This window comes from Phaseolus vulgaris, chromosome 2 (genome assembly GCF_051622355.1).
Source record: "Phaseolus vulgaris cultivar YP4 chromosome 2, ASM5162235v1, whole genome shotgun sequence".
Classification (NCBI taxonomy): Eukaryota; Viridiplantae; Streptophyta; class Magnoliopsida; order Fabales; family Fabaceae; genus Phaseolus; species Phaseolus vulgaris.
The window spans coordinates 12,996,151-13,068,006 of record NC_143499.1 but is presented as its reverse complement, the minus strand read 5'-3'; the positions used below and the strand labels follow the sequence as shown (position 1 = coordinate 13,068,006).

Genomic DNA, 71,856 nt, shown 5'->3' with positions numbered 1-71,856 from the left:
GTCATTTATTTGTTTTGATTTGATCCTGGAAATTGATTGTGTCTATAATTTTCTATATTTGAATTTGGAAGCATCATAAGTTTCTAATTTGATCTGTTGTTTAGTGAATTAAGCTGTTTGATATTTAAATTCAAATATATTCATTTACTTTGCTTGAGGACAAGCAAGATTCTAAGTTGGGGAGAGTGATAAGTGTCTAATTTCAGTAATATTTCATATTAAAATATAGGCACTTATGAGGATTTATTGCTAATTTACATATAAAATAATCCCTAATTTATGAATTTATACCTTTTTACATTTTGTATGATCTTTATTTGAATAAGAGTATTTTATTCCCAAATTTGGTGTTAATTGCAGATTTCTGAGGAAGATTGGAGATTTGGATTAAAGATGAATGATTTGAGCCAAAAAGATAAAGATAGAAGGTCCCAGAATGAAAGAAAAAAAGAAAGAAAGATTGGGCCTTTTTTATGTTTTATCATTTAGCCCATTAGCGCGACACAATAAACAACCTAACCCTAGAAAACTAGGATAAATAGAGGGCTAGAGGCTCAACCTTAGTGTGCCAGATTGAGAGGAAAACACCACCATAGAGTGAATTGTAACCCAATTGGGAGAATGGAAGGTGATAGAAGTATGCGTGGCTAATTCTACCCTTTGGGATTGGGAGTAATCTGCTCAAACTCTTATGTATTGAGGTGATATTTTATATATTAATATTCAGTTCTTGATTGATTATTGGTATTGTTGTTTTACTTTTAATTCTCCGTGACAAATTGAGAATCTTAAATCTGACCGGGAGGTATTTTTAGGGTTCGGACCTAAACAACAATACTTAACATATTTGAGTGCTAGGAATAGACTTGAAATGTTAATTGCTATTAAACGTCTGAGCTTCGTTCTAAGTTGTTCTTATAAGTATGCGAGGGATCGATAGTTAGGGAACATTCTTAAGGATTTTATATGCGAGGAATCGATATAAATGATTTTTATACGGGCATCAATTTCAATTAAAGAACTTAATATTAACATGCTAATCAAAATACATGAGAGTGAGAGAGATGAAACTTAATCCCAATTTTTCCAATTGAAGCAACTAATTCTTTGTTTGTTTTCTTATTGATCAGTGCCAACATAATCACTTCACACTCTTTTTTATTGTTCTGTTGTTATATTTAGCGAATATTGTACTCGATGATTCACTGTTCTTTGTGAGATCGATATCCGTCCTTAGGGACAATTATTACTTCTGACAAACGCGGTGCACTTGCCGTAAAAAGTCATCAACGACCTTTATCGCCTAGGTTATACCCGGCCACTCCTTAAATGTTTGACACCTGATCAAGCCTCCTATGTCGTCCGGGAATTACATGAAGGTATTTGTGGTACTCACTCAGGCGCACGAACAATGGCCGCCAAAGTAGTCCGAGCCGGATACTATTGGCCGACCGTCCAAGGCGACTGTACCGATTTCGTCCAGAAATGCCTCAAATGTCAAGAGTTTGGTACTTTGTCCCATCAAAAACCTGAAGAACTTCATTTTATGCTATCACCCTGGCCGTTTGTCCAATGGGGTATGGACATCATTGGCCCTTTCGCCCCCGGTAAAGGCCAATGTAAATTCTTACTGGTCGGCATTGATTACTTTACCAAGTGGGTCGATGTCGAACCTCTGACTGCGATCACCGCTCGCAATGTGCAAAATTTCGTGTGGAAAAATATTGTTTGCCGCTTCGGCCTTCCACAGATCATCATCACCAATAACGGTCGACAGTTCACCGACCGGACGTTAGCTGAATTTTACGAGAAACTCCACATCAAATAAATCACTAGTTCAGTCGAACATCCGCAAACAAACGAACAAGCAGAGGCGGCAAACAAAGTCATCTTGAACGAACTGAAGAAACGTGTCGGCTCAGCAAAGGGCAACTGGACTGAAGAACTCTTAGAGGTCTTATGGGCATATCGCTGTACTCCTCAGACGACTACACAAAAACGCCGTACAGCCTAACGTATGGCACTAAAGCTATGATCCCCGTCGAGATTGGAGAACCCTCTCTCCGCCGACAAATCCTTGATCTTGATCTAAACAAGGAAAGCCTCTCGGTCGGCCTCGATCTCATCAACGAACTTCGGGACAAGTGTAGGATTAGAGAAGAAACATGCAAAATTCGGGCGGCCAGACGATACAACTCCAAGGTCAAACCGAGACTGTTCCACAAAGGCGACTTAGTATGGCGAATGCGGAGTAGCGCCCGGAAGGAAGGAGGCAAGTTCTCTAGCAATTGGGAAGGACCATTCCGCATAGCAGATACGGCAGCTGGTGGAGTCTATTACTTAGACCATTTATATGGAAAGGGCATACCGAGAACGTGGAATGCCACGCATCTCAAATTTTATTACAGTTGAACTTAATAAAAGTGTACTCTTTCCTCGCTCGGTCGCTTTTTCCCTAAGGAGGGTTTACAACCGAGAAGGTTTTAACGAGGCACTACAAAATTAAAATCTCCTATTCCTTTTATTACTCTCAATTTATTCCTCGTTCGGCATTCGAATTAACTTATTACTTTAAAGTAATCAGAATTATTTATGCCTCGTTCGGCATCCGAATTAACTTATTACTTTAAAGTAATCAGAATTATTTATGCCTCGTTCGACATCCGAATTAACTTATTACTTTAAAAGTAATCAGAATTATCTATGCCTCGTTCGGCATTCGAATTAACTTATTACTTTAAAGTAATCAGAATTATTTATGCCTCGTTCGACATCCGAATTAACTTATTACTTTAAAAGTAATCAGAATTATTTATGCCTCGTTCGGCATCCGAATTAACTTATTACGTTAACATATTCAGAATTATTTATGCCTCATTCGGCATTACCTATATCTCGTTCGGCACCCGAATTCAAAATCATTACTTATATATAAACCACACCATGTTTAGCAACTAATTCGGCCTACGCATCATACATACTAGCTGAAATTATAAATATACAAAATGCAAAGTGTATATTGCCCACATGCCGGGTCTAGCAAATTCTCTATGGAACATTGTTCATTAATCTTCAAATGAGGCATCCGGTTGTGGGCCAGGAGTCTCCGCCTCAGCCTCCTCATTTGAGTTGTTGTCAGGATTAGCCGGTACCAGATTTCCATTCACCACTATTTTTTCAATATCGTACCGGTCGTCCTCCATTGGTGCCCCATGCAAACAGGCCGCTTGTTGGATACCAAGCCGGAAATACTCTTAGCTAATGCGAAGCATAAAGTCATGGCACTTGGCCACTTCCGTTTTCAGCGCCTCCTCCCGGTCGACTCCCTCTTTTAGTTGCGCCTCAAGATTTTTCGTCAATCCCTCTTGCGCTTTCACGGCCGCCCGGTTCTCCTCCACTTGGGCTTTCAATTTCTCGGCCATCTCGGTCGCCGCCTTCGCGGCTTTGGTGGCCTCAGTCATGTCCTTTTTCAACTGAGGAACAGTGACGGTCGTCACTCTCTCGAGTTCTTCAACCACCGTTCGGCTCGCTATGAGCGCTCGGCTTTGTAACTCCAAGGTCTCCACCATCAGCCTAGTTGTGGGAATGGTTGAAAAAACCTCGTTATCCTCCGTCGTCAGCTCCACTTGCAAATGAGCCGCCACCTCCATGCCGACCGTTAGCAAGGTCGGCTCCGAGGTCGTCCGGGAAGGACCCGCTCTCCCTTCTTGATTCCCTTTGGCAGGCCGCCCCCTTTTCTTGGCAGCCCCCGCAGCCGAAGCACCCAACAGTGGTGGCCGGCTGAACCGTCAACACCCCACTCGCCTCGACCGAACCAACCTACTGATTCCTTTGTCGGCGTAAGTCATTCATGTACGCACTAAGGGATGCATCCGTCCGAGTCATTATCTCTGCAAAGCATACAGGAATTATGCACTATTAATGAAACAACCCGATCAAACCAAATTACAAAGTAACATACCAACAAAATCCGCCCAAGGGTCGGACGACGTATATAAGGAAATTATCTCCCTCGTGGGCAACTTGTGAGGGAGCTGATCGAACACTGCCATCTCAGCCTTGCCCATTACTGACACGGCCGTTCGGGAATTCGTATTGAGAGCTGTTGGATTCTGCGTCCAATGAAAAGGAAATTTGGTGCCACCCTCGACCAGATAGAAATGTTCTCGACCGTCCGGCTTTACAAACAGTTTGAAATACCTTTCCTTGAAATTTTTGTATGACGTGGTGAAGGCCCCAAAACGAACACACCCCGGACGACTCACCAACGAAACCCAACTTACTGGGTTGGCCGGATACGTGTTATAATAAAATAAGAAAACCTCCGCTTTGGGCGTCAGGTCAAAGAGCTGACACACCATCCGGTAGGCCTGTAAACACGCCTATGAGTTCAGGTGAAGCTGAGTCGGCGCTAGGTTGAGAAACCTTAGCACATCAGTCGTAAACTCATCGAACGGCAGGGTCACTCTTAAATCGACAAACAAAGTATTATACATAAAGAAAAAATCTACCGGAGCATTTTCCCTCCCATGACACACACGGTCGGTATACCCACATATCTCGGCAACTATCATGTCCGACGGCAGACCTGAACGCACAAGGGAAGCCTTTGCTATCACCTTATCCAGGTCATCAGGTTTCCTAAGCATCGTAGCAGCATTCCTAACGGCTATCTCAACCCAATCATAGGTCGGTCCCAACGACCCACTAGTACTCTCACTACTACCGGACGACGACTCCCCATTTTCGCTCGACTCTCTACTCCCTATTCTATTTGAAGAAAGTTGGGACGGCATAACTAACCTTTCACAAATCACAGCTCGGTCGGCAATGACGGATCGTACAGCACAACTCGCAATTTGGACTCGGCGCTCGGAGCGATTCGGATGCCGAACTCTAGAAAACGTAGTCCCTCTGCAAATGCAAGCGCTATTTATAGCATTTCCCCCTCACCCTCATCCGTTAGATCTCCATTCATCCTACGACCTCCATCAGCCGGTAGTTGAACCGCCACTCAATCCGCACCACTAGATCCATCTCCGCCGCCTTCGACAAAAAGGAAAATGTCCCATCATGCCGTTATCATTAATTTCTGACACCTTGGAAAACCCAAACAATCATTACGACTCTTCGGCTTTTATTCGCCTCGAGCCTGGGGGGCAAGTGTACCGGTAGGCACCGGACGAACACACGTAGCCGACCGACCGACCGAACGCATAATAAATGTAAGTGCACCCGTAACAAGCTAAAGCAATTAAGATACACCTTCGAAAAATAAGGAATACGCGTTGAAAGAAGATATGTTCCCCGGGTATTCCGGAGCACGATTGACAAGACCTATCCATAACCACCCCGAGCCCAAGGGATAGAAAGCCCATTAGGCAAACCTATAAATACTGTGCTCAAGCCAGAGAAAGGTACGTTTTTCATTCACTTACTAAACCACACTTAGAATCTCATACTTACTTGAGCGTCGGAGTGCCTTCGCAGGTACCCTCCCCCGCCCGACCGAAGGAGACACCAAGAAGGAGCGGCCGATCGAAGAAGAAGAAGACCGACACGTCAGCAACTATACTACGTCAACCGACCGTGCCTGGGCCCCATCTCTCCACTCAGGTACAAAAACGAATAACCTCACGCTAGCTCTTGAAATTTTTAGCAATTTATATACCCAATATAACGTAGAAACAAGAAAAATAAAATACTAGAATTTCATTGAAAATGTACCCATGTTCATTTTCTGTCCAGCGCTCATAACACTTGCGATGTGACTTCGATACGGGAGGTGTTGAGTGATATAAATAGTTAGGCATTTGAACCCAACAAAACGGAACATGTTCGGATATAATAGTGTTTGGTGATATGGCAGAAACTTGAGTGGCGGGAACCGTGAAAGTAGTAGGAACGTGATTGTAACAAAATACATTAGGGGAAATAGGTTGAGTGGTTAGTGTAGGAAACTTATAAGTAGATTCCCCATTATCCTTAAATGATGTAGATTCATGAGGTGAAACATTTGATATAGAGACCGTACTTGCTCCAACACAAACCTTTATAGAAGAAGATGTTCAAAATTGAAGTCATTAAAATCATCAATCTAGTCATAAAAATATTAAATTAAGTATCATAACTTAAAAAACTAAAAAAAAATTTACTTTCAAAATTAATAACATTTGGTATGATGAAAATGTTTTAGCTCTTCAAGAATTTTAAAAAATATATATAATATGTTAACAACTTTTATAATATCTAATAATGATGTTAAATATATATATATATATAAATATTTGTTGTATAATTTTAATATATCCTATTAAAATTCATAATTTTCGTGATGAATCATTATCTAATATCAATTATATAAGATGATTATGTGAATAGTCATTATCATTAATTAAAATATTATATGAATAATTAAATTAAAAAGAGTTCAAAATATTGAAATAAAATTAGAAGATGATAATAAGAATAAGAAAAAAACTATCATATTGAAAAAATTGTTAAAACTCAATTTTAAACCTTAAATTCTAAAAAATATAAAGAAGAATTTGTAGATATAAAATACCTCATTATTAGTATAAATCAATTTGTCATAAGTGAAGCCAAACATCTTATTGATATCATCAGCAGTTGTAAAAATGATGTTATCGTCTTTTTTCCCTTCATCGGTCAATCCTAATATCCTATCAATTTCATCATCAAAAGAAATGATATCAGTATTATCACTATTGATTTCACAATCAATTATAAAAATAACATCATTGTTTTGGTTAGTCATTATTCTTCTCCCTTTTTCGATCAATAATCACTTATACTCAATATTTCTCTCTCTCTTTCCTTTGGAATGTCTTTTCTCATCACACACTTCTTCTATCTATAAAAAATTGTTTGAGTGAAAAGAAGATTTTAAATAATATTTTTTCTGTTAAAATTAAAGATATGATTATAAATTTAATATTTAAATATTTAGGATTTATATAGATATTATATTTCATGAAATTTATTTAAATTCAAATTGTAAATACTTTTTTTATTGTAGGTTTTAATTTTTTTAAATTTAATTTATAGCTTATTTATTTTTAAATTTGAAACGTATCACACATACACAGTAAGAATAAATTTTGAGTGATAATAATTTTTATCAGAAATCTTTTTTCCCTAAAAATGCATACTATAACTTTAACATTCGTTCTTTGATTAATATTATAATTAATATTAAAAGACAATATTAATGAAAAATAGGCAACGCGAATATTTGAATAAAAAACCTAGAATAATTCTCATTGAAGGAAAAACTTGTATTATTACTACTTTATAATACATTACAAATGTTCTAATAATATATAATTTCTAAAATAAAATTAATTGTCCAATGACATATTTTCTTCAATTATTGTAGAAATAATTGACTGATAATTTTAAATATTTGTCACATTTATGAGATTGAAGAAATGAAAAAAACTTAAACTTTAAAGAAAATTATAATTTTTTTAACCAATAATTACTTTTTTTTGGTTAGAATTTTTTTTTAATTTTAAAATTATTAATTTTTTAATTTGAAATAAATAATTTCTTATTTTTATTTATTTTAATAATATAAAGGATCAAATTGGAAAACAAATGTATGCAAAAAGAAATCTTCTTTTATATATTGTTATGCTTAAAAATCTTTAATGATAAAAATAACCTCTTATACTAAAAAGAAGTTAAAGAACCTCAAAAAATAATTTATAAATTATTTATCTATTCAAATTAATCACTCTTATTAACTACTTAACCAACTAACAAATATTCTATGAACCATCATCTTAATATAATTAGTTACTTTATTAAAGAGAATTAACTCACTTAGTGTCGTCTAAGGATATGTCGTGAATACTTTTTCTCTTCTTATTTTTCTTTAGGCCATTTTGATGATGTCTATATTTTTTAGCGTGACTTGCAATTTGAGTTGGAGTTTTTGATGGAATGTAATACTTTGAAATGTTTTTCCAATCTCCCAGTTTACAACTTTGAAGTCCAATAAGAAATAACCTGTAATGAAAAACCTCAAAATTAATTTATCAAAAACTTTAATTTAAATTCAATCTTACAAAAATGTATTTGTAAGTTAATATTTATATCTAATTATATACATCCAAAAAATAAGACTAAAAAGTTGATGTCATAATTAGTATTAAGTTAATAAAATAAATTATATTTCTATAAAACACATCCTTTTTTTTTAATTAAAATCGAATAACGTGAAACTAACTCTTTGAATTTTTAGCCATTTATATATCCATTATAACATAGAAGTGAGAAAAATAAAATATAAGAATCTCATTGAAAATGTACCTATGTTCATTTTCTGTCCAGTGCTCATATTGCTTGCGGTGTGACTTCAATATGAGAGGTGTTGAGTGATTTGAACAGTTAGGCATTTGAACCCAACTAGACAGGACATGTTCAGATATAATAGTGTTTGGTGATATGACAGAAACATGAGTGGCAGAAACCTTAGAAGAAGTAAGAGCGTGATTGTAACAAAACACATTAGGGGGAATAGGTTGTATGGTAGGTGTAGAAAACTCAGAAGCAGGTTCCCCATTTGATATAGAGACCCTACTTGCTCCAACACAAACCTTTAAAGAAGAAGTAATTCAAAATTGAAGTCATTAAAATCATTAAATTAATCATAAAAATATTAAATTAAGTATCATAACTTAAGAAACCACAAAATTTTACTTTCGAAATTAAAAATATATGACATGATAAAAATGTTTTAGCTCTTCAAGAATTTAAAAAAAATATATAATATGTTAACAACTTTCACAATATCTAATAATGAGAAATATTATTATTTTAATTCAAAAGTCTTTTACTCTTATTTTTATTATTTAAATATAATATTTTATTATTAATAGGTTACCAAATTGTTATTTAAAAAAATGTGTGATCCAAATGATTATATTGCAACTTAAAATTCAAAATATTTAATTTTTCTTGTCTCTTTTTCATTTGAGATTAGGGTTCATCAGAACCTCCCTTTCTCCATTGCGATTACGTGCGCTTTGTTGAACAAGATGCTTTGATGTCTCAATCCAAGTGGAAAGCTTGAAGACCTTCATGTTGTTGTGTGTGTGTCTAGTTGTTTGAAACTTGTTAGTTCACTCTTTAAGTTGATCCAAGCTCAATTGAATCTTTAACATTTTGAAAAGATGGATTTTCTAAAAGGAAGTAAAATTTCAACAGTTGAAATCTCAAATCAACAGGTTGTTTGACACTTAGTGGATTTCAAAATGATTTGGAAAAGCTTTGTCTTTCCCTTTGCTGTCAAACAAATTTCAACAGGTTAACATTTCGAAACAACAGGTTATTTGACACTTAGTGAATTTTAATGTTGTCAAATAAAAACCAATCAGTTATTTCGAAAAATCAACCGATTGTTTTGCTGAAAACCTTAACAGATTTATGTTAAATGGTTTTTGTGTTTTAAATGATTCCAACTACTTTTGAGCTTTTGTTGTAACTACTTTAACCATTTAATTGAAAGATAAAAAGGTGGTTTTACGCTCTTATGCATTAACTAAGTGAGAGAGATCAATCAAAGAGAGTTTTAAAGTTTTCAAAGAGCTTTTGGATCATCTCAAATGTGTGGAATAGGATTGGGTCTTGTATTCTGATATTTGATCTTGTGCTTTACCCAGGTGTTTTCTATTCCCTTCTTTCTTAATAATTGTATTTTGTACTGGTGTTGCCAAGAAATGTTGTGTGTTGTTGAGGGGATCAATATCAACATTCTTGGAGGGGTGTGGTGTTTGCCAAGGAGTAGTGTGTGTTCTTGAGTGGTTCAAGATCATCACTCTTGGTGTGTGTGAAATCCCGGAAAGTCAGAGGGTGTTCTGACTTGAGGTGTGTGGTTGCAAAGAGGGTGAGTGAGTCTTGTGGTTTTCAAGGTCACCCCTTTGTGGATGTGTTGTTTGTAATATGTGATTGATTACATAGTGAATTCTTAGTGGTTTCTGAGGACTGGATGTAGCTCAGATACGAGTGAACCAGTATAAACATTGTGTGTGAATCTCTCTATCCTTACACTCTTTAAATTGCTTTAAATATGTATTGATAAAACTGCTGATAAAAACAATCGACTGTTTCGTAAAAACAACCGGTTGATTTTCTGCATCAAGCTTAAAATCAGTTTTATATTTGGATGGACATTTTTTCCATTGATTAATTCTTCATAGCCTTTCACTCTACCTTCAATACTTGCAAAAATCTTTCAAAAAAAATTCACCCCCTCTTGTTTTAGCCCTATAATTCTAACAATTGGCATCTAGAGCAAGGTTTTTGAAAGTCATTCAAGTTTTATTCCTAAACCTTTTTTAAATGGCTGAAAAATTATCCTTTGGGGAGGGTGCTTCAATAAACAGGCCACCTATGTTTTGTGGATTGGATTATCAATTATGGAAGGTTAGAATGAAAATCTTTGTTGAATCAATTGATAGAAGAATCTGGGATGTTATTGTAAATGACCCTTTTATTCCGAATATTGAAAAAGATGATGTTTTTATTAAGAAACCTTGGTCCCAATGGATTGAGAGTGAAACTAAAAAGGTTCAATATGATTGCATTGCTAAAAATATCATCTCTTTTGTCTTAAATTCCAATGAGTTTTTTAGGGTCTCAAAAAGTGCTTTTGCAAAGGAGATGTGGGACATCCTTGAGGATTTCCATGAAGGCACAATTGATGTGAAGAACAGTAAGGACAAAAACCAGCCATCAAACAGGTACAATACCAAGAATGTTAATAAATTTAATTCTACAAAATGCACTTGTTTTGGATGTGGTAAACAGGGACACATCAATGTTGAATGTCCAAACAATGTGAGCAAAGAGAAAGGGAGTTGTAAGAAGTATAAAAAGAAAGGCAAATCAAGAAGAGCATACAATGATGATTCATCTTCAAGTTCTTCAAAAGGACGATGAAGAAGCCAATCTTTGTTTCATGGTAAAGGGAGAATTTGGATCAAGCAGTGTAAGTTCAAGCTCTTCCATTAATGTTGAAAATTATAGCCAACTTCTTTAGGCCTTCAATGAGACTCATGAAGAACCTAATAGGTTGGCCCTTTTGAACAACCGGTTGAAAGGTTTAAACAACTGGTTGGAAAATTGAGTCAAGACTTTAGAAGAAGAGTTGAACCATTAAAAAACAGATTTTGAAAGTTTGGAAATGATTTACAAAAACTCTTCTTGCAAGTGTGATTCTAGCTTTTGTGAAAATTGTGAATCATTTGAAAAGAAAGTCCACTACCTTTTAAAAACCATGGACAAGTTTTCCAAAAGCCAATCCAATCTTGAAACTGTTCTTGCTTCTCAAAAATGTGTTTTTGGCAAGGCTGGGTTGGGGTGTAATCCAAACAGCAAGAACAGATTTGTTTCGAAACCCTTTTCAAGTTTATTTGAAAAACAACCAGTTGTTTTTTCGAAACAACGGGTTAAAATTTTCCATTACTGCATGAAAAAGGGGCCACACTATTAGTTTTAAAATGGGTTCCTAAGGTTCCTAAGGCTCATACTAACATCATTGGACCCAAATTCATATGGGGACCAATTCTTGCTTCTTAATCTTTTCTTGTAGGTATCCTTGGCAGCCAAGAATCATTTTTGGGCTTGAAGAATGACTGCTAAAGGGAAGAATATCAAGAGCAAAGACAATCTTTTTACCTACATTTTTCAATTGTATATGTCTTGCAGGGTTCTTTGAATGTCAAGAGACATCCTTGGCACATGCATAGTGTTAATCAAAAGAGAAACTTCAAAAAGAGCATATGTGTTTTCATTTCTCATTTTATGTAAGTGTGCCTTGTGACCATATGAACATCTCAAAGTCTTCTTTTTGGGTGAATCTATTGGGGTTCTCTGTGCAAATGTATGAACAAATTGCATACTGCATTTTCACCAATTTAAAAGGTAATTTTTTTGTTATGAAAAATGTTCTTTTTGCTGTCACAGTAAAACAACCAATTATTTTTTCGAAAAAACCGATTGTTTTTCCTCTGACACCTCTGTATAATGTTGCCAAGTTTGCTTATGCATGATTAAACCTATTTCTCCTTTTCAAATCTTGCTTTTGGTCAAATATACATTAAGTGTGCCTCAGAATTTCATAATAAAAAATTGTATCCACTTGTTTTCTTGAAAGCTCTATATCATTTTCTATTCTTGAAATGTCAACATTGTTTGTACTGCCGGTCTACTGTATTATCATTCTGATTTCTGCTTTGTACAACCCTTCTCATTGTTTATTTGTGAGAAAAAATAGGGGGAGAAGTTTATGCTTGATTTGGTTGTATAGATAGCTTTAAAATTGATGCATTATGTTGTTGCTTCTCTGTACTTGAAAGTGTTAGAATATATGGTCTTAAACAAGAGGGGGGTGAATTGTTTAAAAGGGGTTTTTGAAAACCTTTTCAGGTTTAATGAAATTCTTTGTATAAATCCAGAACATGAATGAAGTTAGCCAAGAACTTAAGCAGATATACAGCAATACACAAAAAATAATCGGTTGTTTCTTCGAAACAATCGGTTGTTTATATCAGTTAAGCTTAAAACATAATTTAAATAAGTTCAAGGTAAGAGAGAATCACACAAACAACTTATACTGATTCACTCTTAAGCCAAAAGCTACATCCAGTCCCCAAAATACCACTGGGTAATCCACTAAGCAATCAAACTAGATTACAAAACACAAACCACCAAAGTATTGACCTTGAACCCTTCAAGAAACACACTACCTTTGGCAAACCACACAAAATGTATTAATCTTGAACACCTCAAGAACACACAATACTCCTTGGCAACACAACACCAGAAATACATTAGGTTTAGAAAGGATTACACCTGATCACAATACAATCTGAATTGAATACAATTGCAATCCTATTCCACTCTCTCTTGAAAATCCAAAGCTTGATGTGAATCTTGAAATCTTATAATCAAATTTGTCAAACAGAATTTCTCAAAGCTATTTCTTACTAGTTTGAAAACATAAACAAACCATTTATATTTTCCAAAGATTGGTCAAAGCATTTAATGAAGGAGCGTATTCAGTTAGAAAACATTTAAAACAGATTCACCATTCAAAACTGAATTCTGTTAGGATTTTCAAAGAAATAATTGGTTGAAATCATGAAACAACCAATTGTTTTGGCTTGACAAGTCAACCAAACCAAACACATTTCAACCTTTTTCAAAAACTCCTTAGAGTAAATCAACCGGTTGATTCGACAAAACAACAGGTTGTTTTTCACTTAGTTGGAAAAACACTTAATTTCAAAAAGGTTTTAATTCACATTAGTTTTAGATTCAACAAAGGAGTGGATCACACTTTATTCTACCCAGATCCCACCCAACCACAACAGCAACACCAACCTTTCATCAAACACCTTGGATTTGGATTCTTCAAAGCACTTGATCACTCTTGATCAACAGAAAGCACTTGAGCACTTCACTTTTTCTGGTTTTTTTGCTAATGTTGTATATGCAGAAAACTGGTTTATGTGTGTCTTGTTATCTTACTTCTATACTTGCTTTGTATATGCATAAATCCTGTGTTGTAGGACCTTTCAAGTACAGGTGCTATGATGAAGAATAATCAAAGTGATGTTTATGGTTCAAGAGCATACACCTTACTCAAATTCTTGACAAGTCAAAATTCATGACCTATGTGAAGTAAGTTGTATATGTTCATCCTATGTTTTTGGCTTCATAAGACAAAATGAACTTCTAAACATGTTGAGGTAATGCAAAGGTATGAATGTATTTCATTATGCATTTGCCATCACTTTGAAAGATGATTTTCTTTGAAAAATAACATTTTCTTGTTGTATCAGAAAAACAACCGATTGTTTTCACGAAACAACCGATGGTTTTACCTCTGACACATTTGAATAAAGCTGTTATGAAATCTTATTCATGATTACAACTGTTTCTTTCCTTTCAAAAACCCATTGTGGGTCAAAAATGCATTTACTATGTCTCTAAATTAGATAATAAAGAGATATATTCTTTGTTTTCATTGAAATTCAAAGCTTTTTAACCACATTGGTAGTCATGGGGTTGATGAATATTTGTGAATGTATCTTAGGAACATCTGGAAGGTTTGCTCTTAATAGAAGACCAAATCCACCTCTTGAGCAATCATTTGACCAACTTGAAGATGAACCTTTTGAAGTACTCCATTGTTGGGTACTGCTAGATGAAGAAAAGATAGGGGGAGAAACTGTGGTCTCCTTACTGAAATTTCTGGGGTCTATGGTACCTTAATTATGCTGTTGTCATAGCTCTGATACACCATAGATTTTTGCTGCAATTCTGATATGGCATCATATGTTTGTTGCGGTAATGGTGCTACGACACACACTGATATTCTCGTTTTTCTTAATTATGTTTTTAATCCTTCTTCTATTCTATTTGTGAAGACAAATATGGGGAGAATTATATGGTTTGTATACTACTATGTATCTACTACATATCTGCTTTAAAAATGGGGTTATATGATTTAGTTAGATGCTGCATAACTCTAATTTTGCACCTTGTTTTCACTGGTTTTCACACTAATTTTGCTGGTTTTCCTTTTGAGAATCACCTAGTGAAAATTAGTTATGTGGTGCTAATGATATATGGATATGATTACTTATGATACATGCACAAATAATGTTTTGTAGGTACTAACAAATTCAAACAGAACATCACAAGCACATCACAAGCAAACCAAAGATTTGTCTTCATCAAATAGGGGGAGATTGTTGAACAAGATGCTTTGATGACTCCAAATCCAAGTGGAAAACTTGAAGACCTTGTTGTTGTTGTGTGTGTCTAGTTGTTTGAAACTTGTTAATTCACTCCTTAAGTTGATCTAAGTTCAATTGAATATTTAACATTTTGAAAAGATGGATTTTCTAAAAGGAAGTAAAATTTCAATAGGTTGAAATTTCGAATCAACTGGTTGTTTGACACTTAGTGGATTTCAAAATGATTTGGAAAAGCTTTGACTTTGCCTTTGTTGTCAAACAAATTTCAACAGGTTAAAATTTCGAAATAACAAGTTGTTTAACACTTAGTGTATTTCAAAATTGATTTGGAAAAGCTGTCTTTGCCTTTGCTGTCAAACAAGTTTCAACAGATTAAAATTTCGAAACAACAGGTTGTTTGACACTTAATGAATTTTAATGTCAAATAAAAATCAATCGGTTATTTCGAAAAATCAACCGATTGTTTTGCTGAAAACCTTAACAAAATTCTGTTAAGTGGTTTTTCTGTTTTAAATGATTCCAACTGCTTTTGGGCTTTTGTTGTAATTGTTTTAACAATTTAATTGAAAGATAAAAAGGTGGTTTTACTCTCCTATGCATTAACTAAGTGAGAAAAATCAATCAAAGAGAGTTTTCAAGTTTTTGAAGAGCTTTCGGATCATCTCAAATGTGTGGAATAGGATTGTGTCTTTTATTCTGATCTTTGATCTTGTGATTTACCCAGGTGTTTTCTATTCCCTTCTTTCTTAATAATTGTATTTATGTACTGGTGTTACCAAGAAGTGTTGTTTTAACCCTATAATTCTAACACACATCAGACAAGAAATATTCATCTTCATTGACTGTAATATGGTATCAAAGCTCTTTGAATGAAGAGCTCTGTTGCGCTTCTCTCTGATCTTTATTTTCCCCTTTGCTGTTCTTAGTTATCTTTTCTGTTCTCTTTCAAAATCTTGATTGGGTTTCAAAATCTCTTAGGCAATGTCTAATGAAAACCCTAATCTTCATAGTCTTAATAGTAGTAACACTATTACATGCAATTTCTGTGGTAAATACGATCATACTTAGGCTATTTGTTTCGCAAATTGGGTTTTCCTTCTGCTAATTTTAAAACCTCAAAGTTTTCTTCTACTAGAAAAGTCTGCACTTTTTGTAATCGTCTTAGCCATACTGTCGACACCTGTTATAAAAAGCATGGGCTCCCTCCTAGCTACAAATTCACCAATTGGACATCCCAAGCCAATAATATGATTACCATTGACACTTTTCTGAGTTTTTTTTCCTAAAGAACAGGATGTAAAAGGATTCAACTTACATCACAACAGTGCCAATTCCTGACCAACATTTTGCGTCAACCAAACCTTGAGGATCCTGCACCTCACACTCAAACTAATCAAGTCGGCACCTTCTCTGCGGATGAAATCCCCAATACTGAGCAATCTTCAACAGGTAAGTTTCTCTCTTCACTATCTGCTATAAAAGAATCTTGGATTATTGATTCTGGTCCCACAGATCATGTTTGCCACAATTTGAGCATTTTTACTACTTGCACTAAAATTAAACTTGTCTTAATTAGTGTCTCTAATGGCCAAACTGTTTATGCCACATATTCTGGCTTAGTACGTTTTTCTGATAAGTTTTATTTGTCTGATGTGTTATATGTTCCTCATTTTCAATTAAACTTAATATCTGTTTCTAAACTCACACACCAACTTAAATGCACTTTAACTTTCACTTCAACCAATTGCATTATACAGGAAAATCTCACCCAAGAGAGGATTGATACAGTTAAATTCACTGCTGACTTGTACCTTGTAACTACCTTGTCTACTTCTAGCCGTTCTAAACCGCATTGTTTCACTCCTTTTATTATTTGTAATATCACAGACAAAACACTGTGACACTATAGACTGGGACACTCTTCACTTGAAAGATTACATGTCTTTAGCAAACAATACTCTTTTATTACTGTTGATACTCATCATGTATGTGACAGTCGTAGTCGAGCAAAACAGAGAAAACTTCCTTTCACTTTAAGTAATATTGTTATCTCTGCTATTTTTGATCTTGTACACTTTGATAATTTCTATGCAAGATTTTCGTTATTTATTGACTATTGTTGATGATTACTCGCGTTATACTTGGATTATTCTACTGCATAACAAATCTGAAGTGCGTCAGCACATCATTAAATTAACTGTTTTTGTTCAAAATCATTTCAAAACTAACATCAAAACGATTCGTAATGACAATGGTGTTGAGTTTGCTATGTCAAATTTTTATGCTTCAAAGGGAATTATACATAAAAAATCTTGTGTTGAAACACCACAGCAAAATGGCATTGTAGAAGGTAAACATAAACACATACTACATGTAACACAGGCTTTACTTTTTCAAGCAAATCTTCCTCCTATTTTTTGGGAATTTGCTGTAAATCATGTTGTTTTCTTAATAAATGTTATTCCTACTCCATTACTTAATAACATCACTCCTCATGAAAAATTGTTTGGAAAACTGTATAACATTTCCTTTTTAAAAGTGTTTGGTTGTCTCTGTTATGCTAGTACCATTACTGCACATAGGAAAAAAAGTTAGATGATAGACCTATCAAAGGTATTTTTCTTCCCGCAAAATATAAAAGGTTATATTAAAGTTTTATAGCATAAAGATATCAAGACATGTAATCTTTCATGAAAACCACTTTCCATATAAATTGGACAGTGGCTTGCCTAGGGTCCCAAACACTTTATCTCTCCCTATTTCTAATGCATATAACTCTGTTTTTGAATTTTTTTCTGATACTGCACCTCCTGCCGAGCCATGTGCCTCTACTCCTGCACCCAATATTGTCTATCCACCAGCCTCATTATCCTCTAATCTTTCCGTAAATAGTGCCTCTGCTCCTGCATCCAACACTGCACGTCCACATCATTATCACCGCCTCTACCTCCAGGAAGCACCTCACCCCAATTTCCAAGAAGATCAGCTCGTCCTCACCGACAACCTACCTATCTTGTTGATTTCCACAATGCAACCAACACTATAAGTAGTAGATGTCCTATTCATAATTACTTGTCTTACAATTCCCTATCTTCCAATTTTAGAAATATTATTTCCTCTATCAATTCTCATCCTGAATCTCGGACCTATAACGAAGCCTCCAAACATGCTTCTTGGCAATTTGCCATGCAAGATGAGCTTCAAGCTCTTGCTGCTAACAATACTTGGCAACTTACCCCTCTCCCTCCAGGAAAGAAAACTATTGGTTGTAAATGGGTATATAAAATCAAATACCATTCTTATGGCATTGTTGAGCGCCACAAAGCTAGAGTTGTTGCAAAAGGGTTCACCCAACTTGAAGGACTTGATTTCTTAGACACTTTTGCACCTTTTGCTAAACTTACTACCCTCCGCCTTCTCCTTGTTGTTGCCACTACCAAAAATTGGATTTTAAAACAACTTGATGTCAATAATGCCTTTCTTCACGGTGATCTCCATGAAGAGGTATACATGAACCCCCCACCTGACCTCTCTCTTCCTTTTCCCCAGCATGTCTGCAAGCTTCAACGGTCTTTGTATGGCCTTCATCAAGCTGGTCGCCAATGGTACGCCAAGCTTTCTACTTTTCTTTTATCAAATAATTACTCTATTTCTGTTGCTGGTCACTCTCTTTTTCTTAAATATAATAACGATAAACTCATTGTTATTCTTGTTTATGTTGATGATTTGGTCTTAACTGGTGATGACACGGAGGAAATCAATACAATTACTGCATCCCTTCACCATCACTTCAAGATAAAAAAACTTAGGTCATCTCACTTACTTTTTTGGATTGGAAATTGCTCGCAATAGTTCTGGTCTTCATTTAAGTCAACACAAGTATACTCTTGATCTTCTTCACGAAACTGGCATGCTTGACTATGCACCTGTGGCCACTCCTATGACTCACAACTCCCGTCTCTCTCCCAGCCAAGGCTCCCCTTTTGATGCTGATGCCACTTCCCAATACAGAAGACTCCTTGGACGTCTAATCTACTTAACCAACACGCGACCAAACATCGCCTTCACTGTTCATAATTTAAGCCAATTCATATCTGCACCCACAACTCATCATCAACAAGCTGTCTCACGTCTTTTGCGTTACCTCAAGGGCATCCCTGGTGAAAGACTATATTTTTCTCATACTAGCTCACTTCACCTCTGTGGTTTTAATGACTCTGACTGGGCAACATGTCCTACCACACACAAATTTGTCACTGGATATTCTATCTACTTAGGAGACTCCCTAATATCATGGAAATCAAAGAAGCAACCAACTTTCTCCCGCATCTCCTCCGAAGCCGAGTATAGAGCCCTTGCCACCACCATATGTGAGCTACAATGGTTGTCTTACCTCCTTCATGATTTACATCTTCCTCTCTCCCAGCCTGCAACCCTGTACTGTGACAACAAATCTACCCTTCAAATAGCGTCCAATGAAGTCTTTCATGAACGCACCAAGCACATCGAAATTGATTGCCACCTAGTTCGTGAAAAACTTAACTCTGGTCTCCTAAAACTGCTGCCCATTACTTCTGCCATGCAAGTTGCTGACATATTCACCAAGCCTCTTGCTTCTACACAATTCTCTACTCTCAAATCCAAGTTGGGCTTGACGAATATCTACTCCACAGCTTGAGGGGGGTGTTAACATATTTAGTTTTTCTATTTTAAGTTATTGGGCTTTGTTTGTTTGGTCCAACTTTCCTTTTCTGTTTCAGCTAGGTCTTAGTCCTTATATATACACCATGTATTTTATTCTCTAATATACAAGTAAATTAGAATTTCTTTTGTATTTTCTTTTCTTTGTTTTTCTCTCTTTTACGCTTGAGTCATTGTCTCTTTTTCATTTGCAATTAGGGTTCATCAGAACCTCCCTTTCTCCATTGCGATTATGTGTGCTCCATTTGATGCACCACATTAGACAAGGAACATTCATGTTCATTGACTGTAATAAGAACATATGTATATAGACAAATTAATGCTTCATAATACGATTACACATAAGTTTATAGTTCATTTTAATAGATACAAATATACATATGATAATGATGAAAGTAAAATAGTCGTTCAATGACATATTACTCATGATTAATATATGAATAGAAAAAAATGGTTCGTTTTGGGATTTGATTGAGAGAGGTAAGAATAAGGGGGGTGTGGGTGATAGAGGATATGAAGAGGATGTGGTTAACGATGGTGATAAAAGATAGGAACGATTTGACTAAGTATCTTTGCGGGTCCAAGGTAAAGAAAAGAGAAGCATATTTCATTATATTTTCTTCTTTTGTATATAATATTTTTCATGATTAATGTTGATTGAACAATTGAGGATGAATTTTTGGTTTATTGTTTAATGATGTCACATGTCTTGTAATCATAAAAATTAAAATTTAAAATTCGGATACACAGGCGCGAGAGCGCCTAGATAGTATTTATATAAAAAAATTATATTTTTAACTTTAATCATTAGTTTCTCATGTATATATAATTTTAAACTTAAAAATAAATATGGTATATCAATAAATCCCTATAATGGTAGGAAATAATTAAAATTATGTGTTATAAAATAAGATTTTAATTTCTATATTTATACTAATTGTATTTTTGTTATTATTACTAGTAGAACCATACGTGTGAGGCATATATGTGTCTACATTGTTTTAGAATAATAAAAATATTTTATTTTAGTTTCCATATTTTTAGACATTTTTATTGAATAATTACTTGTTTTTTTTTATTTTATTTTTTAGTTAATTTTACAATTTTTATTTTATTTTATACATTTATCCAAAAATAGTAAAGAAATAAAGTAATTATTCTCTTTTTATTAACTCAAACCTTGACATGCGGTTTTATTTCTAGTTAAAATATTAATAATTTGATACGTAAAAAAATAAAAATATCAAAGACAAAATAATTTAAAAAATATGCGTAAGAGACAGTTACAGGAATGATCTTTACTAATGGTTGTAGCCTAACTATTTTTTTTATTGGTAGAACATTTTCATTAGATGATTTTTTTTATTAGTGTCTCGTTTGAACTCAAAAGTTGGATAAAGAAATTACTTTTATTTATTTTTTATAAAATTAAAAAAATTTAAATTTTGAAAGAGAGAAGATATAAAAATCATAAAAAATATGAAAACGTTATTAATAATAAAATGGGTTAGTATTACAAAATATAATTAATAAAAATAGTTAATGTTTAAATAGTATTATTATTATATATTAAGTGAGAGTCTAAAACAAGGATCTAAGGAATCACTTGCTGAACATTCACTTAATTCACCTTTTTAGCGAGCAAAAATCAAAATCAGATGTGGATAGGATCAAGGTTGTCAAACTCGCGAGTCTACGTAGACTCGTGGGAGCTCCGTAGACTCGACTCGCAGACTCGACTCGTAAACTCGTAAGAGTCTACTTTCCTATTAAAAAAAATTAATAAAAAAAATTAATAGTTTTTTAGAGCATTTTTACTTCTATTAGAATATGTAGTTCTATTGGCCTCACTTGAATTTGATCCACACCCTCCCAGACCTTCCTTAAAAAATATACTGCACCTCCAAATTCAACTTCTGCCCAAAAAAAACTAATGTGCAGCAAGCCCACTTCATTCTGCAGCAGCCCAATAAAAAAAAAATAGAACCCTAATCCCTTCCCTACCCTAATTTCACACCACCCATCTCAAGCAACAACCTGCAACCACTGCGACGCCACCACCTGCAACCCGCGACCATCGCACGCTCCGCTCGATCTACCGCCGCACTCCACAGAAGAACATGAAGACGCAGTCCACACGCAAACACTAATGACACCGTTTTGGATTTTAAAAAAAACCCAGTTGGACTCGCCAACTCGGACTAGAGTCGCGAGTCCACCGCGATTTCACCGAGTCCGCGCCGAGTCCACTGAGTTTACCCCAAAAACGAGTTTACTACCGAGTTAACTCGGTAAGGCAAAGTGGGCACGTAAACTCGGACGAGTCAACGAGTTGACTCGCGAGTTTGATAACCATGGATAGGATTATGGGCGACAATTGTTAGATGTATATGCATTCTGATACAGATCTGAATATAGCAAGCTTGTGGAGGTGCTGCAATATTCTGGTGCAATCTGGTGTGGAGCAATCTGGCTTATGTTGTGCTCTCAAGGGAAGTCTTGATGCACAAAATGGTTTGGGTAATACAAGCTTGTGGTGTTGGGAGAATTGGTTCAAATAGATTTGGTCCTGAAAATCTAAACTGATTCCCTTGTGATGGATGGTTATGGAAGCTAGGAGGGTGGGTATGGGATGGTTATTCTGGAGGTGGTTCGTATCTGTTTGAGCAATGGTATAGCTGCTGGTTTTGGTTAACTTTATAGCTGTTTCAAAAACAGTTGTCGCGTTGACTGAGGACCTAAATTGTGCAATCATTGGTAGTTGGGGTTTGTTTTTATGCAGGTAGTTTTCCCAGTTTTTTGGCCAAGTAAACTTGGTATGGTTGTGTGGAGTGTGGCAACACGGTGATGGTGCAGGAACAGGGTTGAGTACACCAGGGATGGTAGCAGCTGAAGCATGGGGAAGTGACAATCTCTGTAGGTGCGGGTCTGGTGCTAGTCTCTGTAGGCTTGGATCAAAGCCAGGGGGTGGTATCATGCTACTGTGTTGAGAAAGAATAATTGGGATCCTGTTTTTGAGCTGGAGCAGATTTAACTAAGCACCTATAGCAAATTTATGAAGATCCTAAAGTGTATAACTATCATGACTTTAGATGTGGCAGCAGGTTGATGGAAAAAACGCACGCGAAAACAACACACATAATCACTAATCAACTGCAGAAAAATAAACGACACAAGATTTAACGTGGTTCGGTCGCCAACTGCAACCTACATCCACACGGACAACTATTAGGTTTACATTATATCCTGTTGCACACCAATTACAAATACAATGATCTCTTTAAAAAGAGATAAATAGAGATAATAAAGGGACACGATGATTAAGCCCACTCATTAAAACATGTCTACTCAGCCCAACCCAATTGGTCCTGGCTTCATACCCAACAATCTCCCACTTGAAGTCACAGAACAATGTCCACCTGCGCTTTAACTGTGTATAATGGTGTCTTGTCAGCCCAACCCAATTGGTCTTGACTTCATACCCAACAATCTTCCACTTGAAGTCACGGAACAATGTTCACCTGCGCTTCAACTGTGTACATGTACTTTTGTAATCTGTCGACGAAACTCAATGTTCCACCACTAGTTGCCACCAGCCTTCTTAATCATTTTGAAGACTTCGTTAAAACTCCCATGAGTTTCAACACGTCAGTCACTGACCCGTTCTCTGTTCCTACCGACTCCCACTTACAGGAACTGCCGGATCCTGAAACTACCTGAGAACAAACACTCTCCATATACCCGTTCTCTATTCCTACAGACTCCCACTTACAGGAACTGTTGGATCCTGGAACAACCTGAGAACAAACACTCTCCATATTCCCGTTCTTTGTTCCTACCGACTTCCACTTACAAGAACTGTCGGATCCTGGAACAATCTGAGAACAAACACTCTCCATATTCCCGTTCTCTGTTCCTACTAACTCCCACTTACAAGAACTGCCAGATCCTGGAACAACATGAGAACAAACACTCTCCATATTCAACAAGAAATTTTCTGGAGAAGTTTCAACCACTGGAATACTGGTTCTCCTAACCCACTGTCGTCTAGGAACCTCAGCTGAAGCACACTCGTGCTCCCATTGCCACAAGTACCTCTGACTGGTCTACCTGAACCTTTCCATGCTCGTTCATCCTGAATCTGACCTGTGGCTCTAGGTTTCTCTCTTGTAAAGACAACCCTCTTCTGCCCACGAGATTCTGTGAACCGGACTTTGTTTATCTTCTGAACTGGGATGGTCACTCCCTCAGATACGGTAATCTGACTATATACAACGAACCTCTCTTTCTTCCGCAAGCCATGACAAGATTTCCCTTGACGACCTTCTACTGTTGATTTCCGAACTTCACTTCATGTCCCTATTTCCAACTGCTTAACAGAAATCAAACTTTTCCTTAATCTTGGAACAACTCTGACATCCTTCAAAGTCCAAAAACCAACTGGTGTCTTCAACACTATGTCACCCATGCCCGTAACATCAAGAGTTTTGTTGTCCACTAGTCTTACCTTTCCAAAGTCTCTAATAACTAGATTCTGCAATGCTTCAGAATCCATGACCCAAGAATCCACACTGCTATCCACGCAACAGACTAAAAGGTCCTCGTCCGCGAAGTCTCCTACAATGTTGACTTATTTATCATTAGGGCATTGATTCCTGAAATGCCCCACCTCCTTCAATTCCAACATGTTACACTTGAGCAATATCGAGTCTTTGACTGACTCCTTCTTTTGTTCTTGCTCCACTATCTCTGATATTTCTCTCCTCTGATGACATATAGCGATTCACTAGATAATTCTCCAGAACTCCTTCTTTGGACATCCTCGCCAAGAATGAGATCACGAATCTTCTCAAAAGTGAATCAATCAGATCCCGCTAAACTGGTAACTGCTGTAACCATTCCAGACCAACTGTCAGGCAAAGACAATAGCAATAGTAAAGCTTGAACTTCATCATCGAACTTAATGCCCACTTACGTAAGTCTGGCTAAGATCGAATATTGATGTGCTCAGTAACTGAACTCGCAAATCCTCAATTTGCACTTTCCACCAACTGAAATTTGTACCATCAAATTTTCAATTCGGAACTTCCCGTCTTCTGCCATCCATCTCAAACGACTAGTCGAGATACTCGGTACTGTTGAAGATGGATGAAGCCTCTTCTCTACCTAGTGTTAGTTTGTGTTTGATGTAGAAAATAGCTAGTTTGTTGTCAAGTTTGTAATAGGTTTAGATGATCTTGTATGTAGGCTTGTGTATGTGTAAGGTTGCCTTTTGCTACATAATCTATTCTAGATGCCTAACCAAGCCTAGAATAAGCACATGAAGTGGTTAAAAGTTTTTCCAAAAGCTTTTTAGAGTTTTCTCCTAAAATCAGGATACTGCACAAAAATGAATTTGTTTCTCTGTAAAAGAACAGGTTTATTCTTTGGTCTGCTGAAGGGTTTTTCGAAAGTTAGTTAGGGCACCAAAGGTACAACTCGGACAGTTATTTCAGTTAGCTGAGTTGGCAGTTTTCACAAAATAAATCTGTTAAGTTCAAAACTGAATCTGTTGTCTTCATAACAGCTTTTCAACTGTTTTTTGAAAAGAAGTTAGAAACTGTTTTCTATATAAAGAAAAGTCTCTCTCACATGGAAGGATGCTGAGCAATTACGTTTTTGACAGAGATCAAACAATTTCTATGCGAGAAGAAGGATTGAAAGGTTTTTTGAAAGGTTTTCCAAAGGGATTATCAAGTGTGCTTGTTCTAGGAAACCTTTGATCTTGGTGAAGGTGCTGGTGCAGTTCTGCAGCAAATTGAACTACTGGTTTTGAGTTCTTGCATCTTCTTTTCAGGTGTAATCTTTCCTTTATTCTGGTTTGTAAAGGTGTAAGTGTTAGTCACTCCTTGATAGGGTTTCTTGGAGTGCAAGGTGTGCTGAAATAGGGTTTTTCAGCATTGGTTGTATTGTTCTTGTAGTGTTCAAGAACTGCTGCGTTTGTATGTGATTGGTACTGTTTTTAGTGTATTCCACCTTGGGGTAAGGTGAAACTGGATGTAGCTCTGTATGAGTGAACCAGTATAAAACTTGCGTGCCTTTTCTTCTCATCCATGCACTCATTTCTGGTTTTGCTTAATTCTGTCAAGAACTAAATTTGTTCTTTTGAAATTGAATCTGTTAATTCTGGGTTTAAATAAAAACTGTTCTTCCTGATTTGTTAAAGCTCTCTGATCATAAACAAGGCAGTTGTATATGATGTTGTAACTGATCTGTGAACAAATAGTCTATTCATTAAAACCTGAGAAAGATTCATTCTCATTAAAACCTTGTGTTGAATGAATGTGATTGATTGCTTAGCATAGTTGTTTTCTTCATACTCATAAAATCCAACTAATTTGATTCTATTATAACCCTCTATTGATTACAATTTTAATTTGAACAAATTCAAATTGTATTAGACTGCTCTGAAGAATCAATCTGTTTCATGTAAAAACAATTTGTTCTTTTGCCTCTGATATACTAAAAATTGTGTGTTCTTGCGAAAATTTTATAAGCTCAATTCACCCCTCCCCTCTTGAACTTAAACACTAATAGACCCAACAATTGGTATCAAGAGCTAGGGCTTGTATTTTGCTCAAGTGTATGCATGATGTCTGAGTTTAAAATGCCTTTTGCTGAAGGTGTGTCTATTAATAGACCTCCTATGTTTGGTGGTGTTAACTATGCTTTCTGGAAAATCAGGATGAAGATCTTTATGGAGTCTATTGACATGAGAGTCTGGGATGCAGTGGTCAGTGGACCTTTTATACCTATGCAGGTTGTCAAAGATGAAACTATAAAGAAACCTTGGTCTGAATGGAGTGAAACCGAGAAGAAGAAGGCCCAATATGACTCCTTAGCTAAGAATATCATCACCTCTGCACTGAATATGGATGAGTTCTTTAGAGTCTCTCAATGTAACTCAACTAAAGAGATGTGGGATGTACTAGAGGTGACTCATGAAGGGACTGATGATGTGAAACGGGCAAGGAAGCACTCACTAATTCAGGAGTACGAGTTGTTCAGAATGCAATCAGAAGAAAGTATTGCAGATGTGCAGAAACGATTTACACACATTGTAAATCACCTCACTGGCCTTGGTAAAGTCTTTTACAAGGAAGAGCTTAACATAAAGGTGCTAAAATGTCTTGATAGGAGCTGGTAGCCTAAGGTAACAGCAATCTCAGAATCCAGAGATTTATCCAAGATGTCCACTGCTGCACTTTTTGGAAAGCTGATAGAGCATGAAATAAAGCTGAAAATATTGAAAGAACAAGAAACTGTGGAGAAGAATGCCAAAGGAATTGCTCTGAAAACTACCATGGAACATGATACAAGTGAGGAGGAAGTTGATCCTGAACATGATGAGACCGTGAGTCTGCTCACCAGAAAATTCAGCAGGTTTCTTAGGAAGAAAAACCATGATAGAACTCAGCAAAGAAAGAGGTACTCCAAACAACCTAATGATTCAAATTCTTCCAATTACACGTGCTTTGGATGTGGTAAACCAGGTCATATAAAAGCTGATTGTCCAAACAATCAAAATAAAGAAAAATCAGCAAGCAAGAGGAGTGACAAAGGCAAAGGTAGAAGAGCATACATCTCATGGGAAGAAAATGATGTATCCTCATCTAGTAATTCCTCAACTGAAAGTGAAGAAGCAAATATGTGCTTCATGGTGAATGATGAAGGATCCAACTCTGACTCAGTAAGTGATTTTTCCACTGATTCTGAAAACTATGATCAGCTGTTAATAGCTTTTAAGGAAACACATGATGAAGCAAACAAGTTGGCCATAATGTGTAACAGATTGAATAGAGTAAATAGGGTACTTGAACCTAAGGTCAAAGCTCTTGAAGAAGAACTGTGCAAAGCTAAAACTGAATTGGTTAGCCTTGAATTAACATGTTTGCATGCATCAATTAAAACTTGTGAAAATTGTAAGAAGCTGGAAAAACAGGTTGAATATTTGTTAAAAACACTTTCAAATTTCACTAAAGGAAAAGAAAATCTTGAAACCTTATTAGGTTCACAGAATGCTGTTTTCAATAAAAATGGTCTAGGATATAATCCTGGAATGAAAAGTAATGTGAAAAAGCTATCCAGTTTCTTTGTTCCTTCCAAAACAGGTTTTTCCTCTTTTAGTTATTCAAAAACAATGCATACTGCAACATGTTTTTATTGTATGAAGTCTGGTCATGTATCTAGAACATGTAAAGCTAGGAGGTACCTTGTTCCTAAAGGATTGGCTAAAACATAGTCTTCTAAGCATTAGCCAATTGTGTGACAAGGGATACAAGGTCAATTTCGAAGCCAACACTTGTACAATTTCAAATGAAATTTCTGGTAAGGTGCTGTTCACTGGAAAAAGGGTAAACAACATCTATCTCTTAGACATTATAAAGAGTTGTTCTGAAAATGAGTGTTTGTTATCTAAAAATGATGAGTCATGGCTGTGGCATAGGAGGCTAGCTCATATTCACACAAATCACTTGAATAAGCTAAAATCTAAGGAACTTGTTTCTGGTTTACCAAACATAAAATTTCAAAATAACAGATTCTATGATGCTTGTGTAAAGGGAAAACATATTAGAACTACCTTTAAATCAAAAGATATGGTTTCTACAAATAAAGCTTTGGATGTTTTGCATATGGACTTGTTTGGACCATCTAGGACTGCTAGCTTAGCTGGAAATTACTATGCTTTGGTGATTGTTGATGACTTTTCAAGATATACATGGACCTTGTTTCTTGCTTCTAAAATTGATGCATATAAAGCCTTTAAGAAACTTGCTAAGGTTCTGCACAATGAAAATGAAAATAGGATAAAACAGATTCGTAGTGATCATGGGGGAGAATTTCAAAATGCAAAGTTTGATAGCTACTGTGAAAAACATGGAATCACACATAGTTATTCTGCTCCTAGGACACCCCAACAAAATGGTGTTGTTGAAAGAAAGAATAGATCACTAGAAGAGTTACCTAGGACTATGCTAAATGAATCTGGTTTACCTAAATACTTTTGGGTTGATGCTGTATACACTGCTTCTTATGTGCTTAACAGAACCTTGATTAGACCAATTCTTAAGAAAGCTCCCTATGAATTGTATAAAGGAAGGAAGCCTAGCATTAGTCATCTTAGGGTATTTGGCTGCTTTGTTTTAAATAATGGTAAAGATAATCTGGGGAAATTTGATCCTAAATCAGATGAAGGAATACATATTGGTTATGCTATAAATGGTCATGCTTATAGAGTGTATAACAAAAGATTGCTTGCAGTTGAAGAATCTATACATGTTGTATTTGATGAAACAGATTTTTCTGTGCCCAAATCTGTTCTAGATGAATCTGGTATGGATGATTTAAAAACCATTCTGCAAAAGAATCAATCCAGTGAGCTTGATGCAACTAATTCAAATTCTATCAACGAATCTACTGTGAATGCAGGATTGCCTAAAGAATGGAAGACTCCAAGGGATCTCACTCTTGACAATGTAATTGGTAAAATTGAGAAGGGAGTCTCAACAAGGAATTCACTCAATAACTTCTGCAGAACAGTGGCTTTTGTGTCACAGATTGAGCCTAAAAGCCTGGAAGAAGCACTGCAAGACAGCAATTGGATAACAACAATGCAGGAAGAGCTGAACCAGTTTGAATACAATGACTTTGGTTCCAAGAAAGCATGAGATGAACATCATAGGAACCAAGGGGGTGTACAGGAACAAGATGGATGAACATGGAGCTATCACTAGAAATAAAGCAAGACTGGTTGCTAAAGGTTATAACCAAGAAGAAGGTATTGATTTTGGTGAAACCTATGCACCAGTAGCACGTCTTGAAGCTGTCAGATTACTTCTAGCATTTTCCAGCATACAAGGTTTCAAGCTGTTTCAAATGGATGTTAAGAGTGCATTTCTAAATGGTTACATCAATGAAGAGGTGTTTGTATCTCAGCCTCCAGGGTTTGAAGATCACAAAAATCCAGAACATGTGTACATGCTTAAGAAGGCCTTATATGGATTGAAGCAAGCACCTAGGCAATGGTATGAGAGGCTAAGTGAATTTCTGCTTTCTCAAGGATATAGCCGTGGCAATTCTGATAAAACTCTCTTTATAAAGAAGAAAAGAGAAGACATTATACTTGTGCAAGTCTATGTAGATGATATTATCTTTGGATCCACAAATGAAGAGATGTGTGAAGACTTTGTGAAAACCATGAAAAGTGAGTTTGAGATGTCAATGTTAGGAGAAATGAATTTCTTTCTTGGACTACAAGTTAAACAACTCAAGAATGGAATTTTCATAAGCCAAGAAAAATACTGCAAGGAGCTGCTTAAAAGGTTTGATATGGATCAATGCAAAGCAATCAACACTCATATTTCAACAAGCTGCCAGCTGGATCAAGATTCTGCAGGAAAATCAGTGGATCAAACCAAGTATAGGGGTTTAATTGGTTCCTTATTATACTTAACTGCCAGCAGGTCTGATATTATGTTTGTTGTGTGCTTATGTGCTAGATATCAATCTGCTCCAAAGGAATCACACTACAATGCAACAAAGAGAATTCTGAAATACTTGCGAGGATCTAAGGATGTTGGATTATGGTATCCTAACAATGTATCTTAAAATTTAACTAGTTTTTCAGACTCTGACTTTGCAGGTTGCAAGGTTGACAGAAAAAGCACAAGTGGGACTTGTCACATGCTTGGATCAAGCCTAATCTCTTGGCATTGCAAGAAACAAGCTTGTGTTGCTCTCTCTACAGCAGAGGCAGAATACATAACTGCTGGAAGTTGTTGTGCTCAAACCTTATGGCTAAGGCAGCAGCTAAGTGATTTTGGAATTTTGTTAAACAAGATACCTATAAATTGTGATAATACTAGTGCCATAAATCTGTACAAGAATCTTGTCATGCACTCAAGGACTAGACATATTGAAATTAGACATCACTTTCTAAGAGAACATATAGCTAATGGAACTTGTGATATAAAATTCATTGGCACTGAATTTCAATTGGCTGATCTATTCACTAAACCTCTTGCTAAAGATAGGTTTTATTTTCTTCTAAATGAATTGGGTATCATTAGCTTAAATTGTCCTCTGCAGTGAAAATTTCAATCTGTTGTTTTATTTTTTAACATGTTTTGCTCCCTGTTTCAGAATCACAGTTGTGACTATGAAAGAGAAAGATTTACTTTTCTCTCTCTCACTTTATCTCTAACTGCTTTTACGGTTATAAACCAACAGGTCTATGCCAATTAATGTGTGGGTATCCTAACTGATTGGATATTGTGTAGGTGCAACAGATTTGATTTACCAAAATCAGGTTCCAATATATTCTTACGTGAATCCAAACCTGAACCTGCTGCACCATAGGAATAAAATCTGTAGCATATCTGATAGATTTGATTTTTCTTCAAAACCCATAATTCTTGAAATCTGATCAAATTGTCTTGCTTTAAAATTTGTGATTTTCAAAATTTGGTTTAAAGACTCTATATAAACCTAGCACAAATAAGATCTTCTCTCACACCTTCTCATCTGTGCTATAAGCTGTCCAGGTTCACATTTGCTTCACTACAGGTTTCGTTTCTGTTTTGAGTGATAATCTGAACTGCAATTTTTTTTCTAGCTGGAACTGTATATTAATAAACTGGTGCAGGTAACAACAGATTGAGCATGGCATCCTCATCACACAGAAAGAAGAAATCCAAAGAGCAATCCAGCAGCAACCAAGGTATTCTAGAGAAATGGTTTGCTGGAGATTCTGAAGCAATGACAAGGTTCATCCATGAGACAAGCAGAAAGCAAGTCAATGCGCCCAAAGTGCTGGAATTCTCTTGGTTGAGAGAAGAAAATCTGACTGAAGCAAAAACCTTGCTCAAGCATCAAAAGCTGAAGAACTTCCTAGAAATGACTGGAAATGTCTATCCAGACTTGGTGAAAGTATTCTACAGCAACTTGGTTCAAGATGGCAAAAATTTGGTCTCCCATGTGAAAGGTGTGAAGCTGAAAATTACAAGGGAAATATGGAGCAATGTGGGAGGAATCAAGTACTCTGGAATGAAGGTTAGCAAAGGGAACACTGCTGGAATTCAGGGATTCAACAAGATGCAGTTTTACAGAAGTTGTGTTAGAAACCCAACTAAACCAGTAGCTAGATTCCATACTGGAAATCTCACAATCATTCCAAGACTCCTAGCCTACATCATTGCTTGGCAGCTTACTCCAAGAGGAAGTAATCATGCAACTCTCCATGAAGAAGATTTGATTCTGCTGTACTGTATCATGAACCAACTCAAGGTAAATTGGATGAGTACAATGGTGGAGCATATGCTCAAATCCACAAGGTTACCAGACTATTGTTTTCCATATGCCATTTTTGTGTCAAAGCTAATTGATTATTTTGAAGTTGACACTACAAATGAGAGAAATGACACCATTAAGGCAGCTAGTGAAATAGACAACTCTACTCTCTTGAAGATGGGGTTTCAAAAGGAGGATGACAGCTGGGTATTTAGAAGGAATGCTGCAAACAGAATTGAAAATGAAGCAGTTGATCCAGCAAATGAAGAAGAAGAAAATGCTGATGGAGTGCAGCACATGGATGAATCACCAGTGCACTCTGCTGAACATGAAGATGTTGCTGCTACAAGTCAAAATGCAATGGTTGCATATGAGGAACCAGAGTACAGAGGTGAACCTCTGTCCATGTTTGAAAGACAAGTGTTAAGCAGACTGGACACACTCACATATGAGCAGAAGGCACACTATGAAATGACTTACGCCAGGTTTCAACACTTAGATGACCAACTTGAAGGAGTTCAAGTGCAGCTAGCTGAGCTCTACTACAATGACAAGTGATCCTATATCTAAGTCCTTAGCTTTTATATGTTGTTGAACAATTTGGATTTAATCTGTTTGCCTTTATTCTGCACTGTTTTTTAGTTTATTTTATTGTGGTTTGTAATAGAACTTAATACTGGATTTATAGTTTGAACTGTGATGAATGGCTTGTATGTTTTTTTTATCCCATGCTTTATTTTGTTTGATGAATCCAAAGGGGGAGAAGAACAGCTCACAGAGAAAGCTACATGGTACATGGAGATAGCACAAAACTCACAAATGCTCAATTCTGGTTTTAAGTCTAAAAATTCTGTGCAGGTTTTGGCAGTTAGTCTAATACAGATTTTGATCATCAAACTATGTTGTGCAAAGGGGATTTGTCTCCATCAAACAGGGGGAGATTGTTGAAGATGGATGAAGTCTCTTCTCTACCTAGTGTTAGTTTGTGTTTGATGTAGAAAATAGCTAGTTTGTTGTCAAGTTTGTAATAGGTTTAGATAATCTTGTATGTAGGCTTGTGTATGTGTAAGGTTGTCTTTTGCTACATGATCTATTCTAGATGCCTAACCAAGCCTAGAATAAGCACATGAAGTGGTTAAAAGTTTTTCCAAAAGCTTTTTAGAGTTTTCTCCTAAAATCAGGATACTGCACAAAAATGAATTTGTTTCTCTGTAAAAGAACAAGTTTATTCTTTTGGTCTGCTGAAGGGTTTTTCGAAAGTTAGTTAGGGCACCAAAGGTACAACTCGGACAATTATTTCAGTTAGCTGAGTTGGCAGTTTTCACAAAATAAATCTGTTAAGTTCAAAACTGAATATGTTGTCTTCATAACAGCTTTTCACCTGTTTTTTTAAAAGAAGTTAGAAATTGTATTCTATATAAAGAAAAGTCTCTCTCACATGGAAGGATGCTGAGCAATTACGTTTTCAAGTGTGCTTGTTCTAGGAAACCTTTGATCTTGGTGAAGGTGCTGGTGCAGTTCTGCAGCAAATTGAACTACTGGTTTTGAGTTCTTGCATCTTCTTTTCAGGTGTAATCTTTCCTTTATTCTGGTTTATAAAGGTGTAAGTGTTAGTCACTCCTTGATAGGGTTTCTTGGAGTGCAAGGTGTGCTGAAATAGGGTTTTTCAGCATTGGTTGTATTGTTCTTGTAGTGTTCAAGAACTGCTGTGTTTGTAAGTGATTGGTATTGTTTTTAGTGTATTCCACCTTGGGGTAAGGTGAAACTGGATGTAGCTCTGTATGAGTGAACTAGTGTAAAAACTTGCGTGCCTTTTCTTCTCATCCCGGCACTCATTTCTGGTTTTGCTTAATTCTGTCAAGAACTAAATCTGTTCTTTTGAAATTGAATCTGTTAATTCTGGGTTTAAATAAAAATTGTTCTTCCTGATTTGTTAAAGCTCTCTGATCATAAACAAGGCAGTTGTATATGATGTTGTAACTGATCTGTGAACAAATAGTCTATTCATTAAAACCTGAGAAAGATTCATTCTCACTAAAACCTTGTGTTGAATGAATGTGATTGATTGCTTAGCATAGCTGTATTTTTCATACTCATAAAATCCAACTAATCTGATTTTGTTATAACCCTCTGTTGATTACAATTTTAATTTGAACAAATTCAAATTGTATTAGACTGCTCTGAAGAATCAATCTGTTTCATGTAAAAACAATTTGTTCTTTAGCCTCTGATATACTGAAAATTGTGTGTTCTTGCGAAAATTTTATAAGCTCAATTCACCCCTCCCCTCTTGAACTTAGACACTAATAGACCTAACAGGTACAACTAATTTCAGATCTTGGCAATATTTTTTTTTTAAAAAATCAAGATCACAAAAATCGCACCACCCAAAATCAGTCACGAACAGACCTGGTCGCAGTTTCCACTGCACTGGTGCTCCGCACGACCACCGTCGCTGGTCCCCGCTGTTGTGAAGCAGATCTGGGAAACCCTAAGCTTTAGGACGCCGCTGCAGCCTCTGCAAAACCCTAGCTTTGGGATGTTGCTACCGCCTCTGCAAAACCCTAACTTTGGGACACTGTTGCCGCCTCTGCGAAACCCTAACTCTGGGACGCTACTGCAACCACAATTTTCACATCTCGTCGATTAATTTCTGCTGATCGGATCTCTAGTGTGTAAACGAACCAAGGCTCTGATACCACTTGATGGGAAAAACGCACGCGGAAATAACACACATAATCACGAATCAACTGCAGAAAAATAAACGACACAAGATTTAACGTGGTTCGGTCGCCAACTGCAACCTACATCCATACGGGCAACTATTAGGTTTACATTATATCCTGTTGCACACCAATTACAAATACAATAATCTCTTTAAATAGAGATAAATAGAGATAATAAAGGGACACAATGATTAAGCCCACTCACTAAAACATGTCTACTCTAATTGGTCCTGGCTTCATACCCAACACAGGTGCCTTGGTGCATAACCAATTCTGGATGCGAAATTTCAGCAGATTTGAAGCGGTTATGGGTCAAGGGACTATCTAGTAGTTTCTACCAAGGCAGCAGCTCGGTGATCCAAGATGCACGGGTCCTAGTGGGGCAATGACCATGGTTTTAAAGCCACTTTAAGTAGTAACAAGGTGTAGGGGTGGAGGAGGATGGAAGCTGGTGGGGTGGAGATTCTGTGATGTCTTGAGAAGAGATGGAACAAGGTTCTCAGGAAGTGGCTCGCTATCATGTGTGGTTCGCTGGTGTGCGAAGGTGTAAGAGGTAGCAGTCTCCTGCTAAAGCTCATGGCACAGCTCATGACACTGCTATATTGATTTTTTTTCTTAACAGGTCACCCATAGGTTGATGGGTTATGCAGGTTGGCTGAGGGTCTACTAGGCCAAAATTTCTGACTGGTTCTGCTGCTAACAGGCATGGGTATGAGGAGATGTAATATAAGGTTACAAATTTGATTCTAGCAGTTTTGGGAAGGAGGCCAAAGTTTTTTAGAATTTTTGTGACAGCAAGAGTGATTGGTGTGTTGACTGGTTGTTAAATGGCTGCTGGCTTAGTGTTGAGCAAGGAAATTTATACTGCCATGCTTAGTGTAAGAAAGGGAAGGGTGATGTGTCTCAAGGCAGGGAATTGGCCAAGGATGTAGATTGGAAGCAGAGGCCGAGCCTCACTTTGGTAATAAAAAGGTGTAATCATGGTAGTTAAGTTTTTGTTTTGCTGGTTTTTATGCAGAACAAGGAAGGAATGTTTGGGTAGGGGATGTTTGATTGGTTTAAGTTTATTGAGTTAGTGGTGTGCCACTCAACTTTGCTATATTCTATTCATTACTTAAACTAGAAATGATTGATCTACAAAGGACACCTCTAAAGTGTTTATTTTATTCTATTAATTCATTGTTGATAAAAAAAAACGCGTGAGAGAAAAATATATTACTTTGAATTATTGACTCAATTCCTCATATAGCAGTATTTACACTTTTATTTCCCCATCTAACACTTTTTTGCTTTTATTTCACTATTTAGTATCTTTTTGTTTTTATTTTTCTATCTAGCACCATTTCTAAAGTAAAAAAAATGATAATTTTAATTTTTAATACATTAAAAAATATTTTTAATGTTTAAAATAGTTAGAAATATAATTAATGAATAAAGAAATATTTTTTTACAAAATAAAAAAAAGTAATAAATTAAAAAAAATAGTTTAATTTTTTTAAGAATAAAGAAAATAAAAAAGTAAACCCTACAAAAACATAAAACTTGAATCTATAAACAAAAATTAGTATTTATTTATTATTATTAATGATGTAATCATGTTAATTTCAAGTAAAAAATACCGGACATAATTATAAAAAAATAAAAGTCAATTAGTATTAATTAGTAGTGGACACACATAAAATATTGAAGTGTCTACCCTAAATGCAAAATCCTAAAAAAAAAATCTAATGCAAATGCTATACTTAATGCTTAAAAATGAGTAGACACTTTAATATTATCTGTGTGTCCACTACTAATTAATATTAATTGACTCTGGTTTTTTCATAATTATGTCCTATATTTTTTACTTGAAATTAAGATGATTACATCATCAATAATAATAATAATAATAATTTATGTTTACAAATTCAACTTTTATGTTGTTGTAGGGTTTAATTTTTATTTTCTTCATTTAAAAAAATTAAACTAAACATTTTTAATTTATTACTTTTTATTTTTATTTTGTAAAAACTCATTTCTTTATTCATTAATAAATATTTTAAACATTAAAAATATTTATTTTTTTATTGCATTCAAAATTATTATTATTATTATTATTATTATTATTATTATTATTATTATTATTATTATTATTTTTACTTTTGAAATTGTGCTAAATAGGGAAATAAAAATAAAAGGGTGTTAGATAGGGAAATAAAAACGAAAAGTGCTAGATGGTGAAATAAAAATGTAAATAGTGTTATATGAGAAATTGAGTCTATATTTTACACTTTTAAAATAATTTTTAAATTCTTTCTCAATATCACATCATTCACAAATTTCAATTAACTATCTTCACAAATTCACCCTATCATCTCTCATTTCAAATAACCTCACACATCCTCTGTAATCCTCACAAATACACTCTCTCCCCTCTTCAATCTAAACACACCTAAGAGAAATAGATAAAGAAGTAAATAATGGGTAGGTAAAACTATTATCTACACATATTTTTATTAGTTGATGTATTTATCCTTATTTGATATGTTCCTAATATAATTTGAATATTTTATAAATTAGTTATTATTAAAAGAATAGTTAATAACTACTTAAATTAATACCTAATCATTTAATCATATTTTATTATGTTTTTAATATATTATTTGGCTACCATAACACTATAAAACATAAAATAATTAAACTATTAACTAAAAACTAAGGTTATACAAATTTATATAAGAAATTTTTTATTAGTTAAGAAATTTTTAATAAAACTTTATGCTAGGGTCCTTACTTGAAAAAATATTATTAAATAAAAAAAAGTATAAGTAAGTATGAGAGATTAAACCAAACCTTAAATCTAAATCAATCGAAACATAGGAGATTTAACACATTTTATGAACGAATCTCAAAGAGAAACTATGAGACAAACAAAAGAACCAAACCAACACCTACAAATGAAGACCTAAAAAAAACCTACACAAAGTAAGGACCCAGAAAACCAAAAAACTCATTTCTTCTACCTGCCATAATAGGTTTCTTAACACATTTTTTAGGATGCCCATACCTCTTAGTACTTTGAACAACATTGTCTCCACTATCACTAAGATTATCCCCATTATCGAATTTACACTTCCAAGCAACAACAATGTTACATTCTTTCAGGAAGTTGTTTTCCAAAGGATCAACACCATACTTCACCAAAGCAACAACTGAAGAGGAAGCAAAATCAAACTCTAGGACAACATCTGCATCAAATGTAGTAATAAAAAAATGATTATCTTTTGAGCATCAGACGCATCAAGAACAACAATATTAGAAAACACCTGTGTGTTGGTACTAACAATAACACTCAAAGTACCATAGATTAGTTTGTGCCCGTTTAACTAATGCTTTCAAGGAAAGCATTATCTGCAAAGATATCTTCATCCCTGTCTTTACCACCAAGATTAGATTCAGAATTCAAGACAATAATATTTTATGCAGACTCTTTGATGACAGAGTCAATCTTTAGATCTTCATTACCTTTTCCAGCAGTAGCAACATTAAAGACTGCTTCAAGCTCAACAAATTGTTTGTAGGAATCTAGGGCTTCTTAGCCTCATAAGAAGGCTCCAGACTTTTGTAGGAGGGGAGTAAATTCTTCTTTTGTGCAATCGTGACTGTTTTGGCAACAACGACCAATTTTTTAGCCTCAATTTTTTTTGCAATTGGCCAGCTCATGACTAATCATTTTACAACGAGAAAAAAAGAGAGGAATCTTCTCATATTCAAGATCTGCAATGAAGGCAAAACTAGGATGCTCCACCAAAATCTGGTTTGAAAGATTAGATAACATATCAATGTCCACAAAAATAATTTCAATTCACTTTTTGAACACTTATAAATTTTTTCTTTTTTATCATTATTATTATTTTGCTAAACTCATATCTTCAAACTTTACCTATATTTCAATAAATCAAAAATTCTAATAATAAAAAATTCAAAACTAAACTTTACAAGTGTTATGTAAGTGGCCAAGGGGACCTCAACATGCACCACTTAAGGGTCGAACACGAGACCATTCGGCTGACATGGTCAAAGTGATTCTCAAGACTTAATAAGTACCCGTCAACACAACATGATTAGCATAATCATGATACGAAATGTTATCCTAATACCAAGATTAATCCAACAACTCGTCCTAATCCAGGCCCATAATCGATAATATGATGCTATAAATATGCACTCCACCCAAGGCAAAGATACACATTTATCACATGATGTGAGTTGATTTTAAGATTGCACATTTTATGAGTTGCACTTGTTTATGCATTTTTGATTTAAGTAGGATATGGTGAGAAACCCAAAGAAGATTCTCACAGAAGAAGAACTCAACCAAGTGGTTAAGTAAGTGTGAAGGTTCACTTCTAGAGGGCAAAGAGAAAACACAATTATATGGTGATGATGATGAAGAGGTACAGGATTAAAGCATATAATGGAAAGCAACAAGATGGAAAAACCAAAAAGGAAAAGAGAACACAAGAATATAAGGAATGGAAATGGCACAAAGGAAGAAAAATAAAAGGATGAAAGGAAAGAGAAGCTTAGGATGATGAAGGTGTGGTCACGCCACAAGAATAAACTCTAAACCCTAAACCCTAAACCTAGGTGCACTTGTCATGAAAGGTGGGCTTGACATAAGCCCAATTTATGCTAAGTACAACCTCAATTTATGCTAAGTGGACCCTACTCTATTTTATTCTTCTATTTATATCCCTAAAGCGAGTCCAATTTATTTACATAAACTTGTCTTGTGAAAAGACTAAAGGAAAAACATTTGATATTCTGGTTTATGTTTGGTTCTTCTTCTGCTGAGGTTCTCTTGAGGTTTGGTGAGGCCTGATATTGTATGCTGAGATGACTAACCTAATTGTGAAGTGTGTAATCACATCAATTAATACTCCAACCACTGAATACTAAATCCATATTTGAGCGTCGGAGTGTCTTTTGCAAGTACCTCATCTTAGACCGAAACTGAAAACTGAAGTTGAGGACCAAAACCACAATAAATGTTAAAGAAGACGACTCCTTCCTGCCTGTGTACGAACAACATGATTTATAGAAATTTTATAAAAAAACATGAGAAGAGCATTGAGAATAAAAAAAGTAGTTCTCTTGTAAAGAAAAAAATCTTTAAATAAGTATGATATTAATAACTACTTAGTTATTCATGACAAAAGAAATGTGCACAGGGTAATATTGTAATTTTCTCTAAATAGTTACTTTCTTCACCTTATCATTTCTTCTTACACCTTTATGTGTTGTCAAAACTTAGTGTCATTACATATAATTTGGAACTTACCTTATACCATTTTCATACATCCTATATAAATTGCATAATATCCAAAGTCACTTTCATTATCATTATCACTTCCATTAGTGATTGTGTTGTCTTTTAAAGTTTGATTCCTTCATGTCGACATTGTTCTGTGATTTTATCCATTTTTTCTTCTTCTTTTTAGTTTTGTAGTTTTTGGTTGTGTGAGGGTCATTTTGAATTGGCTAATTTTTAAAATTTTATGATTGTGTAATAAGTGGTAACATTATAGATCCGCTAATATAGAATGTTTTAATATTATTTTTTATGAAATAAGTAATTTGGAATATAGAAAAGTCATTTCGTATTATGTTAATTTTTTTTTTTACTTTTATCTCATGTTGTAATATTTTATTTTAATTTGGACATATTTGATTAGGACAATGTGCGGTGTAACTCAACCTAGTGAGAGATAGATACCATTGACCTTCATTCATAGGAGAGATCAAATTAGACCCTATAATGTGAGTGGTGTTGACGTTAATGTGCATGTAGATGACTGATCCTTTAATGTGGGTGGTGTTGGCATTAGCGTGTATGTAAAGATAGTGGTGCATGATGACAAAATATAGAGGGACCAATGAATACATACCTTATAATGAGTTATATTAATCACATTGCTAGGAGTTTGTGGGATATTAAGGTAAGAAATAAAATTTATTTAATTTATGTATTTATTGTATGCTCAGCAATGAACTTTTATGTACAAAGATATTGAATATTATTTTTTTGTAGGTTTTTGAAAGTTAAAATTGGTGTCCCAGGTACTAAGTTAAACAATTTTAAGGTTCCACGAAAGCAGATTGAGATTGTGTTGTAGAATTCTAGATTAATGCCCATCTGCAACATTAGTTATGAGATAACAAACAAGGGTTTGTAGCTTCATTGGGGAAATGTGACATTGAAAGACCAAAAGCTTTCACTTGCTTGTTGGTGAGTGATGACTACTTTATGGCAAGTGCACCGTGTTGTCAGAAGTAATAATTTGTCCCTAAGAACGACGGATATCGAACCCATAAGGAACAGTTGAATAATCAAGTAAAAGATTCAATAAATAGAAAATAGGGTTTCTAACACCTTATATTCTTCCAATGGGATTCCAATCAACTCCATGATTTATGGTTGTGCCTCACCCTTCATATTTAACTTAGTTGGGCTAAGTGACTTCTCGCCTAGGTGTTATTGGGCTCGCCTAGGTGAGTTGCACGAAAAAGGCCCAACGTTAGTGAAGTAATCTCGCCTGGGCGAGATTGGACTCACTTGGGCAAGATTCTCTAGGGACTTCTGGCTTAGGTGAGTTTGGGCGAGCTTGAGTGAGTGCTAGTGCATTTCAGCTTTCCCTTTTTAACTTTTTATATTCTCCTTTTGCCCTTTCATCTCTATTTTTCCCTAGAATCCTGAAATTAACACAAATTTGAGAAAAATCATTCTTATTCAAATTAAAATCACAAAATATGTAAAAAGGTATAAATTCATAAATTAGGGATTATATTATAGTTATTTTATCAATTAATATCCATGAGTGTCTATATTTTAATATGAAATATGACTGAAATCTGACACTTATTAATGAGATCACTATCACATTATATGATATTTCCATACTTCTTCATGTCCTCATAGTGAGATGATTTTGCAAGTACATCTTTTTAGATATGAAAAAACTACAACAGAGTTGGAGGAGCTATTGGGCATGGAGAATGTTGATGCTTGGAAAGAGACCAAATAATTTCATGGAGGCCACTTCAGACTCAGTTGGTTGTTTGAGGTATATGAGGATTCTTGTGCATACTATAAATGACCATGTGTTGTCAAGAATTATCGTATGAGAAACTGACACAGAAGGTTGGAATAAGGGAAATTAATTCTAATAACATTTACTAAAGGAATATCTTTATCAGTTACAATGACTCAGGGGAAAACACTCACTTCAAAAAATAATTCTCTAAGTTTCTCAATAGTCCAAATAAAGTTGTTTTCTTGTTCACTTGCCAACAAACATGTATTGCTCATTAGTTTTTAATCTCCCAACATTTGGATGTCCTATTAATGTACAACTAACTCATAATTATTAAATCCACATAGTAATTTCTCAATCCATCATTTTCGACCGCGTTTACCAAACAGTTTAAATGAACAATCAAATTTATTTGTTCTAGTTATAGTGAGGTATAAATCCTTTTTGTAACGCCTATATTTTCCACCCTCTTCACAACCTAACAGATATGTATTTCTTCTTTATTTGTCATTTGTTGTATTAAACCTCATCATGAAAATGATAAATCCAAGCGTAATGCTACCCTACATATTCATTCAAGTAGGTAATCCTGTGTACCAAACATCTACACATACATTACAACATCATGATATATCATTATCATATTTTTAGTACAAATAATGACATTTTACTTACCTAGTTTGTTGTGAAAGTTTCACTATAATATCCTTTAACTAATTCCTCCATTATTGAACCACTTTTCATGAGAAGTCAATATATCAACTTCATTTGATATTTTACTTTAAAATTGGTCATCTATTTTAGCAAACATAATCACCATTGCAACTTTTCACCACATAATCATTTATATCAAACAACAAACATTTCAACCTCTTTCGATATTGTGTAATTCAAAATGTAAATTTCTACTTCTAGATTACCAAATTTGAAGGTCAAAAACATACTTGAGGATTGGTCATTCCATAAGTATGTTCCTTATTCAAATGTATGTTATAGATTCCACATTCTCTAAGTATAATAACAATTTTATATTTTATAAAATAGGATTCTTTATTTGGCTATGTTTCTCTCAGATTGTGCAATGTAGAAGATAAATTATACAAACCATCTCGACAAGCAGATGACCAAAAACACTTCACAATTAGGTCATTCATCTCAGCATACAAGATCAAGTCCCACCAAACCTCAAGAGAGCCTCAACAGAAGAAGAACCAAACATAAACCAGAATATCAGATGTTCTTCCTTCTAGTCTTTTCACAAGACAAGTTTACGCAAATAAATTGGACTCACTTTGGGGGTGCAATTAGAAGAATAAGCTAGAATAGGTGTACTTAGTATAATATTGGGCTTATGCCAAACCCACCAAAAATTTAGCTTCTAGAAACCCTTTTCCCAAACCGCCTATTAACCTAGTTTTTAGAAGATGTAGACTAGTTTGGGAGACACTCCACTTTGACCTACTCTCTAGAAGGTTTCTCACAAATGACATCCCTACCCCTCTATCTTGCTCTCTGATACACTCTCTCCTATAAATAAAGTTCCTTGTCTCATGTACTTCACATTGAATTTTGAATAGAAAATAAACTTTGTTAGAGTGTTTAGTGAGCTTAGTCTCCGAAAGGTTCTTGAGTCTTATCTTGTGAGTGTAGTGCACTTCAAGTGGCGTCTCTTCACCACTCATCTTGGAAGCTTTCATCCTTCCAAGTGGCGTGATCCATCATCCATTCCATAAGCTTTCTCTCATCTTTTTCTTTTTCTTTCTTCCATTACGCCTTCCATAATTCCATTTTCATTTTCTTATTTGTTCTTCATTTTTTATTCGGTCATCATCTTGCTTCCATCCATCTTATGTTATTTTAATTTTTGCACATCATCATCATCATCACCTTATATTGTGTTTTTTCTTTGCTCTAGAAGTGAATCTTCACACTTACTTAACCACTTGGTTAAGTTCGTGTCCAGTGAGAATCTTCTTTGGGTTTCTTACCATATTCTGCTTAAAATAAAAATCATAAACAAAGTGTCACCATAAAATATGCAATCCTAAAATCAATTGACATCAATAATTCACTCTAACTTTGAATTGTACAATCTAAAATATAACTATTTGTCTTTCCGATTATACAATCTATAATTAAAATGTATTAAGTAATTTTCTATTATCGATGGTTGAATTTAAAAGACTTTAAATTACAAGATCTAAAAATAACTCAAACTAATGGGAACTTTACGATTGCTCGAATCCATTGAAAAAAAAAACTTACCTATGAAAATTAGCTAACTTGAACCACTACAAAACCTTGATCTTTCTAAATACAATCCTAAGCAGCTATAAAAAATGAAAGTGCACAGGTCGGAGAGGAAATTGAGGCAACTTTTGGATGTTGAAGAAGATATAAATCAGAAATGGCAAAGTGGAATTTTAAAAGATTAGGAGTTGCAAGAAGAAAAAATGGGATTAGAGAAAGTAAAGTTTGTCTCTTTTTTTCCTACGACCCAAAAGTATAAAAAGACCAATTTGTTCCGTTTTCTGTAAATATATTCCAAAAAAAATTACATTTTTAGAAAAAATCATTTATTTCATAATAGTAAATCTCGTTAAAAGGTGTCTCGAAATTATAATTTGGAAACATGTTAAATTTATCTCAGAATACCTATTAAAAAGAGTGTTAAGATCGTTTTAAAGTAACCTTTATGAAATAAAACTTTTATGCACAAAAATGAAAAAAAAATTGCACCAGCCGGGAATCGAACCCGGGTCTGTACCGTGGCAGGGTACTATTCTACCACTAGACCACTGGTGCTTTTGATACTTGATTTCTGCTGAAGCCATGAAATCATATTGAACAAATTACGTTAATTCTTTTTTCAGTTTCATTCAACCTATTGTAAAACCAATTATGACTCTTTCTTTCTGACCCACTTCCATTATTCACTTTGAATTTTTAGGTATTCTGAAAACAGATAATTTTGTTCACAGAGATTAAGTGTCTTTTTCTTCTCTTATTTTGATTTAGAAGTTTTCTTCATAATTTTGTTACCTCAATGAATAAGATTCCTTGCATATACATAGTCTAAATTTAAGAGGTTTTCATCCCCAAACATAGATTTTTCAAATAATCGATTTTAATGTAAATACCGCATTTTAATTAGATATTTTTCTATTGTAGTAATTTTCAACATGACTACTACTTAGTAACCAATATTAATATATTAAATTAAAGTGATACTGAGTTTGAATATCTTAAGTTGAAATCTTATAAATAAATAAAAACATAATGGATGCATACTTCCTCCTTGTACCGTAGAAAAAAGAAGAAGAAGAAGAAGAAACTAGTTTTGAATATCTATACATGATCTTAGAAGATAAAATAAATATTTTAAATACATTTTAATGTAAATAAGACATGTATTTACAATTTTAATTTTCCTTCTAAAATATTAGAGATAAGAATAAAATATTCGAAATTAGTTACTAGAGAAATTGGAAGCTGTAGAAAAAGATGAAATAGACACTTGCATAATTTTTCACTAGAAGTTTAGTAATTTATTATATTATTTCAAGAAAGTGTATATTCTCTTATGTCGGTGATAGATTTGGAAAATTTACCACTACTAGATGTTTCAAGTTTTAAATTGCCAATGTTTTTTAAAAGAAACATAAGAGAGAATAAGAGAATAATTCAAGCATCTTAAAAGAGAGGAGTGTAGTTTTTTTCCTTTATTTTGTTTCCATTGAAGGGACATTTTTTTTCCGTAAGCAATTGATGTAAATTGTTAAAAAAAATCATATATAGACAAAATATTCAGCAAGAATTAGTGCCAAAAAAATAATAAACGTGCATGTGAAGTCGAGAATAATCACATGGTGGAAATATTGTATAAGGAGCTCAAAACCATTGACTACATAAGAAATGTTGATATAGATAAGAAATAGGTTGAATTGTAGAAGTGTGAATGAGATGGAAAAAAGAATGAGATAAACACATAAAGTGAAAGGTATGATCATAGATGATGAGATAAAAATAAAAAGATGAATATATTCTCATCTAAAGTTATTTGCGTTTTAAATATTCCTCCTTCCACCAACTTTTGTTCAAATGGCTGAAGGCACTAAGTAATTGATTAGTGGATGATAATTGGATAATAATAGCAAGAAAAAAAATTGGGATTGGAGAAAAGCAGATAAAAAATACAAAATGTAATGATTAATGTAATATTCTATTTGTATATTTTAGTATAAATCTTCTAAAGCACAAATGTTTGGCCACCCTTGTTTTGGGGACTGAAGAGTGAAGAAGTGTGTGTATATGTATAAACACATTTTTTTAACTTGTAAGAATTTTTTTCTCCTCCATCTTCAATATATTTCAACAGTTAATCATGAAGCACTAGTCTTCCTTTAGTCTACTTTTATGTGAGGGTTAGTGGATTGGTTAGTTTAGTTAATTAATATATTAAAATATTGAAAAGTAAAAAAATATCAAAATATATGAAAGAAAAAATAGAAATAACAGATGGTACATATTGACTTGAAGGTTGATCATTTAACTCGAGTTAGATGTACTAAACCAAATAAAATTTGCATTAAGTTTTTCTTAATGCTAATCCTTCTGAATGAAGGGTTATATATGGTAGCTTTAGATATAGAATAATGAAAGTCAAAGGTTTTAGACTCCAAATATAGTTGCCTGTGACTTGTGTTGCTGCTCCTAACAGGTCTGGTTAAGCACATGATCATGTGATTTCTCATAGTTAGAGATGAGAAACAATTAATGTGTCTAACATGTTGGTTTCTTTCATTTCAATTTTTAAATGAAACATGCAATAGATTAAGGTAGAGACCAAATCCGAATTCTAATTAAAGTGCTGACAAAAAATAGTGATAACAAAAGAACCAGCAAAACCAAAACCTCTAATTAATCTAAAACTACTACTAGAAGAAAAATTATGGATCAAAATGTTAAACCGCACTAAAGAAATCCTTATAAAACAAAAATGAAAGTTCCTTATTGTTTCTTCTCAGAAAGTCATTATTCATGTGCTACCTTGCCAGAGGCTATAGTCTTTCAACAATTCAATAAATAGAATCAACAGCATCACCAAACTTGTTCTTGCTTCACCATTTTTTCTAATCCTTATTCTCCCTCAGCCTCTCAACAACAATGGAATTTTGCCACCCTTCACTTTTTCTTCTCTCCATTTTCCTTTTCCTACTCCCTTCTCTGATCTCATCTCAAATCTGCCAGAGAAACTGTGGCAAAGAAACTCTCAAGTACCCTTTTGGTAGTGGCCCTGGTTGTGGTGACCCTCGCTTCCAATCACATGTGACATGTAGCCAACAAAAGCTCACCTTCACCACTCACACGGGTTCCTACCCTATTACCTCAATTGACTATGCGAACCAAGTCATATACATCTCAGATCCCACCATGTCAACATGCTCTTGCACTGTCCCTAGCAAAGGCTTTGGCTTAAATTGGGACGCCCCTTTCACTTTTGCTGATACAACCATCTTTGCTCTAGTAGACTGTGCAATGAACTCATCATCCATATGCCAATCAAATGGCTATGATGATGGAAGCAGCTCTAAGCTTCTATGTGACCAAGGGACACCAATTTGTAGTCTCCTATATTCATGCAGGCCTATTAGCACCATCAACCTCCCAATCTCATCATGCTGTGTTTACACACCAGTTAATCTTGGACCATCGTTTGAAATGGATCTGCAGAAGCTGCAATGTCCTTCCTACACGGGGTTTTACAATTTCAATGATCAACAATCGGATCCTGAAAAGTGGAACTATGGAATAGCACTCAAGTACAAGTTCAGTGTCACAAATGACTATCCTGGCTCATGTGATGCTTGTGAAAGGAGCCATGGAGTGTGTGGATATAATGTTGCCTTTAACTCATTCATCTGCAACTGTCCTAATGGGATTAACACCACAACAGACTGTTACTTCATCTCATCTTTTAATAATGGTTTTAGAAATGGTAAGCAATTTGTCCTTGTCCCTTTATCTACCTACAACTTATTATTCATTAGTAAATGGCCAATGCTAAAATTGCTTTGTTTTGACCCTTCTATTTTCAGGGGTTGCTTGGTTGATCTATCCAGTGGCATGGTCTCTCGTTTGGTTCTTCTTGTAGGTTATCTTGACAAAACAAGTAACCAAGCAAAATATTTCTGAAGGGTTTCACAAGTTTGAGTGTTGGGAACTTTGATGGTTAGGGAGAAAGTTATGTATGACTTTCTGGTTAAATGAATTTGGCCATTCATTTCTTGTGTCATTTGGTGACAGATGTGTGCACATGCAGCTTGTAATTTGAACCCTCTCAGTTCATTTATGTGTTCAGAATTTGGTGATTGCCAAATACTTTATTTATGGAATTTATAATAGTTTGTCTGCATGTCAATTACAGTAGTTCAAGTAGTTAAGAGTTTGATTCCTAAGTATGATTAAGGAATGTCAATATTAACAGAGCAGTGATAGCTAAATACTTTTTAACATCAATGGAAAAACTTATTAAATAAAAGATAAAATTTATAAAAAAAGGTAATTTTCTGATTCCAAATGTGTTGAAGAATGTATGAGCAAAATTTAGTAACTGTAGAAACTTTTGTAACTGTGGATTGGTAAACAATGAAGAAGGGATATGGAATGATATTCCCAAGCTTTAGTCTCCATCCACTAACAAAGAATCTCTAACTTTTGTGAAGTCCCCTTTTTTATGCTTTATCTCTATCACTTGAGAAGGTGCACCAAGCTTTAAGCCTACATATTTATTCTTACAGCAATAGGGCACTCTCTTGACATCACACCTTCAAGTTTCATCTATAGCACCCAAGAGATCAAGATATGCACATCTACAAAGTATAAATACACAAGAGTTAATTGATATAGGATATAATTTTAAAATTTAGAGAGTGAATTGAGTGTCTTCATATAAGCATGAATTATTATAAGTACAATTCAAATGGAATTCTGAGTAATTATTATGGTAACAAATTTTCTACGTATTAATATAAAAATTAAGAATATAGAATAATGAAACATGATTGAAAATATCGAACCTGAAAAAGTTCAAAATAGACCACATTGGATAAAAGCTGCTTCTCTTAAATGGTACTTCCAATTTTAAACAGATGATAAAATTGGTCACTTTTGACCCATTTATTCGTTTTACTCCTACCCAATGCTACAACTAACTAACAGGTGTTTTTGTTTAATTTCAACATGTATGCTACAATTATCATGGTGTCGTTTTTGTTTAATTTCAACCTGCCCCTCTCATGGGTGAAATGATAAAGTTGATCTTGAGAAAATATATTCTAGATTGTATATTTTGGAGAGAAAAAAATTGAGAGTGAGAGTTTGAGTGCATGAATAACATATGTGTGTAATTTCTAACATTTGTGTAAACACTTGCATCATACTAACATAATATGAAGATCATAATTTAGCTTACACATAAGAGTAAGTGATCAAAAGTATGTAAACCAAAAAGTATCTTTGTAGTTGGTATGAGACAACCATCTTGCAATTTCACCTGCATTATTTTCATCATATAATGTGATAAGGTCATCTGACCCCAAGTCGTCTTCCAACGAATCCAATAGTAAAATCAATCAAACAATATCCAAAATATATATGCAAACAATAAGATTAGCAATAACAATAAAGTAAAAATCGGGATTTTAAGTTATTGTGTAAAAAAGTAAAGTATGTTAGAAAGGATGGCTTTAAACTAGAGGGGGGGTGAATTGTTTAAAGAAGGTTTTCGCAAACTTTTAAGCCAAGAATGAAATTACTTCAAGAAACAAATGATAAGAAATTCAGTTTGCCAAAACACAAAGCAAAAAACAACAGCACCAGAAAAACAATCAGTTGTTTCGCAGAAACAATCGGTTGTTTATACCAGTTTGCAAATATTAAAACTGAATTTAAAGATATTAAGGATGGAGAGAATGCACACAGATGTTTATACTGGTTCACACTAAACCCAAAGCTACATCCAGTCTTCTCAGAAACCACTGAGGAATTCCACTAAGCAATCAAACCTAGATCACTTACAACACAACCAAGAAAGTGACCTTGATCCCCTCAAGGCACACACTTCTCTTGGTCAACACACCAACACTAAGAATGCTGATCTTGATCCCCTCAAGAACACACAACACTTCTCAGCAAACACACAAAGGTTTCTTTCAACAGATACAAGGATTACACTTATTACAGAAGCAAATCTGAAATCAATACAAGAGAAAATCCTATCTCACACTCTTTGATCAAACTCAATCTCTAAGCAATCTCAACTCTTTCAAAATCTGTAAAAACTGAAAAACCCAAATCTATTTTTCTATTTGTAAAACAAAGTTGTTTGTTATCAAATATTAACAAACTATTAATTGCCTTTAAAGATTGGTCAAAGCATTAAAAACTGGAGCGTAAACAGTTAGAAAATCATTTAATGCTTAGTCAAAGCACAAAACAGTTTTTCTGTTATGGTACCAAAACAAATAATCAGTTGTTTCCATGAATCAATCGGTTGTTTTGGTTTTGACAACTCAACCATTTGAAAAACAGTTTTCAACATTTTCTAAAAACACTTAAGTATAAAACAATCGGTTGTTTCGACAAAACAATCGGTTGTTTTTCACTTAGATTGAAAAACACTTTTCTTTTAAAAAGATTGAGAATGCCTATGCTTTGGATTCAATCAAGAGTGAATTATAATACTCAATCTACCCCAGATCCTATCTAAGACAACTCAGCAACAACAAGCACAACCTTCAACATCCTTCAAAGGGTTTTGGATTCTTCAAAGCTTGAATACCACTTGGTTCAACAAAGTAGACGATCAAAAGTAGTAAAGAAAGCATGTTGACTCTCAAACTTTTCCAACAATGACTTCTTCATCAATTGATAAATGTATCATTCATTCAATCATCTGAACATAATTGAATTATCAGACATGCGCCAACCAAAGACAATCAAATCTCATTAATGAAACATGCGTCCACTATTTTATTCAGTACCTTACTTGTCTTCATGCGTCTACTCATAAAATTTTTAATTTTTTAACTCTTGAATCATGCACCCAAGAGATTGTTCAAAAAACCAAATAAGACACTATAAGAAATATTGATATTAGCCTCCCAAAAAACACACACAAAGACTAAAAGAGAGACACTAAATGATAATTAGAGTGAGTTTAGTGTCCCTTTTAGTCTTTGTGTGGGTTTTTTGGGGAGGCTAACATCAATATTTCTTGTAGTGGGAGTTCAATTAAAGACATAATTAAATTATCAACATGCGTTAAAAAAAATCCACATAACAACAATTAAATTCAGAAAAAGATCAGATATTTAACACATTAATATTTTGAAGAAGAAAAAATTATTGCATAATTCATTGTGAAATTATAAGAGAATCAAATTAAAGGAGTTTAGTCTTTCATGCAGAGGCAAAATGAAAGAATTACAGAGAAGAAAATATGAAAAACTCTAATGCTTTGTTTTTCAAATGTCGATCAAACTTTGAAGCTTAATGAGTTCTACTTGTATATTTTTATAGGTTTTCTGCTCCAAGGATCTTGAGAAAATCTACTTTAGATTTTGTTAATGGTTCTCAGTTTCCAGCTTTTCAAAATTCTTGGATTTTTTTTCCTATTTAATCTGAAATTATATTTCTTCGTATCTTCGCAGATGATTTGCTTTCAATTTTGTTTATGATATATTGTATATTATATTCTCTACTTATTTAACTCGATTTTTGTTTTCCGTTTCGATTCAAAGAAGAAACTTGGGCTTTTTCGTTCTTCGACCTTTTCATAGTGGTAGTAGAGACTTCCTTCCGACCGTCTAGTCAGACACTCCTATTAGACTATCAACCACATGTAACCATTTGATCATCTAGTTAGATCGTCCACTCTAGCTAAAAACACAAAATTAGTAGAAAAAAAATTAAGGCCAAAACCCAAATTAGATGAATATTAAAATAGTGAACTTATTCATGGTTACACAAGTCTCCTATACTATTTTGAAGTACTTGCTTAAGGCTCCAATGCAGATTCATCCCTATGAAATGAATGTGAAATCAACAAGTTATTAACCCTACTTTATTAACAATAACTAAGAAATATATTTGAATTATTTTACCTATTTGACGTTGTTACCAAAATGCATGATTGTGTCTATCCAACACTAAACAAGTTTTTCCTTGTATGGAATGATCCATGTGTCATTCACATACTCGAAAAATAATGGCCATGGAGAAAAAAAAACTTCAAAGCATTTCACACATTCCATAAATGCATCACAGAGACCCATGCATCGATAACAAATTCCCAAAACTTTAGAGTCCACTAACATTTTACACTTTAATTTAACATTCTTATTATTATTGAATCGACATAAAAGGTTGGTGGCTTCGAGAAACACATTACTAAATGAATTTAATAAAGCAAGATCTATGTCACTAAAAATTACTTTAGGGAACATATTTGTCCTAAACACAATCTTATAAATCTTTGAAGGGTCCAAATAAAGTTGTTTTCTCACTTTGTTGCTAACAACACAAAGTATCAGAGAAAGTCAATTTCGTGAATGTCACACAAACTATTTCAAGCAAATACAACCTGTATTTGTTGATTTTATATGTGTTGTCCATCAAAAAGAAAATGTTGAATGCATTCACCAACTTAATCTCATCCAGATGTGTCCAAAAAATATATGTAACAAGATGTACAAACTCATTACACTTACTCTAGTGAATATAATTGTCACGCTCTTGCAACATCATCAACTGCTACATTTTAATTTTGTCTCCTTTATGTGATCTCTTGTATGCATATCTAGCATTGTAAACTTGTCTTATTGTTGTAGTATTATCCTCATCGTGCTTTTTCAAAATAAGTAATATGTTTGCTGACTTTATTAAACCCTAAGTCATGTCAATAACCATCGAAGGCTCATTCACTTTTAATTTATCAACATAAGGGTGACCAACTAATGTATTAGACAATCCATGGTTATGAGCACCACATATTTTCCTCAACACCCAACGTTCTCCATCGGCAAATGGTTTGTCCTGCAATTTAAAAGGACACAGATTTTCTTATATCAATTACAGTCACTTCTAAATTGTTTATCTATTTACTATACTTATCACCTTTTTCACAACCTAACAACACACAAGTGTTCCTTTCTCGTTGTCCATTTTCTTTGGTAGACCTCAATATTGTTGAACAAGGTGCTTTGATGCCTCCAAATCCAAGTGGAATGCATAAATATCCTTGTTATTGGTTGTGTGTGTGTCTAGAAGTAGTTGAATTTGTTAATCCACTCCTTGTGATGATCCAAGGTTAAAAGAATCTTAATCCTTTTGAAAAAGATATGTTTTCTTAAGAAAGTGAAAATTCAACCTGTTGAAATGTCGATTCAACCGATTGTTTTACACTTAGTGGTTTTTGAAAAGGATTTAAAAAGCTTGACTTTGTTTGACTTTGCTATCAAGCCAATTCAACCGATTGATTCATGATTTCAATCGATTAATTTTATGAAAACCTTAACAGAATTCTATTAAGCTATGCAAATATGTTTTAAATGATTCAAATTGATTTTGGTTCTTGAATTAAATGCTTTGACCAACTGATTGGAGTATAAAAAGGTTGTTTTAAGCTCTTGGTCATTAACTAACTAAGAAAGATCAATCAAAATCAGTTATCAAGATTTCAAAGAGCTTTTGGATCATTCTCAAGTGTGAAATAGGATTATCTGTATTCTATATACTTTAATCTTTGATTGTACCTAGGTGTATTTTATTCCTTTCTTAATAACTGAAATTTTGTGTGACTTGGTGTTGTGCAGTTTTAGAGGTTGTTATGAAAACTGTGTGTTGATTGCCAAAGGTGGTGTGTGTTCTTGAAGGGTTCAAGATCATCTCTTTGATGTGTTGTTTGTAATCAAGGTTTGATTACTTAGTGAATTCTCAATGGTTACCTGAGGAATGGATGTAGCTCTTGGTTAAGAGTGAATCGTATAAATACTCTGTGTGGATTTCTCCTTCCTTACACTCTTTAAACTGCTTTATATTTGATTTTATAAACTGCTGGTATAAACAACCGGTTGTTTCTCATAAACAACCGGTCGTTTCTAAAATATAACAGGTTAATTTTCTGCAATCAAACTAAAACCAGTTTTCTAATTGGCTAAACAATTTTCTAATTGATTAATTCTTCATAGTCATTCACTCTACCTTCTATACTTGCAAAAATCTTTCATAAACAATTCACCCCCCTCTTGTTTAAGACCTACAATTCTAACAAATGTTGTTGAACAAAGAGGCTTTGATGATTTACAAATTTGTCATGAAGAATATATTGTGTGTGTGTCTAGTTAACTAGATTTTGTGTTGTTAATTAGGATATGGTTCAAGTTAATTTGTTTTGAAATCTCTTTTGAATGTTTTTTTTTTCAAAACTGTGTTAATTTTAATTAGTTGATTCGTATTTTAAATCAGTTTGAATAGCTTATGTTTAAGTTTGATGACTACAATAACTATTTTAACAAATTAATTTATTGTATCAAGTGGTTGAAAATACTTAAAGGATTTTAAAGATTTATTTTTTTCTTTTATCTTTTCTTTAGTAAAAACAATAGTTATTTTGATAAATGAACGGGTTTTTTCAATAGAAAATGAAAACAATCAGTTTGTTTTAAAAATGAATTAAAGAATTTTATCATAATGTTGTTTTGATTTTCAAACTATCTTTTAAATTGATTTAAACAGATTTTATTAAATGATCAAACTAATTTAACAATCTTTTAATTCTATATAAAGATAACTTTCTTTTCATTTTAAGAATAACAAATACAAGAGATTATAGAATATTTTTCAAGAGAGAAAATCAAAGAGCATTAGAATCATTCTCGAAATCTTGGATCATTGTTACAGTGTGAGGTAGGTTATGGGTTATCTTGTCTACTGTTCTTCAATTGTTTAAAACCAAGGTGTATTCTAAATTTATTATTTCATACTTTTTGTGTTGTAAATAGATTCAAACATGTTTCTAAAGTTTATGTTTTGTTAAGGGTGTTGTATGTTCTTGAAGAGTTCAAGATCACTACTCTTGGTTGTTTTTGTAATCTAGTTTAATTGCATTAATGAATTTTCAGTGGTGTGTTGAGTACTAGATGTAGCTCTTGGTTAAGAGTGAATCAATACAATTCTTTTGTGTGAATTTTCTCTTCCCTACTATGATATTTGTGATATATATTCTTTTCGGTGTTCTGCACACAAAACAATCAATTGATTTATAAAATCAACAGGTTCAATTTTTGTTTATATAATTGTTAAGCTTTTTATATCCAGTAGTTGAACAGATTAATCAATTAGTTTATTTAATTGAAGTTTTCAAGAAAATGGAAGCCAATAATCAAGGACAAAAAGAGGTAGAGGCCCAAGTGGTAGACGCTCAAGGAGTCAATAGCCCACCTCATAGGCTTACAAGAAGCAAATTCAAGGAATTAGGAAATAGTGGAAGATTGTTTTCTCTTTTGATAGTTTCTTGTGTAATAAAAGGTGCTTAGAGGGAAACATTAGACACCTCTTTTGTAAAAGCATCTTTAGGCTTTAGTCTAGGAAATTCTAGAAGCTTGGGAGTGAGCTTAGTAGGGGGGCGTGAGCTTAGGAGCTTTTTGGGTAGCTTAGGGAATAAGCTATGTAAATGACCGACCCTTGCTCCTATAAAAGGAGGGCTTAGGTCCTTCATAATGCAGATTGGAAATTGGATATAGAGAAACTCTACTCAAATTGAGAGAGAATTGTGTGAGAACTTTGTCTTCTCCTCTACCTTGTCTTATCTTGAGTGCCTTGGTTCTCTCAAGTGGCGGCATTTGCTCACTTATCTTGGAGCCTTCACACTTCAAGTGGCGTGACCATTAACCAAGCTCTCCATTCTCATAAGTTCCTCTCTTCTCCATCTTTCCTTTCATTTCCATGCTTATATGAACTACTAAACATGTCTTAGCTTCTTTCTATTCGGTGCTTTGCTTCCTTTTCACTTTATGTTCGGTTCATCTCTTTTCTAGCTTGATTTGTTCGGTTCATTTCCATTATTGAGCAATTTAATCGGTTCATTTGTATTCTTACCTCTTTTAATCGGTTCAATTGGCAAGAAATGGGTCTTCCATGTGAGTTTGGTGTTTGATGCAAGTTTTGGTGAGTTCTTGAAACATAGAACATTGATCCAATTCTATTAAAAGTGCATATTCATTCTCCAACTCAAGTTGATTCCATAAAATGTCAAAGAATCATTTACATCTTGCTAGAGGAATCATATCACACCGGTAATTGCAAAAGCTTTGCGAAAACAATTCACCTTCCCTCTTGTTTCAAGCCACGTATTCTAACAAATATGACAACTACAAAACCTAGTTTAAAGGTCATCTTATGCACCCATTGAAGTAATTTATCTCGCATACCAAATACCTACACATATGCAACACATTTTTAGAATATCACATGTCACAATTCTTCAACTATAATTAATGAAAAGACACTTATCTCATCAATTGTAAATGGTCGAACATAGTATCTTCCAACCAATTCATCTTGAGATATCACTAACTTCATAATGTTGGACTCATCCATATCAAATAACTTATCGACTTCGTCCAATATTTTGCTCCATAGTTGAGATTGCATCTTTATATTCAACAAATACCACTAAATACATCACATCACATTTTCAATTATAAAGAAAAAAATACAAAGATTCAAAATAAATGTTAAAATTTCATGCAATTATATTTCGGAGAGAATTTGAAATAGAAATATGTATTCTGGATTCTACGTTCCAAAATACATATTTGTATTCTTAGATTCTATGTTCTTAAATATATATAAAAAAAAACTTATACCATTTTAAAATTTACAATAAAAAAATCAGGGAGTTGTATATTATGAAACTTAAAATGAAAAATGAAAAAATGTAGACTCATCAAAACCAACTCCAGCAACCACCTTTCAACTAAACCAACACCATCCCAACCACCAAGAACAAAACCTGCAAAATGTTCCAAACCAACACATTACCACCTACATTGGACATTTATTTTCGAAAGGGCAAATTGATCATTTAATATTATATAGGAGTGCAGATTGAAATTCTTAGGTGTAGAATGCAATTACAATGTTCATTACCAAATGAATAGAATTTCCAAAAATTATAGAAAAACAATCAAAATAGCACAAGTCAAGTTAAGACCATTTAAAGAATCTTGGTCAAACCCATTTAGGAATGAATTGACAAAGGACAATTACTTCTTACCCCCAATCAATTGCTTCATGCACCCGACAAACTTTTTAAAACCTCATTTTGCCTTTGTCTTCTTTAACATTTGGAGTTGAAGCTTCCGGACGTCCATGTCCGTAGAAGGAAAATGACTTACGGATATCATCATTCGGAATAGGGTTTTGCATAGCGGATGTACATATCCGGAAGAGTTAAATGTGTTATGGATATGGAGATGCGGAAGTATACACACAACCTTCTGGACGAAGCCATCCGCAGTAGATAAATCACTTTCGGATAAGAAAATCTGAAAGTCAAAAATCACTTCCGCATAAAATTATCAGGAATGCACAGGACATGTTAAAACTCACATTGTCTTCTTTGGTAGCTTCGTTCTCTGTCGTTATCGAACTCCCTCACAGACAATGCCTCAGTGACCACAACAATGGACGTCCTTCGCTCCTAGGTTTGTGTTCGTTGAAGGGCTCGTTCAAGTGAAGCTTTTGCTGCCTCAGAGGAGAAATGCGAACGGGAGAATCGGAAAACGACGGTGGCTGTTGGGTTGAGTGTGAAAACGAAAACGAAGAAGGCGGTGACAGCTGCTGTTTTGCCCACAAAATGAGGGGTTGGGTGCTGTGATTGGGTGCAGATTTCACTTAACCTAATTTCGATTTCATTAAGGACATTTTAGTATTTTTTTTTCTGCATATACAATTGGGTGTCAGTCTAAATTGATTGGTTGCAAAGAGAATCAGCCTTGACAAAGCTTCAAATAGATTTACCAAAAAGAAAGTTCGAGATTTTTATTTTATAAAAATAATTTAAATTATTAAAATTTACTTAAATAATATATTAATAATTCATTTTGCTTTGAATATAATTTTTATATCAATATTAGAGTAATTAATTTTATAAAATAAATTTATATGTATATATTGATTCTTTTAGAAGACTAAAAATTTAAGGAAATACATAAAAAAAATAGACTTTAATGTTTGGTAACATTTATATTTAAAAAATATATAAATATCTTTCTAGGGTCAACTTGGTTGGTCAGAGTTGACAAAATGAAAACGGAACAGTAGGGTTTTTTTTATTACTTTTACGTGAAAATATAAATATAATAAATAAATAATCCCTGTTCAAAACATAAAAAAAGAACATAAATTTTAGTGATGCCATTTACTTAAGAGTATAACACTTTTTACTGTTAAATACTAATCTATCTTTATATTATAAATTAGAATAAAAAGTTTGCTGCCAATTAATTATTTTTTTTATTTTTTTTTTCAAAATTGAATTAATAAAATAAAATGAGACACTTTAGGATGTCTCAACCCTTATAAATAAGTCATATCAAAGAGCATAAACTTTGAAGCTGCCCCTACCCATAACAACACTCTTACACAAAATAACCTTGTCTTTTAGAAAACAGTCCCGCCCATAACAGAGTTGATTCTAAAAAAAAAAATCAGTTGAGGACAAAACTTAAAAATTACAAACATAATGAAACTTAAAAATTGCAAACATAATGACTAAGTAAGACTCTATCCCTGCCCTTTTACAACCTTAGTCTCTTAACACTTTTGCCTGCTTCCCACATAATTATTCTTAATATCCTCTCTTTATTTTAGAGATTTTTTCACACTACCTTTTCTAGTAGCAAAATATAATTCTGTCAACCATTGCTTAACATTCTATGTTTACAAGTATATTTGATATTCATAATCATCTACTTCTTTAAATTATTAATATTCTATCCATCTTTAAATTAAATTCTAATATTTTTTCTTTAAATGTCAGTAGTTAAATGTAATCTTTTATCACAATTTAAGTTATTCACCATAAAAGGACATTGTAAATGTGTATTGATCAACAACTATAAGTGCATTTTATCTTCTAAAATACAATCTTTGTCTTGAGAGAAATAAAATCCACTCAGTAAATACCTGTTCAAGGTGAAAGATAGCAACTTGTTTAATGCATGAAAGAACATAGGAAAATGAAGTGAAAGCAGAGAAGTAATTTATTCTGCTTCTGCGCCATTTTGCTCCATGTTACAAATTTACAAACCATTGGTTTGTTCCTTTACCAGAACCCTGTAGCATCCAACTTTAACTCTATGTAAGATGTACCATGATATACCTACACCGTCTATTCTTTTAGGTGGAGGGGTATGGATCAAAATAGGGGGAAACCTAAAACATAAAAACTTGGCACAAGAATCCTCACCATTTTCAAGCAAAACCCCCGAAACCCCCCTCTTCAGAAAAAGTTCTTATATACAGAGCTATATTATAATCATGGATCTGGCCTAACTAGCTGTGCATTTTCCTTTCACTTTCATCTTGTTCTACACATCACCTATACCTACCACATTTGTCATCTCATGTTGCAACAGAGTGGTTTTCCTTGATGTTGCAATTTTTCCCACATGCATGTCATTTGTCTCGGTGATTGGTAATGTGCAGTGTAGTACTCTTCAATGCACCCAAATTGACAGAACTTCAAGTTGTGCACATACTCTACTGCTCTTGTGCTGTTGAACTGCTCCACCCACATTCCCATGCTCACGTCCTCCATTTTAAATAACTGCACCATGTAAAAATTGGGTATCATCAACAGCCAACAACTTCCTTCAGTGTATGTTAGAATTAATAAAACTGAGATATTAACTAATCCATGTGTATGCATGCATGCAAAGACATGCACATATACACCAAAGCAGAAGATAGAAATCAGGAATAGATAGTCAAGAAAATGTAACATTGCATACTTTTAATTTGCGCTTCTCGAATTCAGATACAATGAATTGAGCAATGTTAGCAGAGACTATGTAACCTGGACCATTGGCATAGATAGGATACTCTTCCTCTACCCATTCCTGAAAGTAAAGGACAGAGACAAAAAAGGGTCAAAAGAGCCTCCACAATTTAAAAAAAGGTCAAAATTAATTATATGTTTTTAACAATAAAAGGCCATAGTTTTCAAGCAAAATACACCATGAAACAGCAAAAGAGTCAAGGAAACAAACCAAATTCAAAACATTCATATTTCAAATAAACATACAATAAAAAGAGAAAGAAGATGTTGCATAGAAAAGAACCCAGAAGGTTGAGAATTAAGAATAGGGATGATTCAGAGTTCTTCTGAGTGGAGCAATGAATGAAGGTGGGTGCTGTGGGAAATACTACTGGAGATAGGTGGGGAACGGCTGAATAGTGTTGGTGTTGCACAGTTGAAAGAAGCAAAGGGTAATTACATCCAATGAGCTTTTCTTAGATTCTAAAAAGGGAGAGAGATCTCACCTTTGCCCCTAAAAGTCTTCCCAAAATCATGCTGATTAGAGGGAAAAAATGGATATTAGAAAGTTTACTCTAGTGCTGCTATGGCTGCTATTAAAAAGTAGATCGTTATTCAAACTTGGAGCAGCCCATGGCAACTCCAATCCTGCTATAGTATAGTGTGCTATAGATAACTATGCCACTAATAAACTGATTTTAGCTAAAAGGGGAAAATTGTGCACCAGCATTAATAACACTCAAATAAAAGGGATACATTTTTTTATAAAAGAAACAATCAGTAACCGTACAACCAGTAATGAAAAGTTCAAATTCTGGTACACTGAGACCACCCTACAACATTTCATGATAATTACAGAATAAACACACAGTAACAAAGGCGAACTGTATGATTATAAACAGATTTCAAAATAGAGATCCGTACTTCAAGAGTAATTGATATGAAAATTGTACCTCATAAGTTACAGCCCATTTCCCGTAGCGAAGAGGCCTGTGGTGGTAATTCATATTTCCCATGTAGAGACTTCTATCAGTTTGAGCTTTTCTTACTTCATTTACGATAGAATCCACTCTGACAAATGTGTCATCATCACACTTCATGATATACTTAGCAGCCACTGTATGAATCTGCAAGAAGCATATTCAATAGCGGTAAATGATTATGCAAGCTAAGAGATGATAAAATATTAAAATATGTACATAAATAAGCAATATTCAACTCCTCTCTCATCACTCACCCCATATTCACAGATAGCTATGGTCTTCAACACAACAAGGTCATAATGATCCATGTATGGGACTATAATAATATCACCGAAATACTCTGCTTCTTTCTTTATGTCCACATTTATATCCTTCCTCGCATGCTATCATATGAAAACGGAAAAACAGAAAAACAGTAAGATAAAAAACACTACATAATTATTATAAATAAAAAAATTATCATTATTTGGGTGTGTAGATGATGCAGTGATCTTTTACCAAGGCTACAAAAAATCGAGCCACAACATGTGAAGATTTGATTAGCTTGTGCTGCATCCAGGACTTCCTCACAGCCATCCTTTCAGCAAAATGATTTCCAGCAGAAAGAATACCAATGAAAAGATCCACATTCACATTGTGAAGAGGAGGAGCTTTCCACTGAGGAAGCAATTCAAGATGCATCTGAGGAGCAAAGCTAGGATGTGATGTAGGTAAGGAAGCAGCAAATATAGAGTGCACATCAACATCCCCATTTATGGATAGTCCAGTAGCATCCTCAAGAGCAAATCCCTGTGAAATATGAATATAACACAAACATGTAAGATATTCATGCATTCCTACAGAAGGAGATAAGATTAGTGTACCCACCGTGCGATAGGGAAAGGATGTCACATGCCTTCCATCCACACTAACATGGTACCCTTCCAAGCCAGCACTTATGGTCAAAACAAATAACTTACCCTCTGCAAAAGGATATGGCCAATCAACTGTCACCTTCTTTTTTCTTCCTATCAATCTGTTCAACCACCATGTTGTTTTCCATTCTTCAGAACGATTGTTGTCATCACGAATCCACTTTTCACATTTTAGATGTCCATCAACTTCACAAAAAAATAAGAAATTTTCAGCAAAAACAAAAAATGTCCCTTGAATTAAGACACACAGCAGTTAAAGAAAATGCAAGAATGCATGCAAGATGTCCACATTCACAAAAGAGAATGAAATTGAAGACTACAGAATGAAAATCTTCTAGATCTTCTCTTTTAAATTTAAATTCGAGATCCATTGACATTCATCAAGTCAGGGTATCCAAAGTCATCATAGACAACAACGACTAATGCCTTAGAACACTAAGGGAAGTTAGCTACATTTTGTCATTTTGTTGGGTTAAAGACCAGGTCAAAATAGTCCAATTTAACATTGAAAAGATGGGATCAAAACTAAAACCTTTTTGTCATTTCCAACTCAAAGCACAGACAGTCCCCACTCTAAAATCAACTCCAATGAACAAAAAAGAGTCCTCACTGTCAACAACACAAGCCATCCCACCATGTGAGGTGGGCTACATGGACTCCCCAATGCCATTTTGCTCAGTTAAAAACCAAGTCAGGATAGTCAACATTTATTAATTTAACAAAACACAATGGTTCAATAATGTAAAAAGATAAGATCACATCTAAATCTGTTTTACTTTTTTCATCTGACACAACAAACAGTCCCCATTCTAAAACAAATTCACGAACCAAAGAGTGCCCCCATTGTCATTACAATGAAAACCCCAAAATCCACTTCCTAACCCACACAGTCGGCAAACTCCTCATCCCAAAACACTTGCCACTAACGTCCACGCACATTATCAGAGTGAAACTTAAATTCTGATACGAGACCAACACCCAAAACATGGACAACAATACTTCACCTAACCTTTGTCCTATCCTATGAATTTAATAAACAGAGAAATGATGATAATATAATAATAAGACGTTTAAAAAACCTTAGAAAAAGACTCACCAGTTTCCTCATCCGCACGAGACTTCCACCCCTCGCACCTGAGAGCAGAACCCCACTGCATCCTATAGCAAGTATTCTGCTCAATCACAGGCTTCCCACTCCAATCCCCTCTCAACCTAGGATTGAAATGCAGAATCCTCGGCGGTTCCTCTTTGTCCACAGCCTTCAACCCCTGCAACTCCATCATGAACTGCGACACCATCACCGCCTCATTCCCCTCCCTAACTACCGCTATCTTAGGGTCCCTCTCCGCATGCGCCCACCGCGGCGTCCCCACCACCGTCACGTGCGACCAGAGCGTCAGTCCGCACGGCAGCACCATCACCCCTTTCCCCCGAAACTCCGCCCCGGAAACCGAAACCGAATTCGGGCACGAGTCCGACCCGTTTTCAACCGTCACCTTTGCAAAGCTCTTCACTTTCCCACTCTCCACATCCCCCCACAGCTTCTCTCCAGCGACCCACGCGTGCCGCGCCACCTTGTGCAGCTCCGAACCCTCCGAGAAGCTCCCGTTGAACATCAAGGAGGAAACTTTCTCCAACTTCAACCCTCTGGGCCCGCGAATTTGTACCCCATGATCCGGTTCTTCAAGCAAGAGTGGCACGGGCATGGGCAATGCGTCGGTGAGGAAAACAGCGCCATTTTCGGAACCCAACCCGGCTCTGAAAGCGAGAGGGATTTCAAAGCTCATGAAAAGCAAGTAAAAGAGCATCACCACCATGAAAATCTGAAGCAGTGTGAGCCTGTTGGGCAGAACAAACAGGTCTACTTTACTACCCCTCTTCATTTTTTTGGACCCAGAAGAACAGAATCAATGGAGTTCCCTTTGTGAAAGCTTGTATAAACCCTAAGGAAGAGAGAACTGAAGTTGTACAGGGAAGAAAGTGGAAAAGCCTTCGTCTTGTGTCAATCACATGAGTGTAAATGCTGAAAACAGGGGAAATTAATGGATCAATGAATCAAATGAAAAGCTTTTGTTATGTTGTGCTTATTTGTGTAAAGTTTTTAATTCTTATTTATATTATTATTATTTTTATTTTTATTTTTATTTTTATTATTATTATTATGGCATAGGAAATAAAGGTGAAGGAGATCACAGTGGCTACTATGGCACTGTGCTGGTGGAAGTTGGGGCTGTTCTGTTTATTTTGGAAGCTGAAAACGACATCGTCAGAAGGAAAAGTGGGCCACACCACACAGCAATGTAATGCAGACATGGAATGCAGATTTCATGATCAGAATCTTTTGTCCTCACTGTACTAAATCAAAATTAATTCTATTTCATTTTTCTATATCTCATAAAGCTCAAAAACTGAAAATGATTAAGTAATTATTTTAATGTAATAACTCATACAAGAAAAGCTTAATTAAGTTTTAATTCAATTATACATAAAAAAAAATTATGACTTTTAATTAAGTATTAACTATTTGATTTTGTACTTGAGAAAATGATTATTACATTATGTAAGGATTGAGAAAAATAGTCTTAGAGTAGAAGTGGTAAAATTAAAATAATATCTGAATATTTTATTATTAAATTTAAAAGATATAAATAGAAATTATGTTATTCAGGTTTCATTTTAAAAAGAACCATCATCTCTCTAGAAAGTTCTTTTCCTTTCCTCTCCCTTCCCTCTAAGATTCTGACTTCCTCGTTCATCAGATCAGAGTCCTTCATCAGATTCCTAACAGTGAGTACTACAAGACTGTCCGATCAGAATATCTGATAGAGTAAATTTTTGCTCTTCTCTTTGAGTCAAATTTTGAACTTGTTAGGTTGTTTTTGTCTTTGCTTTGCATGTGACCTTTTTAGCTTCAGGGTTAATATCTGTTAGCTCAAGGTCCTAATGATATAGTTAGATTTTTTATTAGGACTCTGTGGTGCAGATTATGTTACCATTAAGTTCTTGGTGGATTTGGAGCTCTTAGCGAATATTTGCTAATTTTTAGGTAAGGGAAGCTAGCCTTAATTTCCAATAGAAGATTAGGCTAGAAGATCTGGATGTGAGGATGACGTGGTCACCAGTCTCAAACTTTCTTCCAGAATTGTTTGTTTTAAGTATATTAGAAATTGATTGAGATTTGAATGTGAAATTGATATATGGTTGTTGTTATACAATTATAATGTTGTTAAGTCTGGGTTGTTTGATTTAGAGTAATTTCAGCTATAGCAGAGACTTTGTTATTTTGTGTGCTCTCTGGTGTGATTTGGATCAAACTAAACTATCTTCGTTCAATCCAAAATTCTTAGGTGCTATCTGGTGTAATTTCAATCAACCTAAAATATTTTCGTTCAATCCAAAATTCTTGGGTGCTCTTTGGTGTGATTTCGATCAACTTAAAATATTTTCGTTCAATCCAAAATTCTTAGGTGCTCTCTGGTGTAATTTCGATCAACCTAAAATATTTTCGTTCAATCCAAAATTCCTGGGTGCTCTCTGGTGTAATTTCGATCAACCTAAAATATTTTCGTTCAATCCAAAATTCCTGGGTGCTCTGTGGTGTGATTTCGATCAACCTAAAATATTTTCGTTCAATCCAAAATTGTTGGGTGCTCTGTGGTGTGATTTCGATCAACCTAAAATATTTTCGTTCAATCCAAAATTCCTGGGTGCTCTCTGGTGTAATTTTGATCAACCTAAAATATTTTCGATCAATCCAACAATTCTGGTGCTCTCTGGTGTCATTTCGATCAACCTAAAATATTTTCGATCAATCCAAAATTTATGGTGCTCTCTGGTGTCATTTCGATCAACCTAAAATATTTTCGATCAATCCAAAATTTTTGGTGCTCTCTGGTGTCATTTAGATCAACCTAAAATATTTTCGATCAATCCAAATTTTCTGGTGCTCTCTGGTGTAATCTTGATCAACCTAAAATATTTTCGATCAATCCAAAATTTCTGGTGTCATTTAGATCAACCTAAAATATTTTCGATCAATCCAAAATTTTGTATACATATATGGATATTGCTATTATTATTATTTTAGCATAGTTTATTTTGGATTACTATTGTTAAATAACTTTTTGGATATATTTGGATTGTTAGAAAGTTTAAATTATATATTATGATTGAATGGTGTATTGATGTGTTAAATGAAGTGTGCAATGATTTCAAAGTGTGATCAAGACATAGTATTTTCAGGAAAGGAAATATCGTGTTGAGATTGTTGTTAGGGTGTATTGATCTGTCAGGCCCGTAATGAGACATCCTGACTCTACTGATATAATGGAATCGCATAGATGAAGTTATTCAGTTGGTGAGAGTCGATGGAGGTTCGTATGACTTTGTCTGGGGTTTGAAATATAATCTGGTCTTTGAGGTCATATGAATTTACCCTGTCATACGAGATGATGAGATATTGAGATGTTTATGCGCATGGTTGTGTGGATTCACAACGAGTAGTATGACAGGTGCAGGTCTCAGGATTCTAATTTCAATACACGAGTCTTCTGGAAGTAGAGTCAATTGTCTATGTGATATGAGTCAGTGGAAGTCTGACATGTGAAAGATGAATATTGAATATTAATAGACACTTGATGATTTGAGAATTTGTGTGACACTTGATGATTTGAGAAATTGTATGAAACTTAATGATTTATGTTTATTAATTTCAAATTGAAATTATATAGAATTTTGTTTTATATAGTTAGTTTACCCTGTTATTTGTTTGTGTTGTTTCTTATCTGTGATGATCGTGTATTTACACAGGAGCAGATGATGTTACAGGTGATTTTGAGCTCCTCCTCAGTGAGAAGCTGGATGATGAAATTATTTTAGTTGAAATTTTTATGTAGATTTTAAAGTTTTATGAAGAGAGATATGTTTTGTAACATTTTAAGAAAGAGTGGTGGATATATTTGTATTATGTTTATATTTTCTTTTTAATATTTTATACAAATTTTAGTTTTTAGATGTGTGAAAATCTAGAGATGTTACACATTACATTATTATTGCTTACTATTCACATAATTGAGTTTAATTTAATTTTGTCTCAAGTGACTATCTAGTTTCAATTTGTACTCACAATATAATCAATTTGAAAAGAGGACTAATGAATATCTTTAATCATATTTTTTTTATAAAAAATTATATGGTTTTTTCTTTATTAAAACAAAAATTAAACTAACCATGTGGAGACAAGATTAGTGAAAAAAAATTATTATCCAAGATTATAATAATATTATGTTTCAGAACATATTATATTTCAGATTATAAAATTAATTCATTATATTACTTCAATTAGTGGTAGGAACTTTATTATAACATATAAAAAATTAGATATATAATATTTTTTTAATAGAATCTTAACTCAAAATACCAAAATTTACAAAAAGAACTTAAAACTTAATTATGTAATTTTTTTTCATGAATAAACAATGAAGATATAAAGTAATAACTATATCAATTAAAAAATTTAAAAAGATATAATTTTAAAAATTTACTATAAATGTAATTAAAAATATTTAAATTTATAAAATACTTAGAATATAATTAAGCCTATAACAATTATACAAAAGAAAAAAAGAAGAATATATAACAAGTAATGTAATAGAGAAAAATAGGTAAAATAATATTATATTATATTTATATGAGTTCTTAAAAGTATCATTATATATATGTATATAATAGTTTGAATTTGAAAGTTACAAAAAGCCTTAATAAATTGTAGTCGAAAGCATAGATTTCTTGAAATAGAAAATTTCTTAAAGTGTGAGCAGAAAGTGTGGTCTCATAAAATATACTATAAAAAATGGTTGATTTAACTAAGGCATGAAACTTTGCTTTCATGAAATAGCAGCAAAGAAAAGAAGAGATGTGGTGATGAAGCACGCAATGCGTTCTCCGATTGCCACTTGTATCGGTGGTCAACTTTTCATTCCTCTTCTTATTATCATATAATACTTTTTAAAAATTAAATAATATTCTAAAGAAGCTACTACTCAAAACATCAATACTTCTATTTCTATATCTATCTACCATTTAGATGCTCATCCAATTTACTAATTATCATCTTATTATATCCTATTACAACTCTTTCTAGGGTGTGTTTCTCTTCAAGAGGGAATTTCAAGAAAAGGTAAATAATGGATTTTAAGAGAAAGAGAATAAAAAATCAAATTCTTTGGATTAATGGAAAGATATTTCAAACTGATAGAAATTTGTGAATGATATAATGGGGAAAATTGATAAAATTATAAGATTATAATTTTATTCTTGTATTTAAAATAAATTTAAAATAAAATAAAATGAGTTATTTGTATATGAAATTCACTATGATTCAAATATTATTTTTTTACCATCTGAGTTTTAAAAAATACAAGTTATTTAATATTTGTGCACACATACAAAGTTGTTCGAAAAGAATTTTGATAAAACTAAATAAAATTTGAATACAAACAATTATAAAAAATTTAATCAAAATACATTTTATAAAATTTAACAAAATAAGAAAAATTGGTGTAAAAATGAATCACCTTATACATATTAAACATAAAATGATGTAGTGGGAAAAGAATAGTTAAAGGACATTAATTAAGAAAAAAAAAATCCTCTATAAGAAAAAAATCAATAAAACTAAAAATATATAAAAAAAATATTTTAATAAAATAAAATAATTATTATTCATATTATTATTATTTAATAAATTAATTTATATTATTATTGTTTTTTTAATTTACTATTATTATTTTATTATTATAATTATCATTTATGATTTTATTATTATTACTTTTATATATTATTTTTAATAAATTTATTTTGATTAAATATTGTTATTATAATTATGATTTTATCTTTATTATTTTATGAATTAATTTTGAATATATTTCTATAATGTTGTTATTATTATTTTTACTACTATTATTATTTTATAATCTTATAATATTTAATATTTATAGTATTAATATTATTAATTTATTATTATTATATAAATGTATTTATATTATTATTATCACTATTTATTATTATATTATATAATTATAATCAATTATTTATAATATAATCAATTATGTTATAAACTTTGTTTTAAATTTTATAACTATCCTAATTTTATTTTAGACTTTTCTTCTATCAAATCTATAGTGAAATAAGAATAATTTTGTCCTTTCCACTAATTTCATCTGCATTTTTTATTCTTTCTTTATATTCTTGTAAGGAATATCACGCATGCTCTCTTTTTTTTTGCATTTTTTCGCTTTAATTTATATGCAAATCATTTAATACAAACTTATGTCATACTCATCTCAATCTAAAGAGTGAAAATACTTTCTCACCTTTTAGGGGAAAAATAACTATTAGACTCTCAATTTATGGTTTTATCATATCCAATCACAATCACACTTAATACGATAATAATTTCATGTACATATGAAGAATCAACGTTATAAAGGAGAAATTTTATTGTTTTTCCCACAGGAGAAAGATAATCATAAGATCTAAAACTTTGGGGTATACAAGATTTTAGAAAACTACAGAACATATTGTGTAAAAGTCCTATACCTTAAAATGATAATGTAGTTTACGTAGAAGAAACGAAAAAAAGGTGGCGTGGTTCTTTTTGTTTGATATGCATTGGTTTGTTACCTAGTTTGGTTCGTGGCATTGTGTCTTATGTAAAAACAAAGGAAGTGTTTACTTGTAGAGTGTTTTTGGGGCTTTCACACTCTCAGAGCTATTGACAGTGATGGTTTTAGAAGAAAAAAATATATAATAAAAAATAAATTTATAATTAAGTGATAAAAAATTATTAAAATAAATTAGTGCCAAGAATGATAAAAAATAAATTTCAAACTAGTAAGGTTCAAAAAATTTAATGGTGGAGAATGGAATAAAGTTATTTCCATTGAAACTAACATAGTAAATAACTTATAATGATAGTTATACACTAAACAAACACAATAGAAACTTCTTACGTCAATTCTAATTTTAATTAACATAATAATTTCATGTTTATTACAAGAATTACACTACACCACCTTTTATAATAAATAAATTACAATCATCATAATAAATTATTATTATTTCTTAGTTTTTACTAGTCTCACACTTTATTTATATTTTCTTTCATGTAATAAAGAAAAGTTGCTTTGTATATGTTATCTACTTATAAAAAAAATTATTATTTTGTTTATTCTAAATTAACTAATCCTTTTATAAACTAAGTGATTTTCCTTTGTTATCATTTCTTATTTCTCATAATATGTTTGTGTTTTCTAAATAAAAATTAATAAAATTAAAGATAAAATACATATACATATCACATATAATGTTACTAAGTAATTTTATATTAATTAATCTACTTCATAATTTATATTAACACAACGAGATAAGATGTTATTTAAAAAAAATTGTTTGAAAAGTTAATTATACATTTGTCAGTATACTAGATTGGTCAATCTGAACACTTTTTTTATTTTATTTTGAATATCGGCTTGTACCATCCAGTAGTTAAAATCGAATTTGGTATTGTATATCGATTGTACAAACCGGTTTGTACAATCCGGTATACAAACTCAAATCCAGTTTCAACTATCAAATTGTGCAATTTGATATTCAAACAATAAAATTTGAATTCCAGAATGGTCAGTCCTCTGCCTAATATGCATATTCCAAAAAAATACTAGAATCTATGACTCTGGTTTCAACTAATGAATTATATATAACTTGATTATGAAAATAAATCAATGGTAAATCTTTTATTTAAGGGATAAGATGTACTTAAGGAACTTCTTTGAATTGACTCATCAACAACATAAAATGACTTTGGTCAGTATTGTTGTCACTTCTTTGGTTTTAATCTAAACATTCAATAGAAGGTTTCAAGAGATCCAAACTCTCAAGTTGGCCTTTGAACCCCGACTAAATTGAAAGGGGGATCAACTTAAAATTTAAACCTAAATGTCAATTCTTATAATGTTTTATACCCCATATTGGTAGGTTTTTTTTTATATTAAAGGTGGCAAACATATGGATTTAAGGTTAAGACACTTCAAGACATTTTTCGAAAAATGCATATCAAGCAGGGAATTGACCATATGAAAATTCAAATTTTTCATTTGATACTGGATTGTACAATCTGGTAGTTGAAACCAGATTCGAACTTGTAAAACAGATTGTACAAACCAGTTTGTAAATGATAAAAACAAATCTATTTGTACAATCCGATATACAACTCCAGATCCGATTTCAACCACCAGATTATACAAGTCAGTATTCAAAATAAGAAAAAAAGGTGTCAAGATTGACCAATTTAATTTTTCAACATTATATGAAAGGTACATGAAAGAGGAACAATGGAGGTGCAAGAAAAATTTACCTTTAAAAACATCTACTTTACTGGTAATATAATATTGGTCCGATTGTCTAAACTTATAATAGATATTTCTAAAATAAGAAATTAAAAAAAATAGATTTTTCTTCTTAAAAAACTACTTAATTTTAAAATAAACACATATATACAAAGGGTGATTTTGTTTAAAATTATTTTTAAAATTGGTCATTATAAGAAAATCATTTAAAAAGAGCATAAATTTGTTTAATTTGTTAAAAGATTTATTATTTTAAATAAACAAAGCACAAACAAATTGTCCCTTGTCAATGTTTTCTTATTTATATAAAATTAATATATAATTTTGTATTTGATCATTTATCTATATTATTATTGTACATGCTAAATCTGTAAAGCGGCACTATGCTTTGTTTTTTTTAACTATGTAATTGTAAAATTAAGAAAGAAGTAAAAAGTTGAAAGACTAATATTATAAAAGGGATAAAGAAATAATTTTACATACATAAATATAGTTATAAATGCCTGTAGTATAATTAAATGTAAGAAGAAAAAAATCCAAAACACACTAAAAATTCAATACCTTACAATTTTGATTAATTGCTTAAACTAATAAAGGATGTAACTGTGTCTAACGAAACGAAGATCATATCATATTAGCACATCGTTTATCAGACGATAAGAAATTGTTGATCAACAACATCGTTTGAAGAATGAAGAACATATGATGAAAGAACATTGAGCAAACCTTTCATTTCATTGTATAATCATTGATGAATGTTAGGTGAAAGGAACATCACAAAGATCAATCAGAACATCTGATAAAGAAGTGAAAGAGTATCA

The 71,856-nt window shown here is 33.5% G+C and overlaps 2 protein-coding genes and 1 non-coding gene across 3 annotated transcripts; 1 reads left to right on the top strand and 2 right to left on the bottom strand.

Moving 5' to 3' along the window:
• Positions 1–44,359: 44,359 nt before the first annotated feature.
• On the bottom strand, positions 44,360–44,430 carry TRNAG-GCC (transfer RNA glycine (anticodon GCC)). Its single transcript has one exon. It is a non-coding gene; the product is annotated as a tRNA-Gly (tRNA).
• A 2,214-nt stretch (positions 44,431–46,644) lies between these two features.
• Positions 46,645–48,046, top strand: LOC137810707 (Putative membrane lipoprotein). Its single transcript, XM_068612114.1, has 2 exons — positions 46,645–47,623; positions 47,724–48,046. Exons 1-2 carry the CDS (start codon positions 46,792–46,794, stop codon positions 47,777–47,779), a joined length of 888 nt encoding a protein of 295 aa, XP_068468215.1. The 5' UTR covers positions 46,645–46,791; the 3' UTR covers positions 47,780–48,046.
• Positions 48,047–58,881: 10,835 nt separating this feature from the next.
• On the bottom strand, positions 58,882–63,714 carry LOC137810706 (hydroxyproline O-galactosyltransferase GALT6). Its single transcript, XM_068612113.2, has 7 exons — positions 62,725–63,714; positions 61,582–61,814; positions 61,213–61,503; positions 60,969–61,097; positions 60,685–60,858; positions 59,706–59,813; positions 58,882–59,521 (listed from the first exon to the last, which is right to left on the bottom strand). Exons 1-7 carry the CDS (start codon positions 63,509–63,511, stop codon positions 59,312–59,314), a joined length of 1,932 nt encoding a protein of 643 aa, XP_068468214.1. The 5' UTR covers positions 63,512–63,714; the 3' UTR covers positions 58,882–59,311.
• Between the last annotated feature and the right edge of the window lie 8,142 nt (positions 63,715–71,856).

What these genes read in the sequence shown, in the direction of transcription:
- LOC137810707 (XM_068612114.1), top strand. Translation starts at nt 46,792, where the DNA reads ATGGAATTTTGCCACCCTTCACTTTTTCTTCTCTCCATTTTCCTTTTC. An exon ending in TAATAATGGTTTTAGAAATG is followed by an intron (nt 47,624 to 47,723) that starts GTAAGCAATTTG and finishes TTCTATTTTCAG; the next exon opens with GGGTTGCTTGGTTGATCTAT.
- LOC137810706 (XM_068612113.2), bottom strand. Translation starts at nt 63,511, where the DNA reads ATGAAGAGGGGTAGTAAAGTAGACCTGTTTGTTCTGCCCAACAGGCTC. An exon ending in CATCCTTTCCCTATCGCACG is followed by an intron (nt 61,504 to 61,581) that starts GTGGGTACACTA and finishes CATATTTCACAG; the next exon opens with GGATTTGCTCTTGAGGATGC. An exon ending in TCGAGAAGCGCAAATTAAAA is followed by an intron (nt 59,522 to 59,705) that starts GTATGCAATGTT and finishes TACATGGTGCAG; the next exon opens with TTATTTAAAATGGAGGACGT.